This window comes from Dermacentor silvarum, chromosome 10, assembly GCF_013339745.2.
Source record: "Dermacentor silvarum isolate Dsil-2018 chromosome 10, BIME_Dsil_1.4, whole genome shotgun sequence".
In the NCBI taxonomy this organism is placed as follows: Eukaryota; Metazoa; Arthropoda; class Arachnida; order Ixodida; family Ixodidae; genus Dermacentor; species Dermacentor silvarum.
The window spans coordinates 36,551,263-36,623,351 of NC_051163.1; the positions used below are offsets into that span (position 1 = coordinate 36,551,263).

At 46.0% G+C, this 72,089-nt stretch overlaps 1 protein-coding gene across 1 annotated transcript; it reads left to right on the forward strand.

The window, feature by feature from the left end:
• Positions 1-2,081: 2,081 nt before the first annotated feature.
• LOC125940620 (uncharacterized) lies at positions 2,082-58,942 on the forward strand. Its single transcript, XM_049657010.1, has 7 exons — positions 2,082-2,174; positions 11,137-11,218; positions 25,924-25,975; positions 27,273-27,355; positions 29,594-29,683; positions 42,790-42,852; positions 58,743-58,942. Exons 2-7 carry the CDS (start codon positions 11,165-11,167, stop codon positions 58,815-58,817), a joined length of 417 nt encoding a protein of 138 aa, XP_049512967.1. The 5' UTR covers positions 2,082-2,174; positions 11,137-11,164; the 3' UTR covers positions 58,818-58,942.
• The last annotated feature ends 13,147 nt before the right edge of the window (positions 58,943-72,089 follow it).

Below are 72,089 nucleotides of genomic sequence, written 5' to 3' on the forward strand. Positions count from 1 at the left end.
AAGGCATACAAACTAGCACTAGGGATTCCAATCAGTACAAGCACAGATCTATTCCTAAAGTTAGGACTCCACAACACACTGACGAAATCATAGAAGCGCAACAAACAGCCCAGGTGGAACGACTAACCAAAACCAAAACAGGACGGCATATACTACGCAAGCTAGGAATGAATTACCACAATCAATACGGGGAAAAGACGACGATAACGAGAGAAATTCGCGACAAACTCCTAGTAATAAATATACCAAGAACATGCATCCAGTTTACAACAAGGGCAGACGCACGAGTAGAGCAGAGAAAATGATCCGAAGCTATGGCTCAGACGACAGAGCAGTCTTCGTAGACGCGACTGAATAGACACACAGAAATAGCTACGTGGCAGTAGTCGTAGATCACACCCAAAAACCCCTTACAAGCGAGTCAGCTAATACCAAACATTCCGAGACAGCAGAGGAGGTAGCCATTGCACTAGCATTGGCCTACACAAATGCTCAATACATAATTAGTGATTCTCAGGCGGCCATTAGAAACTATGCTAAGGGTAGGATCTCTCCTGAGGCGTGGCACATCATCATAGTCAACAAAGTAAAATTCTCTAACGCAGAGAAGAACGGCAGGAAATTGCTCTGGTTCCCAGCGCATACGACTCCAGCAATTCACGCAAACAACCCCAACGAGGTAGCACACCGCGAAGCTCGAGGTCTTACTCGCCGAGCTGAGCAAGGAGTGACTTCCATTGGTCAGGGAAACGCGGAGCAGGAGATCTGGAGAGAAAAAGACAGATTAACAAGATTTAGCGATATTACAAAATTCTATCAAAATCAGAGGCGAATATTACCACCGCCTCACACTAAACTGAACAGAACTGAGTCCGTTGCTTGGAGGCGATTACAAACAGAAACCTATGTGAGTCCCGTGCAGTTAAAGACTTTCTACCCCGAGATATACGCCAGCGATATATGCAAGCTATGCAAGTCTACTAGAGCCACCCTTCAACACATGTTGTGGGGATGCACAATATATCAAGAAAAAATGGCAGTCTCCCCGGAAAATCTACGGGCGCGGTGGTCGGCCACGCTTCTCAGCTCAGATCTCCAAGACCAACTTTGGGCCGTCCAGCGAGCCATGGATGCCGTGCGGGAGCAACAGCTCCCAGTGGCCATCTAGGCCGCCCCAGGCCCGGGCCTCCCAATCGCCGAATTTAAAATAAAGTTATGTCACTCACTCACAGTGGTCTTGAATACGCGGCGTGCGGTACAGAAAGTCATGTGAGCTCGCCTCGCGCGGAGACGTGATCGTGCCACTGCTCGCGCGTTCTTCATCGCTCCTTCCACAGCTGGCTCCGATGCCGCTCATCATGCCAAAAACAAGGTAAATTATTTAGATACAATTAATTTAGGCGCTCGATTCCACCAAAGTTAATTAATATAGAGTTAATTAGGGCACTCGAATCCACGACTTTTCGTGGGATAATACAAGTAATTAAAAACAAGAACGAATTTGAATGAGACTGTCAAGCAATTTAATTATTGCCTCTTGAGCGCGCAGTCTTTCGCCTTCAACCTCTTTGCCGTATGCAAAAGTCACAGTCAATTTTTTTTGGCCTATGCCGCAGACTGCAAGGCTATACTACAGCTACATGCATATTTCGTAATTTAATAGTAAGGTAAGTCTCAAAATGTCGGAACTATAGGTGTAAACACTATCGTGACGTCGTGACACAAAGAACAATATTTATGGAGAGTACCAATAACGGTTAATATGGTGACATTACTCATAGAAAAAAAAATACAGCAATAATGAGCTCGTTTATTGTCAATGCACCCAGGCAAGGGCCGATGTGCGGATGCGGCTAAGTAGAAACAGACCGGGGCAGACTACCATGACGTCATGACGCATGCAATTTGCGGGTTGGGAAAGAAAACCTGGTTCGTAGACACATGCAATATATTAAATCGTTTTGGACGCACCGATGATTGCGATAATGTTTTGTTTATTTAATAAGCTAGTCGCTTCATTCGGCGCAAGAAATGACAAGTTGGCAGTATCACATAAGCATTCAATCATAAAATATTTTCACTGTAGATGGCAGCACTGTGATCAGCTCACGTGGATCCCGAACAGAAGAAGATAAAGATCGAAGGCGGTTGAAGAACAAGTGATCAGCGTACAGGTCAGTAACCATACGCAAATTTTCTGCTTTGATTACTCACGACTGGACGGTCGGCCGCTGTCCGTGCAGGCTAATTGAACACCATTGCTATCGCGCGTCTGTCCACAAGGCTGTGAAGAAACTGATGTGTTCCTTCATAGTCTTTTGACTTAATGGTGCTGTAAGCGCGTATGCGATTTCACCACGTCCTTCCTCCCCCACCCTCTCTCATCTAACTATTGTCCCTTTCCCTACCGCCTCCGTAAGACAACCACCCACCAAATGTTCGATAGCCCTTCCTTATGCATTTATATTATGTTCCGTCGTATGCCAGTGTCTTCTGAGGCAAGCTTCAGCAGTCTTGACGCAAACGACGTTCGAAGAAGGATCCATTTAAAGCGATACAAAACTACAAATATGGTATTTAGCATTTACAGCGGTTGAACATGCACAGCGTTGTGTTTATCGCATATATCATGAAGCTCTATAAACGTCCCAACTTTAGTACGAAGGCGTGATGTTATTCACCCTAATACTTCGGGCTGATCTAAAGAACATTACAGAGATAAAGAGAAAGCGGGAGGATTGAAGTGAGGATCAGTGAAGAAGTGTGCGCGCCGACTAGACACGTCCTTTTGTTAGCTTCTCCACTCGCTATGATACACAGGAAAGAACATTTCGCTACGCAACGATATGCAAAGAGTGGCTGGTGCCTGCGGCACGAACCTTTTAGATTCATCTCTTATTCTAGTGTTCGCATTACTTTTAGCGCTGTAGTGGTGGCGCTAGCCGTCAACCAACATAATTTATAACGCCATAGCAACCTCGTTCGACTAAAGTGACATGGCTTTGTCAGTGAGTCGCTTTCGTCGGAAGCCTGTATAAAGCTTAATGCTTTATATACAGATTTATATAACCCACCCGTCCCCCCAACTATCATTGCAGAAGGGATATAAACCGGATCATAAACTATAACGTCGAACTGTTCAAAAAGAGCAAGCACACTGTGTGATAGAGAAAGCAACATAAGAAGGTGCAAGATTGGCGAGTTGGCAGTAAATCACAGTGTAGGTACCACAATAAGCACACAAACGAGAAGAGACGTCTGTCGCCCTTACCTTTCCTTCTCATTTGTGTGTTTATTGCTCAAATTATTTAATTCTGAAATTTTTCGTGCCCAAGCCACGATCGTGATTAAGCGGCACGCCATAATGGGGAACTCCGGATTAATTTTGATCAAGTGGGGTTTCTAACGGGCACCCATTAGACGGTACACAGGTTCTTGCATTTCGCCCCCGGCAGAAATGAGGTCACCGCGGCCGCGATTCGATTCCGGGACATAGTGCTCAGCAGCATGAAGCTAAAGCCAGAAAGATTTATTGTGCAACCAACAACATGTATCAAAGAAACTCGTGTGAGCAGTGAAACGCCCTTGGTTTTTCAACCTCACTTGGTCAGTGAGCACTACTCGTTAATCCTCCCGACTTTGCGAGCCGCTGCCGCTGCGGCCGTCTTCTCGAATAGCTCACATACATACACGATATGTTTAATGAAAACGCTTACACATCCACCTTCCCAGCTAGCACAAAAGAGATATAATCATTCTTATTCATGGATATTTCCCTTTGACCGTCAAAAATCTAGATTGAAGAAGTCAACAGCAAGAAGGATTCAATTGGGATGGAAAAATCTTGCTATAAGGCGGATTTTAGAAGACGTTTAAAATCGCTTGTTCTAGCAGCTTACAATTCTTGATTTTTTTGTTGTTGTTTTCTTCTGCTTTTTGGCGGGAAAAACGGACCTTGGTTTTTGTTTTTGCTTCGCCCTGTTGGAAGAGAGCGCAATCAACCCAGGCGCGGGTGTTTGCATTGTAGTGAGTGAGCACTGAAGGGGCAGCCGCTTGCTCTTTATGCTCATAATGAAGTCCACAATAAAGAAGAAAAGTTACGCTGACATTTCAGACCGTCAGAAGAGGCGTAGAGTTAATGACGAACTGGTATCTGCCAGTCCTTGTCCACGAGTACCGTCCAATAAGTATCATGGTAGGTTTATGAAAGTAGTAACCATGCTTCTAGTGAAGTATCCTCGCCACATGAGGATGCTCAATCCTAGGACAGTTTTCACGAAAGTGACCTTGCCTTGAAAGGAGAAAATGTAGAAGCACACACGCAAGACATTTCTAAAGAATATTTTGTTCCACAAAACCACCCTCCTATGAGCGCGGGCATCCAAAATAGAGGTTCTTCGAACTATGCATCATCATCTGCAGAAAATCAGGCAAGTCTTTGTCCACGTAAATGTGTGGAATTTCAAGGATGGCATGCATCATGGGTTACAAGTCACTGAATTCCGCTTGTCCCAGTTTCTGAACTTCTCCGGAAACTAAGCACCACTTTCGACGTTGATTTTATCATCGACGCGAGGACATTGTTGAACAGTCCTCGATACACTTCAACGCGATCTGTCCCTCCTGGCGAATATTGCCATTTTTCTGTGAAGGAAAATTTAGAACGCATGATTGCTGTGTTCCTGAGTGGCTGTCGAGGGTAGATCCCTTGACAACGCTCAGATAATTTTAAATGACAATGTCAGCCAAGTTGGACTGACGGTTCAAACTGTAAAATGTTTTGATATTGTTTGTCGCAGTTTTCGTTTTGTCTGTTTGGTTAACCTGTTTTACTTTGACCGAAAGGAAGAAGAGGACACCGTAGTCTAGTTGCTAGAGAACGGGCTGCTGTGCCCCACGGCAGAGGTTCGATTCCATTATAGGTTGCACATCACTTTTTTGTATTATAAAGCGAGTTAGGAACCTACCTACCGCAAAGTGCCAAGAATGAGGCATTAAAAAGTTCGACTTTTGTTATTTCAAATTATCTTTGTAAGGTGGCGCTAGCATCATGGTAGCAGCCGCATTTTGTATTTTCTTAGTTAAATTAGCTATCATTTCTGTGCTTCAGGTACCGACTACGAAGCCACACGGAGTATTTTTCTGCATTACAGCAGCGTGTATCGCAAGAGGATGCAGCGCCGCGACGTATCATAGCGGCTACCAGACAAAGCGAGGAGTGGCGCGACGGCTCATCGGCGTCATCGCTTGCGCCGACGCAGTCTGAGCAGCCAAGCGGACTGCGCTCTCCGCGCAGCTTCCCTCCAGATTGCGTAACTTTTGAACCCGCCGTTACATTCACCGTTATTTTTGTCAGGACCAGCCGTTAAGTTCCTGACGGGTATTATTCGTTCATGAACTGCGGAGCGCCAGACTGCCTTCCACATCTTCTTTGCTCACGTAAGTAATCACTGCCACTTTGACACCTGTCGTGTTTAATTATTTACGGTTTTCAGGCGGGAGTTTTAGATGGAAGTTTTAGGCGGTAATGAAGTTTTGCAATGAAAGCGCCTTGATTTTAACTGGAATCTCTAATATTGCTTAAGAGGCATGTTTACGTCTGCGTACGTTTCTTTTATTGTGTGCGTATTCAGGTTTGCCGAAGCTGTCTAAAATTACCTCTGTGACGTTTCGTTGACCATTCATCGTTAGGATGACGATGACATTCCCGTTTGGCGCAGAATGATGAGACGTGCTACGATCTTCGCGTAGCCACAGCATTCTTCCGTCAACGCTCTTGTGCGAGATCACTCGTGTGTTTTTCCGAGCGTGAAAGATGCCCGCGAATACACGCAAAATTGCCGAACGACTGGCCGCTCGAGGCAGTTTGCGTGTATTGGCAGGCATCTTTCACACTTGGAAAAACACTTTATGTAGCTCATATTGAGAAACAGAAAGCGGTATCAGGGGTTTCTCATGTTGATTTACAATCTTCTCGTTGACACTTTTCATCTAACTATAGGAATTGAGAAGTTAATTAATTAATTAGAACTAATTATCTAACTAGGCGGAATGCAAAAACTAATCTGAGTATATCCAACATTACCTTGGTTCTGTCCTGGTACGTGGCACTTGCATATTTTTAAAGTTTGGCTAAAGTTAAATGAAACACCCTGTATGTAGTGCACTGTTGCCTTGTTTTTTGTAACATAATCCGACAGTGTAGCTATTTACAGCATCTTTTTTTTAGGATACCTAACATTTTTTGGCTTCAGTCATACAACAAATCAATTTTGAGGTCGCACTGGCGTTTTCTTTTTGCAAGTCTGTGCAGTAACAAAATTCTGTTAAAAAAGATAAATTCCAATATACAGTTGTAATAGGCACTGCTGTTACATTATAAACATATATACTCCGAGTTTATCAGCATAACAATAAAGAGTTTTTTTTTTTGTAACTTACTATGCAGGCACATACCTACGTGCAAGAGAGAAGGCGCGTGAGGGTGAAGACAGCGATCATGTACCCTCTACAGGTGCCGAAAGGGGCAGACGAAAACGCCGCCGCCCAAAGGGCCACCACGAAACTCCTGAACTCCAAGAACCCAGGTAAGTGTTATTTCATATTAAAGTCGTACGAATTAAATTTTCAGCGTGACACATATGCAGTCGTATCTCGATAATTCTAACTCGAAGGAGCCCGAAAGTTTGTTCGAATTAAAGGAAGGACTTATTTCTGAAGTATTCGTGCACCACAGCACGACGTACGAATGGGGCTCTTGCGTTGCCCAGGGGGCGCTGCAAAAATGGTGCTAAAAAGCGCCCTCAATCCGAAACTGGGTAGTACCAAGCTCGGTCGTCTGCTTCGGCAAGCACGTTTACAATATGGACCCGCCACTTTCGGTTGTGTTGTACCACGGCTTGCAGGGAATATCGGGCGCCTAAGATTTTTCCATGGGTGGCATGCTGCGTAAAGGCAAGAAATTATGCAACCCGAATACGTGTACGCCGTTCAAGCAATAAGCGGCGAAGTTTTCGCGCGGTGTCAATCGCAAGTGAAGCGAGTCACGCTCCTGCGAAGTTGAACTTCAGGTAAGGTTTGCACGCTGCTAGATTCAGGCGCACAAACGCGAGGAAATGCTTTCTATAAATGAATTCACAGCAGCGATAAGTAGACATGTGTACGGAACTGCTCGAGCGCACGACGGTACGCGCCGCGACGGCAGCGGTCTTTCAGCATGCCGCGGTGTACGAACTGCTCGAGCGCACGATCGTACGCGCCACGACGGCAGCGGTCTTTCGACATGCCGCGAAACGGCAGGTCTCCTGCAATCTTTGTTGACTGCTTGCCGCTAGACAAGTAGTTATGCCTGCGCAGTAGTGGCCATCTGTCTAGCAATTGATAAATAACTGATACAATGCATATAAGCTCGCACTAACGTACGTACGTGCGGATCGTGCTGCAGCGCGCGCTCGTGCACTGCTCGCTTGATGTAGCTTTTATTGACAGCGCTCGAACATCGATGTGCTGTAATCAATACTACCTTGCTGTGCTGCCTCAACGTGCTGGCTTGAGGTCAAGGATGAGCACATTCAACTCTCTAACCTGTGCTGCTCGTAGTGGGGTAGTGAATTGTCACCGAATCAGCCCGACCATTTGTGGTCATTTGCACGCACTTGGTCACTTAACCACTTCGCACCGGTCGAATTGTTAATTGTAGCTGTGGCCGGGTCTCGGATCGTGAATCACCAGCCATGCCTGCTGCTATGTCGGTCTTCCATTTCGCTTACCCAGCGCGACGAACTGCAGATATCCAGCGCGCCCGACGCTCCGCAGCGTGAGGCCTTGAAGGAAAACGGTAGAATCTGATGTTGGGATTCAGGCCGTCTTGTTCATGGCAGCCCACGACGCAGCAATAACGACGGTGACGCTTTTTCGAGGCTGAGCTAGGTCTCTCCGGATCGGCGTCGCCGATGTCTTCTGCTTCCAGCATTACGTCCCACGGCACACGGAGAGTCCGTTTTTGTAAAACTATAGGCTGCGGCCAGCTCGCAGCCTGGTCGCCATGGTCTGTGAGAAGTGACGAGCCTTTTCGCACTCGAAGCAGGGCAGAAAAAAGTGCGAATCGACGCAAAACGCGGGCTAGAAACGTGCTTCGCCACACCCAGGGCTCAATACTATCCAAGCTGGTACTACCCAGATGACGTTTTTCGCCGCCACCAGGCGCCGCTACTATACCTCAAACTCCAGTGCAAGACGCCCATGGAGTCGTTATATATCACGGCGCGCAAGCAGATGGCGAGTAGGGGCCACGAGACTGCCCACGTCGGCCAACGCTCGCAGAAAACGATGCTGTAGGGAGCGGGCGGCGCCGGGCGCGCGCGGACACGTCGAAGGTGAGGGAGGAGGGCGTCAGGGAAGCGTATTTGGCTTCAGCAGAGGTGACGCCGTCGCTTCGGTGGCTCCCCTCTCTCTCCCTCTCAACTCCCTCGTAGCTCCCCCAACTTCGACTGTCTCCGTGCGCGCCCGCCGACGGCCGGGCGCCAGCTTTACCCTCTCCCTTTCTTTTCCTGCCGTTGAAGCGACCGTTGGCCGGTTGTGAGCAGTTTCGTTGGCCGGACTGGGCCTCCGTCGTTGCTTCCCTCTGCGTCGCAGCCGCAGCGTTGAGACATCGACTCGAACACGCGTGTTACGGCGCGGCGACGTAACGGCGACCTTGCCATTTGAGAGAGAGAAATTTACACCGCGGTTCTTTTTCTTTTATTGCGATAGAAATTATATAGGCACTCCAAGCGCATTTTTGCCGTCGTCGTCGCTGTGATAATCAGTATAAAGTGCAAGGACGATGAAATCGTCGCCGCGTGCCATGTGTGGGTTTTAGTGTGTGGGCTCATTTCGGTGTAAGCAATAAATTGCATATGCAAGCTCATTTCGGTGTAAGCAATAAATTGCATATGCAAGCACTCTAGATCGTAATTGATTTATAAACTGCACGAGCTTAACCTTTAACCCATTGCGTAACTATAAATGTCACCAAGGTCAAAGTTAGTGAAACTGGGTGGAAAATTACGGCTTATGTTCCCACCTTGTGTGTGGATGACTCACTCTTTTTGTAAAAAAAATTCTTTACAAGTGCTTGGCAATGTTATTGTCTGGAGGTTTTCAAACAGGCAAGTCATAGGCGTGCAACATTTTAATGGTTTAATTACAAGCAACTGAAGTTCTTACTGTATATGCTTGAAGCAGCCGTGCTGCAAATAGTCGCTGTTACTCAAGGTTGCACTCGTCTGCTGTCTTTTGTTTTTTAAGGAATCGCAATATATTTGCTCAATTTGAAGTATGCGATGTGTTTGATAGACTGGTGTTTAGGTATATGCTCAAGCCTGCGCCATTTCTGAATTGGCTATGTGATTAGTGGCAAATAAAATTGGGGTGGTGTAACAATGCTGTCACACTGAAGCTGTGCCTTTGCAGAGCCGCACTTACCTCTTTTCTCGTACAACATTATCAGAAATGCATTATCTATTCCTTTCTTTGAATGCTAATTGGCACCTACTTCGCACATGTTTAGGGGGCTGCTGTCATCTACCAGTCGCCAACTAGTCAAGACAACAGCCTCCTGAAAGCTAGCAAAATAGCCGACACTTACACTGGTTGGCGATTGTACATGCAACACCTTCAGTTAGATGTAAAGTATGTCTTCAAGGCAACAGAAGAGAATTTCACTTGTGATCGGTTAATGTTAGAACCATGTTAATAAAGGTGGAATGCTCGAAAACTCTGTGCTTGGACCAATATATTGTAGTGCTGCCCATTGCCAAGATATATTACAGTGCTTATTGCCAATGCATTGAAAAACTATACGTCCACTAAGAAAAGTGTGCTTCAATTAACATACGTTTTACACATGCCTAATGTTTTTGCAGTAAGAAGACCTGCTGAATTAAGGAGCTACAGCCCAGCAGCCTGTTCGAAACCAGGTTTATCAAGGTCGATAACTCTAATGGACGTTACTCGGAGGCACTGATATTTAATGTTCATTGCTAGCTTGTCTAGTCGTGTTTGCTTTTTGCAATAAAAAAATGTTATTGCTGTATGTGTTTCGTGTATTGCACAAGCGCAAACCTGCATGCCGCCGGCCGGCGAAACGCCGCAGGGGCATGGGGAGAGGGAAGGAAAGGGAGACGAGGGGGGCGCTAGAGGGGAGGGTGAAAGAAAACGGATGTCGAAATCCTGATTGTAGCAGGATTCAATCTGTATTTTTTTAAATGCTTCTAATGGTCTTACAAAATCCCATTTCAAGACAGGATTTTTCGAAACTACTTTAAGCAGGATTCTAGAACTTCTTGAAATAGTCATATCCGCCGGACATTAGCAACGATATACGACCGTTTATCACCTTCTAAATGGACTGCGCGGATTTTTTAGTGCGTCTTTCAGACGTTCATTTAGTCTTGGCGAATCGGTATGGAAGCAGTTTTCTATCGCTTTTGTGCTAGCTGGGTTGGTACTCTTAACAGATGTAATGAATTTACTATGAGTTGAAACGGGCAGAGTCCTCTATAAAATCCTGGCTTTCTTTGAATTACTCCCCGTGGTTACGCCTTCAATTGCATCATGTTATTTCATGAAGCGAAGCTTTCTAATAATCCCTCCAAGTGGTCTGGGGTCTGTGCTTGGCTAGTTTTTCGCCAGTAGAGAGCGCCGTTACCGGAGAGTACAACAGCAAGGTAGGCAGATCCATGGCGTGGTAAAATAAAAAACAGGCCGATACACAAAACGGTGCACCAACGCTAGGCCGATCGCCCAGGAAATGTGCTCGGCGGCCGCGCTGTTCACGTGAACTCTGCGTGTGTTGGCGTTGTGCCGTTCAAAGGCGTAGTTGCTGTGCTGCGAAACATGGTGCAGAAGATTGACAGTTACGTGCTCGAGATCGCGAGGCCAAGCGGCATAAAAGTTTTATAACGGGAATGAAAAATAAAAATGCATGCAAAGTGTCCTTCTGCATAGTATTTGCATATATATTCTAGGAATTTTCACCTACTCTTGACTGTGAGTAGCTCGTTAAACATGTGACATTTGTTTGTTACTCTGTCGCAGTGAGTGAATCTTGCGTCGGCAGGCGTCGTTGGAATAACGTTTTTTTTTCTATTTCAGAGCCTAGTTCCAAAGTACTGGCGAAACGATGTGCATTTGCGAGACTTCTTGCGAGGTCACCACGCTGGCCCTCTTTTGCCTCGTGAGTCACACTCAACGCGTGCGCTAAGGGAGCATACCATTTTTACTATGACCGGGAGGGTAAGAAAGGATCTTCATAGTCGCCACGCTTATGTGCATGAAAGAGATTGAACATACACTCGGAGACGAAACAAAAGTATCAACAACTGTTTACAAAATGATGGCGATTCGGGCAAGTTTATCACAGGCACGAATGATAGATTAGGACGTCCACATAATTATCTTGAATTGCCTGCTCCCATATACGAGTGGCCTTGATTCTCTGCTTATATGCTGTCATCAGACCCTCTACAGAATAAGTTGCTAGCACTTCTTGTTAGGTCTACCTATGGTTGAAATATTCCAAATAGGTTCGCAGTAGGTGGTCATGCACAATAAACTAGAAGGAAAGCACTACCGTAAGGGTGTATGGTGCCCATGAACAGCGCATCAAAATCATCATAAAAGTCCTTCAATATTATTAACTATCTAAACGTACTTTTATTAACGTAGGCTCATGCAGGGCACGTAGCGATGCATGTCGGCGATGTATGTAAATTGTTTATAAGCATATTCCAAGCTCGTGCACGCCAAGAGCGAGGAAAGACGGGAAGTTGCAGTGTAAGAGAGAGAGGCGCATAAAGCGAGGAATTTATAGGGTCCTGAAAAACTTTGAATTGTCACTTTTTTTCTAGGTATTTTGTTAGCATGTCAAATAATAAAGAGCAAAGTGAGATGAGATAATTATAGCAAGCAGACCCACGTTATCTGTGGAAGTTACTTTCCAATGCAAGCAAGCTTAGAGTAACCCCGAATTCGTTTTCCCTTGGCTTTAGCTAAGGAGATTTTGTTCCATTTCATTTGTTGGTATACACCACTCTCTGTAGCAACCCTTCTTTGTAACGATATACCCCGATGCCGTTGTCCCACTTTAACAGTAGGCATATATAGTGCCGTTCTTTCTAAATAAATGCTTTGTCATCGCTATGATTGACGTGTCTGTTATCACAGTCCATATCCAATTCAATTCAGTTCAATCCGTGTCAGAGTTATTTCCTCAATGATTACTTGAAATGTTCATACGAAATACAAAATGAGATGTTTCTGGGAGCTTCTGTAAGTTGATTCTTAGTTTGAACTTGTTGGTGTGCGATACATTAGGAAATCAACCTCCGATTGCCTGATGTATCAATGTGCTTATTTGTAGTATAGCAGCGAGGTTTATAGAAAAATAACACTCAGGTGACACAGGTTATTTTGTTGTCACAGCCGACAAAATGCAATCATACAGCTTGTTAGAATACCTTGAAATCACATGGAAATCCACGATGCAGCGCGAGCACAGCAACCCCCACAAATTATTGCGTCTTTGCCTTACCAGACGTGAAAAATAAATGTTTGTAATAAGAAGGATAAAGACGTGGTCAATTTGTCCACGTAGATGGAAATTTTCCAAGGAACTGCCGTCTAACCGGCACAGTAAAAAACTGGGTTTTTGTGCTCCTATCATACCAGACAATACCAAAACCGACTTGCAAAGAGATGACTTTCGTAAACTGGCTTCGAGTATCAAGAGAATATGATATAAAAGATGCATAAACAAGAATAAATTTATCATCAAAGACTGGCCTAGCGTTTCAATTGGTGCACCTATGTTTGACAAAGGCGACCTTGTCATCGTCGGCTGGCTAGCTTAAACGGGTTAGTTGGGCGATGTCATGCGAGGTCGGTGTCCCCGGAGGGTGGCTGTAAAGGAAGCAACCCGAAAAGAGAGCGCTGTCATTCCACATCCCTAGGCATGGTTGCGGGCCATACGGGGTTATAAAACCAGGCTAAGAAAGCAGGTGAAGAGGGAGGTGGCAGGAGATAAAAAAATGACACACAGTTTGGCTGCGCCAACGACTGAATGTCGTGCGGAAGCACATTTTACAGCGGAGCTGTTAGAACCTCGCTATAATGATCATTCCGTCGTCCGCAGCTTCGCTGAGCAGGGGAGAGACAGCTGAGAGAGAGTGAAAGTACAGTATGAATGAATAAAGCCTTTATTTTAAGGAAGGGGACGGCTCTAGGCCGCTGTTGGGGATTAGGTGGGAAAGGAATGTGGGTTCCCGGATTGTTGGCTGGGGCACATCTTCATCTCAGTCTTTGATCTCCCGCTTTATGCAGAATCAGGTGCATGTTCACTTCCGCCGCTCTCGCACGGGCTGGTCGACCCCTTCTACACTACTCGAAACAAGCCACTTTGTCTGCCATATGTCGCAATGGCTTTCTGTGTTTCAGGGTTAGTCTGTATTTCAATTCCTAGTGTTCTAATATCTCCGTGCAGTAAATGTTGAATGTTGGATCTCCCTTGTGAAAAAGCTGCACAGTTCCAAATGAGGTGTTGCAAGTCTGCTCTGCATGACTCCTGACAATGTGTGCATCGGGTTTAAGTGTCCGCAGTCGTAGCTTGTCTGGTTTGGTGCCATTTCTCAAGTATGTGTGGTGTGTATGCAGCATTGGCCATAACCTTGTTCAAAAAAACCTCTTCCGTGCGAGTAAGGCCGCCGTTGTCAAACACATGTACTGGTGTAGCTTCTAATAGTCTCCGTTTACTATCTGCTTTTATTTTAGTGCGAATGTAATGCATCAGTGCTCTGCTAGGAGAGCCTTCGGCCAATATCTTTAGGTATGGATTTTGGTCAGCGGGGTTTGGCGAGGAAATGGAGTGTGGGGAGCTGTACGTGTAATCAAGCCCACCCGCTTGCGCGGCAACTGCGTGAGCGGCTGCGTTTCCCCCATCCGTGCCGGTGTGCCCCGGTGTCCATATGATTTCAACATTTGTCCCGTTGTCCTGTATTCTCTTTAGCATTTTTCTGGTGTCGTTGGCCACAGCATCATCTGTCGTAGGCACCGTTAATTCGGCCACCGCTTCGTACGAGTCAGTTAGGATCCGATAATTATTTCGCACATTCTGCTCTACAATGTCTCCCATGTCAATGGGAATGGTGTTGACCGCTCCCCATATAGCTAAGAGTTCTGCGTGCAAGGTTGCACCCCCGGGAAGCTGACATGTGTGATAGCCATTGTGTTGGGGTGCAGATGTGCTAACCCAGGCCATGCTTGCCATGTCGTTTTTGATTGCAGCGTCCGTGTAGATGTCAATGGTGTGCTGCGGCGTTCTTAGTTCTAATCTCTTTTCAAATATTTGTCTAGCTTCCACGTTTCGTCTGGCGATAGGGCGTTGTTGCCTCCGTATGCCCAGTGGTGCTTCCCATGGTGGCGTTATGGTCGCTTCCGCGGGCTCTGGCTTCGCATGGACTTGTTTATCCCATGCGATGATCTGTTTTCCCTGAGTCGTGTTTTCCAACCGGGATCGCATTCGAATTCGTGCTTCATTGATTATGTCCCGTATGGGTGGAATCGCTACCAGCTTGAGCAGGTCCTCGTTCCTCGTGTGCTTCGGTAGCCCAGTGATAGTACGGAGGGTGGCCCTGTGTAACTTTTCGATGTCGCTGAGGTCTCGTTCAGAGAATTCGTACACGGGTGCCCCGTAAAGAATCCTTCCAACCGCGACTGCTTTTGCAAGCGTTTGGCACGCTTTCTGACGCGCTCCACCATACTTGCTCGATATTCGTCTAACCATGTGCAATAGCGGTCTCCATTTTTGCTTTAGTGTGCGAATCCATAGCTGGGGGCTGTTGCAGCTAGCAATCTGTGCTCCGAGGATCCTAATTTGTCCATTGGTCGACGTAATATCGCTTTTGCCTATGTGTAAAGTGATCTGCTTGTTTACATTGGTCGCTTTCTTTCCGTCTACGCTGATCAGTTCCGTCTTCTCCGGCGAGAGTTGCAGTCCGAGGTTATCTAAAGTGTTGCTAAGGCTCAGGATCGCTGCTTGCAGTTCAGTTTGCATGCTCTGCATGTCGGAATAATCCGCCGCTTCCGTCCATATTGTTATATCATCGGCGTAAATAGTGAAACGGGCCGAAGTGTCTCGCTCAAGACTTTCTGCTACCCGTGTCATGGCCAGATTGAATAGCATAGGTCCGAGGATGGAGCCCTGGGGCACACCCCTATCCAAGTAGTAGGTCCTCGGACTCCATCCCGGTGCCTTGCCATGGAGCTGGATTGGTCTGCTTTGGAGGAAGCTACGGATCCAATTGTATGTTCTTTGGCTAGGGTATCTGGTTGCTAATTCCTGTAAGATGACCTCTTGTTTCACGTTATCGAATGCTTTACGCATATCGACTGCAAGAATATAGTCAGGCATCTGTTTGCGAGACTTGCGGTTGATCACTCTGCGGAGCAACCAGAGGCAGTCATGTGTGCCCATGTTCGGCCGAAAACCTGCCTGCGCAGGATGCAAACCCGGTTGTACATACTCCATGTAGTGCTGCATTCTCGTGTTTAGCATTCTTTCGATCAATTTGCAGATAGTTGACGTTAGAGCTATGGGGCGTAGATTAGCTGGTTTCGTGTGGTCTTTGCCCGGCTTCGGTATAGGGTAGATGAGGGAAAGCTTTAGTGAATCTGGCACTAGTCCGGATTCCCAGGATTCATTGACAATTGTTAAGAGCCGTTCTTGAGCTTCATTGCTGAGGTTTCGAAGTTCTTGCCAAGTCACTCCATCGTGCCCGGGAGCTGACTTCGTTTTACCGTGTGCAAGGGCCGCTACGAGTTCACTCAGCGTAAAGGGCGTGTCTAGCTCCTCTTTCGCGTTGTCTATCGTGGCAGAAGGCAGCGGTTCCGGAGGCGCTTCGGCAGCATGTGGGAAGAAAGTGTGGATGACGCGCTCCTCCAGCACGGCAGGCTCTTCTCGCAAAAAGAGTTCCGCGAGAGGAGGCGCGCCTTTCTTTCTCCCAAGAAGGCTCCTTAAAATCTGCCATAGCCTTTTTAGACCGGGCTCCCGGCCAAGCTTCGCGCACGTATTGTGCCACGTGTCTGCTTCGAGTTGTTGTTGGTATTCCTTGATGAGGGTATTGATGCTTAAGGCGCATTAGATCTTTGTGACGCTTTCCTTTATACCGGTATTGCTGTGTGAGGCGGTTGACCTTCCGCCATAGATTTGCAAGGTGCATATCCATGTGACTTGTAGTGTCATCGCATGGGATAGTTTCTCTGGCCTCCGGCCGTGCCTCCGCTATCATAGCGCTGAATTGTTCAAAGTCCGCAAAAGAGTCCCCGGTGGCCATTCGAAATTTTTTCCAGTCAAAAAACACCGTTTCTCTCCTTTCTCGGATCTTTTTGCGATTGAGCGTGATGATTATTGGTAAATGGTCGCTTCCCCATGTCGTCGATTCTACGTCCCATTGCCTTATGAGCCCTGGAGTGGCTAGTGTCAGATCGGGCGTTGTGTCCTGTTGTCGCGCGTGTAGCCCTATGCGGGTTGGTGTTTCTGGTGTGTTGCATATATCCAGAGCTGACATTTCTATTGCATCATGCAGTATGCGTCCTCTCGAGTCAGCTTTGGCGTAGCCCCATGTTTGATGCTTGGCGTTAAAGTCTCCCCCCACTAGAATGGGAAGGCCTCCAGCTTGTGCCTGCACCTTACCGAGCCATTGGTAGGAGTCATTCCGGTGCTTGCCCGTTAGGGGTCTGTAGTACGCGGAAACTGCAACCATTGGCCGGTGCCCGCGTGGACATAGCTTTACTGCCACAATTTCTCTGAAATCATTACACAAATCTGGTATTTGCAGTTCGGTTGCGGTGCAATCATGTCTAACTAAAAGGGCAGCTTGGCCTTGCGCTTGTTGGTTTCTATTGCCCTGGTGTAGTATTGTAGCCTGCTGAAAGGTTCGGTAACCTTGAATAGTGCACGGTCCCCTTGTCTCCTGTAGAAGCACGACAAGGGGTTTGAATTTTTTAATTTGCTGTCTTAGTGTGGATCCATTCTGCGTAAAACTTCGACAGTTCCATTGGATGCATATAGGCCTTGCCGTCATCTTTCATCTGCTGGCTTACGCCTTTTAGGTTCATCATGTTGCTTCTGAATATTTCTCTGAATTTCCGTGAATATCGCTTTCATCTGAGTTTGTATTGCATTCGTGACTGTCTGAAATTCCTCTCGTAGGTTCTTTTCGAGGCGCTGGGTCTCAGTGTGTCTTTCCTGCCTTAGGATGCTCAGCATCTGCGCATACGCCGAGTCTTGGGCTGTGAGTGGTTTTGACACTGATGGTGCCTGGTTCTGCTGAGTCTGTGCGGGTCCTACATATTGCGGCTTTCTAGAGTTTGCCGTGATTTTTCGACTAATTGATCGCCCGACCCGACTGTTAGAACGCGTGCGTTTTTCTCGGTCTGCCGGCGTCTCCGATTCACGTTGCCGTGGCGTTGGAGGTGGTGGCGTATCTCGTTGCTCTGGTGGTAGTCGTGCGAGTATTTGCTGCAGCATTGCTCTCAACTGTTGATTTTCCTTTCTGAGTTCTTTTATTTGTTGCTCATAATGAGCGGATAGTGTGGGTTGCGTGGATGTTCCTGCCAGCACTTTTTCAGCCCAGGTCACTGTCCTCTGCCCTTCTTCTGTGTTCTGCACGACTTTCTTAATGTCTTTCGGTGCACGGCTAGGACATGCCGAGTTTAGCGATATGTGGCCCTGTTTCTGGCATGCGACACAGAATAGCTCTTCGTCGCATTCGTTGTCTTGAGGGTGTTTTCTACCACACTGCTTACAAACTTCGTCTGAAGGGCAATACTTGGCAATGTGTCCCAATCCGTGACAATTGTAGCAAGCGATAACCTTCGGTCTGTACTCATGCACCCTTGTGATCTCATAATCGAATACGAGCCTGTTTGGGGGAGATTCCGTGTTAAATGTTAGCAGCAGCATGTTTGTCTTCCCGAGCAGACGTGCCTCTAGGATAGTTGCCGTCTCGCATCTCAAGTGATCCTTGATATATTCAATGGTCTGGCCGGGACGCACCTTGATGACCCCCCGACTGTTCCCCACCTTCTGTGTTGGCGTTCTTTCAATTATCACTTCATACGTACGAACGCGACCGCTCATTTTCTCAGCCAGTCGGGTCAGCGCCGCAAGCCTCTTCGCGTGTTCTTCATCCCTGACAGTAACCTTTATGCAGTTCGCCGCAGGGTCGTAGCGGAAAATTGATAATTCTGCAAGTTCCCAACTTCTCGCCGTCATCTCTAGTGCTGCTGTTATAGCCTGCTTAGGTATGTCATGTACGTGTACCTTGTTAAGTGGCCTGATCGAGAGCGCAAAATGAGGTCGACTTACCCGTTCGAGGCGAAGCTGTTCGGGCTTGACTTTTCTGTTTGGTTTCCGCTTGCTGAAAAAGGACCATTCAAGGCTTCCGTTGTCCTCGTTGTCTTCGTCGTTGCTATCGTCGTTGTCGTCCTCGCTAGCATCCTGAATATCCATTTGGTCGTTCAATTGCGACTCCCTTCTTCTGGCCTCTTCCATCGAGGGACGCGCCACGGCGTCTTCGGCTGTAGCGCGGCGTTCACTCGGCGTTTCGGCGCTCTCAGCGCGCTTCGCTCGTCGCGTTATCGGCATTCTGGAGGGGCTATTCTTCAAATTTTCGGCGTCTCTAAGCTGAGGTAAGCATGGAGCTTCCGTGCTGGGTCCACTGGAGTGCGAATGTTGCTGTGGTGGCGACATGATGTCGTGCTCACCGGGCCGGCCTCGCCGAGGCCGCACTCGGGCTGGGCCCAGACGTGGTTAGGCTTAGGTCAGTGGGTCGCCGTCGAAAAAGTCCTCGTAGCCAGAAAAAAACGTCAATTGGAGCCGTGAAAAAGCACACCACACTCACAGAAAGTACTCACGGTGTCGTTGCTCAATGTTTACCACGTTGAATGATAGTTCCACGCAAACTTAAAATAAAACATCGAAGAGCCAAAGTGGGCCGCGTCTTCACACTCTCAAGTACAGTATAAAAATAGCATCGCGCAGTATACAGCGGATGCGAGGTGGAGAGCAGGCGTGAGGCAGGTGGCAGTGGGAGGCGTAGAGCTGCTCCCAACGCCGACCGCGTTTCCCTGTGTTCGCGCCGACCGCTCCCGGGGTCCGCTATTGCAGCCGATACCTCTGGAGGCGGTTCGGCAGGTTTCAACCAGAAAACGGGACATTCTTCGCTTCCGAAAGACTGATGCGAGAGCTAGGGAAACTGAAACCAAGCGTCGCAGAAGAGAACATCCCGAGTTTAGATTGAGGGAAGCCGAGAGTTCGCGTAGGCGAAGAAATGTAGATCCGGAGGCTCGTGAACGTGGCCAGTTGAATTCATCGCAATACTACGCCGTACATCGCGAAGACATCCTGAGCGCCAGGAAACAGACAAGACTGGAAGATCCTGGGTTGCGGGTGCTCAGGAACTTTCGCAACATGAGACTGCACTAGCATGCCAATAAAATTCTGCGTAGCTCTGTTATCGCAAGCATCAGAGACCAGGGGAGATGGGGAAAGCCCAGAAAAAGCTACACTAAGTGTGTGGTTTGTCTCTCCTTCAATAGGCTTTCCCCAGCTCAACTCGTCTCTGGTGTTTGTGATAGCAGAGCCACACATAATTTTTCCTTCAATGAAATTAGTCGGTTCATTCCCGCTCCCTCTCTCGCCGAGCTCGTATTTGCCCACGGCGCTTGGCTGCAACTGCGAATGTGGCTGCTGTACGCGGCTGTATCTTGAGAGCGATCTGCGTTGCGGGCAGTCTAGGTGCTTCGGCGGCTCGTAGCTTTGTGCGTGCTGTGTGCTCTCGGCACTCCGTTTGCGTTGAAGCGATAGAGAACAGCATGAAGTTCACTTCCTCACGCCAGCGTTTTGACAGCGAGCGTCTGCGGTCATCGAGTTTGACGTGTTTATGTTTGCTGTGCGCGCTGACACTATGCTTGTTAATTTAGTTAGCAAGGGAATGTTTACAAGTCGACACGGTCGATAAAAGTACTACCCTTACTTCGCATGGCTCTCTGCTAATTTGCTATCGCAATCGTTGCTGCGCCTTTCGGGCGAAACTGCGACTTCTTTTACGTCTTACGCACACGGGCGTCGTCGCGCAAAGGTCGGGGCGTGAGGGAGTGGCGCCGCTCGTGTGCGCGTTTTATAGGGAGCGCGGTAGATTTCCATGACGTCACACGCAGCGGCGCCCGGGAGCGTCATCTCAGGACAACGGAGCCGAAGGTGGCCGTTTCGCGGGCACAGACTCTTCAGTCGGTGCTGTATAAATAGGTGTCATGCAGACAAAGGCGAAATCCAGGTTGGTAGGCTAGTAGTGCTTTCGCACTAAATGAGACAGAGAGCGGCGTGGGTAGATTGTTGGCGGTGGGAGAGGATGGGAAGCCTTAAGAAAACAGGACGGATAAAGTAAGTGACCTAGGCGGCGTACGTGTGTAGCTTTAGAAGAATGGCCCGAGCAACCCGGGAGTAACCCAGCGTAGAGGAGTTGAAAGAATGACCAGAGTGGCCAAATTGCAGTGCGCCGGGAAGTTGTGAAGGCATTAAGATAGTAACATGGAGTCTGTGGGAAACAAAGGTAGGGCGAAGGGAAGCAGATGCTGTGGATGGAAGTGGGTTGGTCCTTAAAGGGACGTAGCCTCAGTTGAGCGGGGTCGGCGTCGTCGTGGCTGTATACACTGCAGAAGTGGCACGACCCTGCCTGGTGGAGATGTCAAAAATATATGCTGACATTTGGGACATGACGGTGGCGGTTTTTCAAAACAAAATATAAATGCAAGAAAATAGAAGCAAAGAAACGGAAAACTGCAGAAGCAGGAGGGGGCAGGTGTACATGGAGAAAAGGATTGGCTTGATTTATATATGCATAAAAAACGTGGAAAGAAACAATTAAATTGAATCATAAGGAAGGGTCAGGGAAGTAGGAATAGCTGACCTTAAAAATCGAGTTTAGCTGGTGGCATAATACGTTTCTGTGCCTTTGTTAATGATGTAAAAATTTCAAAAGTTAACTTGTCGTTTTTAGCGATTCTAAGTTGCCACGTGCCAAATTGCCCGCGCTGTAAGAAGTTATTCTTATGTGTGAACTATGAGTCCGCATATTTCCTGTCATGCGGGGAACGGAATGTTTTTTTTTTTCTGTATATCAATCCTTGCTTCATTGAATATATGGCCGTGTTCACTGAGGGAGTGAGCTACTGCTTTGGGAAAATTGTGTTTTTCTATCTGCGCGATAAGGCTCCCAACCTCAAGTTTTCCGACAGATACCAGCGCTACTCTTTTCCCTAGCGGATATCGGCGTCACATTGTATCAGTTTGAAGTAACTGTGAGGTGCTCGTGATGCCCGCGATCTTTGCTAAATTGCTCCTCACGTCACCGTTGTTTCCCGACGGTTAGGCGAGCGAGCAGCCAAGGTGCCCGGTACGGTTGTGGGGTGATCGAACTGCCATAACAGTGAAAAAATCGCAAGACCCTGCAGCCGCCTGTCAGGTTCTACTGTTTCCTGGTTAAATGGTATGAAAAGGAACGCGGGAAAGTATGGATAGCCACCATCGGCAGATTCAAGTTGGTCAGAATGCCGAAGTTGCCCGTTAAGGTAAATGCTTGTTATTATTCACGGTCTTGTTGTTGCTTCCCCCTTGTAGCTAATTCATGACAGTTTACTCGCACAATGCGGTTATCACTGCAGATGTACACTTCTATGTGCTTTCAGCGACGCATCGAGCCTTGGCTGATTTGTGAGTGCGACGTACATTGTGCTTTCTCGTGATGCAGCGTGCGCAGGATCGGTAACAATTCTGTAGTAGCAAGTTGCAAGCAGTTGAACGCTTTAGCACAGGCGTATAATTAGGTAGCTCATTTGTAAACAGGATCAGGACCGTACTTTGCGCAATCTTGACTCCGCGAGTTGTATGGGGAGAGGAGGGCAGCGCTGGTCTGAATTAGTGTTGTCAACTCAAAAATTAAAAACCGCTAAAGGAACCCCCAAAAGCCTCTAAAAACCGCTAAATTCCATATTTGTACCCCAGACTCCAAGAATTGCCACGCATTCAAATGCAGGTGCTTTCTTTCGCAGAAATGTGTTGTCTGCTTCGTCTCGGTTTGTCGAGCACTCAGCGGGCGATTGTACAGTCGTACGCTGGTTCCAGGCGGACTTCCAGCGCTGCTACCGACGTACACCTCCATCGTGCCGATCTGTTGCACTACATTTTCGGGCAGGTAATGCCTAAAGGACTAATACAGAAATCACACAGGCACACTCCAACCACACCTATATATACCCCGGCAAACAACATGAAACAATGGCCCGCTCTCACTTCTGAATATGCTCAAATAATGCTGTGACGAACTACTAGAAAGTTTTAGCCACAATCTTCAGGACATAGTGACACTGGATGAGGGGAAAGAGTTAGAAAATTACCACGAAAAACATTCTAGAAAGTTGGTTGAAAAACAGATGCAGAAAACGAACTATAATAAAAAAAAGCCGGCAGATCCCACGCCCTGTGGGATTTGATGTTATGTGAAGCAGTGTGCGGGGGAGCCTACCAAGTTACCGAAACGTCCATGAGAGCACCAAGACATAGCAGCTCTTTTATGACCTACATGACAAGCATGTCATGACATTCATGTCATAAGCCTCAGGAGTCCCTTTAGCTACAACTAAGAGACTTTGAGCCGAAAGCCTTAGCCATGCCCATGACTATGACTTCGAGCATCAACCTGTAGCCTTTTCCTTCACTTAGCACCCACGTCAGAACCAATTCCAGTGGTTTTTGAGTGTTAATCTTTTTTCGCTGATTCATTATCATTTTTGCTGAGCCATGCTCATGACTATGACTTCTACCACCATCTTTTAGTGTTTCTTTCACTTAGTACCCACGTCCGAATCCATTTCAATGGTTTTTGAGTGTTAATCTTTTTTCTCTGCGTCATTGTCATTTTTGCGCGGCCATGGTCATGAGTATGACTTCTACCATCATCCTTTAGTGCTTCCTTCACTTAGTACCCACGTTAGGACCCATTTCATGGATTTTGAGTGTTATTCTTTTTTCGCTGAGTCATTGTCATTTTTGCTCAGTCATGTTGATGACTATGACTTCTACCATCATCATTTAGTGTTTCCTTCACGTAGTACCCACGTCAGAACCCATTTCGGTTACTTTTGAGTGCTAATCTTTTTTCGTTGAGTCATTGTCATCTATGCTGAGTCATGCTCATGACTGATTTCCACCATCATCATTTAGTGTTTCCTTCACTTAGTACACACGACCGAACGCATTTCACTGTTTTTTGAGTGTTAATCTTTTTCGCTGGGTCACTGTCAGGACCTACATGACACGCATGTCATGACATTCACGTCATGACCTATCACTTATGGTATTCATACACTCCCGTTACACTATGCTAATGTGGGTACATACCAAATTAACGAAACGACCATGAGAGCACCAAGACGTAGGCGGCTATTTCATGACCTACATGAGACGCATCTCATGATATTCATGTCATGACATAACATTTATGTTTGCCATATACCCTTGTCATAGTATGCCAACGTTGTTACATACCATGATACCAAGTTAATGAAACAATCAAGAGAGAACAAATACGTAGGCGGCTAGATAGATAGATAGATAGATAGATGGATAGATAGATAGATGATACTGTCAAAGTAGCAAATGTTCGCCACGAAATGCTTCGCATTTAAACACTACCTTCCATGCAAACAACTACGTCACTCCAACGAAATGGAAATCTAGTTTAGAAACACCAGATGGAGCTGAAGTCTCCACAAAATCAAACCAGAATAATGTCGTGGACATTTAAAAAAATCACAGCATATCCACGGGGTGAATGATGATCAGTGGGGCGAAGCTCCGGGGAATCATTCGGGTAAACCACAGCTACGGACGAGAGATAAAGAGAGCGCGCGTCGGGAACGAACGCCCTTGTGCACCGCAGCACCCCTAGCTACGGGCGAGAAAGAAAGAAAGCGCGCGTCGGTAACGAACGCCCTTGTGCATCACAGCGCACCTAGCTACGAACGAGAGAGAAAAACGCCGGAAGCGTTCTCCGGAAGCCGGAAGCTGGCTTCCGGAACAGGAAGCGGAACCGGAAGTGGAAACGGAAGCGGAAGTAGGCTTCCGGTTATATATACATATACATATATATGTATATATGCGTATACATACATATACGGACACACAACGCCATCTATTGAGCAATTCATAAACTAGAGGTGGCTACATACTACTACTACTACTACGACTACTACTACTACTACTACAGAGGAGGGAACGACCCACACCCTAAGGAGCTTTGCCCCTAAAACAGCCTCAGAGATTCGCTTAATCTGAAATTGACGCTGTGCTGCGCCACCAAATGCGTATCTTGCAACCAGGCGCAAGAGGAACTGGCGACTCAATATCCCACGCGAAAGGAGGAAAGCGAGAAGGCATCGCGGGATAGAGGCAGGGTGGCTCCTACTCTGACAACTTCGTACATTTGCGCCGGTGCGGGCTGTCGTGCGCAGCGTATCTTGAAAGCGATCTCCACACGGCTCTGACTTTTGTATGCGCTGTGCTTTCACCGCTCAGTTTCTGTTGAAGCGATAGACCACACGAACCTTCGCTCGCTGCGGCTGCCGCGCTTGCTCACGCTAGCGTTTTCACAGTGGTTGTTTGCGGTCATCGAATTTGATCTATTCATGTTTGCTTGTGCGCGCTGACACCACGCTTGTTAATTCGTTAGTAAGCGAATGTGTCCAAGTTTATGCAGCCGATAAAACTACTATCCCTACTCCGTATACCTCTCTACTAATTTTTTATCGCATTTGATGCTTTGCCTTTCGGGCGAAACTGCGACTTTTTTTTTTCTTTCCACACTTCTACACACATATCAACCCTACGAGTCCTTTTTCAAAGTACACCTGCCCCTCCTGCTAATTTCGGTGCTTTTCTTCTTCTACCACTTTTTTTCATGAAAAAAGCGACATGTCCATAAAATCAGCATTTCTTTTTTGGCGCCTGCAACAACACACAGGATCTTGCCACTTCTGCATACCGCCATGACGACCACTACGCCGAACCGCTGAGGTATAACGTCCCTTTTACGGACCAACCCGCTGCCATTCACGGAGTCTGCTCCTGCCGTCTCCCCCTCCCCTGTTCTTTCCCACACACTCCATGCCGCCACTTAATTGCCTGTAAGTTTTGCAGAAGCACTGCTGCTACACCACTCAGGTAATTTTTTTAACTCATGTCCATTGGTCTGCTCCCGCAATGAGCAGCTGAGCGGACCATTCTTCTGAAACCACAAACGTACGTCGACTACGTCACCGGCGGTTTCTGTCCAGTTCTATGAAAACTGCCTCTCCTCTAGCTCCCTCGCTAACCGCCCGTCACCCCTCTCTTCCTGTCTTCTTTTTTTTTTTTTTTTTGGTCTCCTGCCCCCTCCTTCTCCCCCGCTCACTGCCCGCTCGTCTTCGAACTCCCGTCCTTCCAGCCACCACACCAAGAAACGACAGAAGACAGCGCTCATTTTCTTTTCAATCTCTTCTTTTACAACCAGCCGCCACCGACAATGACCGCATGTGACGCCATATTTCGAACCTTTAAGAAAAATCCTCCGAGGATGACAAGGCCGTCTTTGACAAAGAAAGGTCCACCTATAGAAACGACGGTCAGCCTTCCTGAAATATTTTACCCTGCTTACGTAACTTCAATACCAAAGTGTGCTACTGCATCTGTCAGCCCCCTTCTTGATTTTGAATGTAGTGGAATATTCTAGGTTTATTTTCTGTGTACACCTGTCAGTATTGACGCTGAACTTGTGTATTTTCTTACAGATGCGCAATGGGCTTGCCACTTTGCTTTTATTCTCCGTAGTAAAAACACACCGTAAGTGACAGGCTGTTTATGACTCATCACATACATAGCTCTTAGTTTTTTTTTCTGAACGACGCAGAGGGCCACCACATTGTTGAATTAGCCATCTCGGCAGTCCTCATTGTACCAAGGGAGAACTATGACCTCTCTAATTGATGAAAATCATCGCCATTGCAGAATTGATTGGGTCGCAAACTGCTGTGTTGATAGTATGCAGGCGTGAAGTGACAATAGCGTCACGTCGTGAGTGTAAAAGGGAGACGCTTTGTCTCTCGCCGGTCTGCTGCAGCACAAAATGACCTTACTAAGCATGACATTATCCTGTGGCTTTGTCATTTTACATTTTATGAGAGTTTTCATGCGCCACGCTGATTCCAAGAGCGGTGGGGTCTCTGTATGAATTTTAGGGCATACAGCAGGCAGAACTATAGCGGAATAAGTGAGCATGTCCATCAATCATGCTAGGAAATTTCATAAATATTTTAGGGCTAATCTCAATCAGCGAACAGACAAATACACAAGGCACAGAACTGGCAAATTTTCTCCTAATTGATCTGTTTCAAACTGAACAAATTATTTGCGAAAAAATGTCCTTGTTATTAAAGCATCTGTTCATCCCACTCTGCTGGCCTTTTTTTTCCCTTGATTTCATGTGACTGTTACAAAGAAAAACACTCTTTTTGAGAATAAGGCGTCGCCACTGTGAGAAACATGCGTTGTCGGAGTAAGTTATTAGTTAAGTAATCCAAATTAAGATAAACCCTAAAGCCTGCTTAATAAAAGAAATTACAATCTCACTAGGTTACCTTTGGCAACACGTCAGTCGCTAGACCACGCTCGTCTTGTATATGTCACAGTGTGCATTCCGAAGGAAACGTGGATGTACTGTACCTGCTGGACGGCCTTGCTTTCAAAATTGTTAATGATTTAGAGGAGAGGTTTGGACATATCAACGGTGTCCTAAAACAAGCGACTATTGAAACAAGCGAAGGAATTGAAACGCGAGCAATGCAGGGAACGTTCTTTTTCCCTTAAATTCAGCCATGGCGCCCAAAGTTTTTTGCGCCCTGGATGTTTATTTTACTGCGTGTCTTAAAGGGCAGTAGAAAACGAAAAAGAAAGCCGAGCATCTCGTTTGCCCATTGCCCTGACTTAAAATTCATTCTCATACCGCCCATTCATTTATGCTGCTTGTTGTGTGCCTTTGCGCGAGTAGTTTCTTGGGCTACTGTCACTTACACGGCAAACTCACTGCTTAATGCAGGAACAGAGGCAGTAAAAATCGTATGTTTATTTTTTCTTCTTTCAGACGACATTGATGACATCATAGATCTAGTCGTGTATGGCGGATCTGCGGTGCTCTCCCTGATCCTCCTCATGGGCGTCCAGAGCGTAAGAATTTTCCCGGCACTCAAGTGCGCGATCAAAAGTGCACCTGAGGCACGGCTATATTGTTGAGCTTACTCATTCGACTCAAAGAGACATTTAAGATAGCAGTAAGTGGGGCTGAATTAAGCAAATCCTTCTGGATGAATACCACAAAAGCTACTCTAACCGTCAGAAGAGGCTTAGTGAAAGGCGCAAAAAAAATATATATGTTTGGACACGCCGACTCGAAGTTCGTCGTGACGTCCAGGATATTTAGGACGATTTCTCAAAGAGATTTAGTTTCGTCTGTAATGAGTAATAGTTTGTATTTTAAAGGAGCAGGGAATTCAACTTAAAGAATAAAATACACTATGTAATGTTGCTGCGATTACGACGTAAAACACAAACAAATGAAAATTAGATCTCCCGTTCTCATTTAGTATTGAATATATTAAAATATACGATGTTTAAAATTCCGAAAACATAACATAATAAAATAGCCATTAACGTTTTTCTTTACAGTCCCTTTAAGAGGAAGCGCTGCTAAGGGCCTACTCCACTACCTCCTTTACAAATACATTTAAAACGCATGAATGCTTACAAATTCTTAACTACACCGAATACTCACATTGCAGTGCTGTAAACTACATTCCTTAGAGCATCTAAAGCCCACACTTTACGTACTAACTTATATCTTACGTCAATTTGTTACTACCCTTACGGTGGTTTCGCACATGTCTTACTCATAGAACTGGCGTAATTGACAGCAATGTAAAATAGAGAATTCTTGTCCGCTTTAGGTGTACTATTTTATGGAGTTTACAGAATAGGGATATCGTTCCTTCATTGTCAAATTAAGAAATTGCAAACTTGACTGTACCGTTCTGCTGAGAATTCGCAATGTGTAACGACGCATATAAAACATTTGACCACTAATTCGAAAATCCCCTTCAAAGAGCCACTAGATTTAAATTGTTTCTTTAAAATCCAACAAACCTCAGTGCATTTGGTGTGTTGATTGCTGAGACAAAGGGTTTCACTGTTCCCATTATTGAGGGCAGGAGACCCAGAAACAAATCTTCCTCCGAGACTAGGCGGTTGTCACGAACGGCGAGAAATGAACGCGCACACAAGAAAGTGTATTTACAAAGTGTGTGCCTTGGTGTGTGCGTGTGCCGTTTCGCGCAAGCTGACTTACGTTAAAAGGCATCAATTGATCAACTGCAGTGTAAATTTGTGATTGTGGGAGTCCCAATTGCAAACCTCAATTTCTCGAAACGATAGCTAAGTACGACGAATTTGGACTGTGGTTCTGTGTGTATACAGTTGTCTGAGAGCAATCTACGATCGTGTACTATCAGTCAGAAATGGTTTGCAGCTTGTAAAGAGACTGAATGCACCCCAAAATTAGCGTAGATGTAATAACGCTTAAGTGCATTGGTTGTGATGTTTCGCATGAAGCTGTACCAGACATAGGGATAATGATGCGTGCTAATAATGATGTCTATATGAACGCTATACTGAGCAAAATTGATATGGGAAACTCAGCCCCAGTCTTTACATGATTATGTGTTTAGCTCCTGAACGCGTTTCAACGTGCGAGGGTAAATAGCACTTGGGTCCACGTGTCGTGAAGCAGCCATGGTATCTGGCAATGCGGGCAATCAGGAAGATTACGGTGTGTGCGGAATTTCTCGCTACTGCAGAAATGCGACCACTGAGATTTATGCCAACTACCAGTGCCATTGTTACCGGGTTCGGGGCAGGTTTTTTGCGGGGCACGCAATATTGCTCTCTTTAAACAATTCTGAGTAGCCCGATTGCCCGTTTTTGTACGTGCGTTGTTTGTACCATTCCTTGGGGGGGGGGGGGGGGGGGGCTATTCTGTCAGAGTCCACCTAGTGGACTGTCCATTTCAAATTTCAAATGTCCGTGATTGGTTGCAGCTGCCCTAGCGCGAAGTAGACTGGCTGCCTTCGTCTCGCTCGTGCACCTGGAGCCAATTGACGAAATGGAGCCAGCCGAAATGGAGAGACCACTAGATGGACTTTTGCAGAATACCCCTGGTGAACTGCGAGAGGCCTTCATTCTGAAATGATTATGAAATAAGCTACTGCTGTAGCTGCTGCTGCTGATGATTATGACTTCAAAAGTGCATTTACACAGTGACACCCAGTAATATATCATAATTTCACAGTTCGGCAATATAACATTCTTACGTTTCCCAAACGGTTAAATTAAGGCCTTATACTTTCGTTACAGGGCAGCAAGAAGTTGGTGAACCTATTCGTACTTGGTGCGATGCTACGAGTATTGAGCTTTTGCCTCCAGATTGGATACTTAACGTTTCAGGCAAGTTCATTTTATACTTGGCACGGAAAAAAAGAAAAGTATTCTCTATAACTGCCGTTCCCTTCACTGTCGAATAAATGTCGTTGGGCTCTGCATATGAACATCAGCAGTAGCTTTCGAAGCGTTTACTCTGTTGACGAGACCCACCGTGGTTGCTCAGTGGCTATGGTGTTGGGCTGCTGAGCACGAGGTGGCGGGATCAAATCCCGGCCACGGCGGCCGCATTTCGATGGGGGCGAAATGCAGGAAATACCCGTGTATTTAGATTTAGGTGCACGTTAAAGAACCCCAGGGGGTCGAAATTATTCCGGAGTCCCCCACTACGGCTTGCCTCTTAATAAAATCGTGGTTTTGGCACGTAAAACCCTAGTATTATTACCCTGTTGACAATATGCAGTTAGGTGGTCATGGCCTGATAACTTCAACTTACCAGCATTTTCACTTTGCCCCTTAGTATTTATTCTTTGAAATCATCACCCCCCAGTCAGATTTAAAGCATTAGTTCCTAACTAAAACGCCCTGATTATGTACCAGTGTATGTTCGCATGGTAAACAGGTCTGCCATTACGGACCTGGCAGATGTCCGCAGCTACACAGCCTCACAAGTACCTGCCTTTCTAGCAGCTGTGAAAGGTATTTCCCTGTATGCACAACAAAGGTCACATATTCACTCTCACTGAATATTTATTTTGATTCACTACATCGCTAAGAGGAAAGGCTGAATTGCAAAGTCCAAGTGAGGCAAATGAACACTGGGAGAAGTCAGTGCAGTGGTGTCGCAAGGGCGAATGCGATGGGGGATACTTGCTAATGAAAAATATGTGTATACACACCAGAGGACAGAAATGCCATTACCTGCGTTTATTCTATAACCCTTGCGTCATGCTTACACATACCTGCTCTAGACGAGTGAGCAAGAATGAGCACATTACCAATGGCACATACGAAGTGGAACAAGAATGTGCTGGCGGAAATTTAAAACTTGAAAGTAACGGAAGGTGGTTAGCATGGTGGGGTGTAAGAATAAAGGGCATGTGTGGTGCATAGAAACCTATGGGATGACATTGTATGTTTTATTTTGCAAGTGATGCGAAAGCATCAAATTGTCCATTGAGCTAAAAGCCTGCGTCTGTATAGCAGCCAAACGGCACCTAAATACCCATTGGCTGCGACGACACGTGACAAGCGTGCCTCGACAGAAGAGAGCGGGTGGATCGGAACGCCTGCTGCAGCTATTGACCCGTTTCGCGGCGATCCCGTGGGCGCTGCCATGTTTGATCACGTGGTGATGCATCCATTGCTTGCCTCAGCTGCCTCCGTGTTTACAAGGAATGCATATGAGGCCCGGCGCGGCTCAGGAAACCTATGTATCGGAAGATATCGTAGAGGCTGCCTGGGTGGACGACGCGAAGTTTTGGCCAGAGCTTCAGAGGACATGTAAAAACGATTGCAGAGCTCATTAAGCTTTGTCCAAACGGTACGAGCAGCGTATGTGGTGCTTGTTCTAAAAGGAGGCTAAAGATGTATTTCAAGCTGTCCAAGCTTTCCGCTTATGAATTGAATCAGGATCAGTGTGCTATGCTTTTCGGTCTTTATTTTGGCAAATACTTTGAAGCAGCAGCTTGTGACGTTTCTGACTCCATGAAGCTTGTCGGTGCGGTCACTATCTGGTTATTTTCTGCATAATCGCTCGCCGGTGTGCTCAGTTGCAATAGATTTGTTTTTGCTGTACGAAAGTCTTGGAACATAGCTGTTCTGTACTTTGTAATAGCATGTAGCAAATATGTATCGCTAGTAGCTCGCTTACTCCTGTGGACCGTCACGGAAGATTCAGCTTCGACCATTCGTGTGCTGTCGGTGTAGTCGCTGTTAACCATGCTTTGGAGCATTGATTCAAGAGTGCGCCCATTCACATATTCTTAACACATTGACGATAGAGTGTGCGTAAGTTTGCGTAGAGTTGAGGTAGATGTGTGTAGATAACGTGCGCGAAACATACTATGCCAAGTAGCGGCGCAACTACCTCTGTCATTGTTTAACGAGCAGTACTCACTCTTTCCGACGTTCCGAGGTTTAAGTCTTTGGAAGTAGGCGATACAACGCTAACATATTCTTGTGAAAAGTTTTTTTTATCCACGAAGAAAGTCGTACATTGAGAAGGGCCGGCAATGGAGGCTGTCCGTATCTAGCAACAGTCCGTGAACTTGGTCACACTTATTCATTTTATTCCTTCACATGCCAGTCGCTATTTTGGCAGCCAACTAGTGCACACGTCTTCAATACACCGCTCCACATTTTGCAGCATGAATGGAGCATAGTGCGTGAGCGAAAACCCAGTTGCCTTTCCGACAGCTGATGGCACAGAAACCGGGCAGTAGCGGTGATGATTTTTTATTCGTGCGCTGTCGCTGAGGCAACGTATGGCATGCCGCCGAGAGCGCCATCTCGTTTCGCGAGAACAAACTGCTCCGCGAAAAGGGGCAATAGAGCGCCAGGTGTTGCGTGAGGTGGGAGGGCATGGCCGCGACACCACGTCGCCAGCGCGCTTAGACGCAGCAAATTCGAGGACGCGACGCCAAGGGGCGAGACGGGTTGTCGTCGGTGAGGCAATAATGGCGCGATGCGCGCGTGCGGGTGCCGCCATCTTGCTCTGGGAAGCCGACGCCTGCCGGCCTTGGTGGCCGCTGGTGTTTCCTCGGTCTTTTGTCGCGCAGGGCCTCGGTGGCATACGACATTGGTACCGCAGGCTGCTGCTGCTGGTTACGGGCTCGTGCAGCACGTACCGCTATGGTGCATTACTCGCAACGCAAAACTTGAAGGACTGCTCAGCGGCGTCCAATTGAACATTAATGCTTTTGCATTCACAACTCAGAAGAAGAGCCTAGTTGTCCTCGGATTTTATTTTTCGCTGATATTATGCTCAAAAGAGGTGCGCTCAATTGCAATACTGCGTCCATCAATACTTCGCTGCAAATGGACCAGAGCAATCGGCGGGGCGTACCGATCTGCCCAAGAATGCGATAAGCCTAACACATGAAACTCAATGACTCCGTTGAAGACCATGGCACCTTACGTTAAGAGGTCATTGTGCTTTAGATGTATTGTGAGCCGACATTATACACGGGGTCCCACGTAACTTTGGCAAAAATTAAAGACAAAAATGTATGCGAGTGGCACATTGCTGCACAGAACCAAGGAAATGTTGTTTCCCGTCGCTTCGAGCAAGTCAATGTTTCTTAAGAATTTTGCCTAATTATGAAATAATAATTAATAAATAATAATATTTTTTGTAATCTATAAACTTGTCAGGTATTATAATCAAAACAAGATTGTCAAAGTAATGTAGATCATAGAGAAAAAGTTCCTCATCAATATTTTTGTCGGTGATTACGTACATTTAGGTTTTTTACCAGCGTAACAGAAAGCTCGCAAAACGCGGAAAAGCGTCGCAAGACTAGTCGCGCGGCCCTTTTCGCGCCGATTCGCGTGCATTTTTGGTGGATCATTTCCGTTCTATGAGCGGGTTTGCTATGATCTATTATGCGAGGTACTCACTGCGATACCGATCGATTATCATCAAAACGTGGTGGGCTTGGCCAACAGCAGGATGAACAGGGACCGTCATAGTGAGATCGTGAAAGGGGATGCCTCTTTTCAGCGGTAAAGTAATATTGCTTTGTTCATATGGTTTATTAAGGTGAAAGTCTTACGTGTCTATTTTAGCGGTACCCTTCGCGGTTTCCTTGGCGGTGACCTTCGCGAAATTGCGCCGTGAAGAAAAAAAATGTTGTCGCAGTTTCACCCAAAAGGCGAAGCATCAATTGCGATAGCAAATTAGTAGAGAGCTATACGGAGTGAGGATAGTAGTTTTATCAGCTGTATAAACTTGGACATGCAGCAGCATCGGCAACACGCAGAACTGTTGTCGACGCCGTCGGCGTTTTCCCGCGTTCGCATGAAACGCGTGCGGCGTTGGTGACTGTTGCCGGTGGCTCTGGGGGCGGCTCGGAGGTTTTCGACGAGATGAGAACGCCATTTTCCATAGAAAATGAAGCCTCCCACACCAACCCGCTGCCCTTCCTTATAAACTTGGACATGCAGCAGCACCGGCAACACGCAGAACTGTTGTCGACGCCGTCGGCGTTTTGCCCGCGTTCGCATCAAACGCGCGCGGCGTTGGCGACTGTTACCGGTGGCTCTGGGGGCGGGCGGCTCGGAGGTTTTCGACGAGATCAGAACGGGACACTCGTCGAGCAGCGTCGGAGGTCTTTACCACCTTTCTCGTCTCCCAACGTTTTATTGCGACAGCAATTATATGGACACTCCAAAGCGGATTTCTGCCGTCGGCGTCGCCGTCGCCGTTGCCGTCGCCGTCGCCGTCGCCGTCGCCGTCGCCGTCGCCGGAGTTCCGTATGACGTCAACGGCGATGAAATCATTGCCCCGCTCCGGACGCTGTATGTGCGAGTGAAAGGGCGCGAGGGACGCGCGCTTTCACGGGACGAACGCACGTCGGAAAGCCAACGCGCGTTCTGCGCCGTGTTCCCTGAAGGCTGCAGAATTAAGCGTCTCTTCCCTCCTCCTTTACAATCACCATATATAGAGAGCACGCGCCTTCTTCTATCGAGCGAAAGGCCGGGGTGGGGGGCGGGAGGGAGGAGGCATCGGAGGTCTTTACACCTTTCTGTCTCCCAACGTTTTTCTATAAACAGGCATTTGGTGCCGCAGCTGAACGATCTGGCTTACTAAAGGTGGGCTAGTGCGTGCGTGATTGCACACGTCACGTCGCAGCCGTCTCGCTGACTTAAAGGTGTGCCTAGTGCGTGCACTAACATGCTGCGCTTTAGGTACTACGTTAAGTCTTCATATGTGGTGTTCAGGAGGTCGCCTTAGTGTCACACGTATATTTCCCATTGCGACTCGTTATGCATTGCCAGAAGTCTAATCCAGATTGTATAACTTACTGCATTACCAATATGTCTTACCAAGAAGTCTAACCCTGATTGGGTAACTTCATGTATTACCAAATGTGCGGCTGGCTTTTGCCTGTTTGTGTTACAAGAGTGTAACCCCTGCCGAACTTTTTTCCCCAAAGCAAAATACTGATACTAATAAAGAAATCTATCCGCTGGCGTCAGGTTGTTATTGACCTATAGCGTCAGCTTAATGTCACGAGCGTGTTTGCATAACGTGAACATAAGAATGTTGCCGCGTCCAAGCATCGAACCCGTAACCTCGTGCCTTGCAATGCATCCTAACTCAGCTACCGCGGTGGTCGTCGGTAATGGTAAACAGCTTGGAGTGATGGGGACACAATGCAGCTATTGCGTTTTCTACTGGGTGCAGCGCGACATCTGACGGTCATTTTGTCTCGTAATTTTTTTTTTTTTTGTGCTGATCTAAGTCGAGACAACGCGCTCCTAAAGGAGCATGAATTCCGAATGTTGTTTTAAATGCGCGAAATTTTATTATTCTTACTTATTTGAATGGTGCTGAAATATTTATTCCAGGGGGAAGCTTTCTACTAGGGTGTCCGTAGCATTAGTAATACTACTAGCATCTCAACAATGGGCAACCACCGTTAGAAGGACCGAATAAAGAAATAACAAAACAGTTTAGAGAGATAAAGGTTTTTTTAAACGTTTTATGCAACAATACAGCCGTATTAAATAAATAATGCAAGAGAAAAGGACTGCCAAAGTGTAATTTCTTGAACTTCATGCTCAAACTCCAATGACGGCACGTCAGTGTGATATAACAAATTTCAAACCGTTATTGCTTTGAGTCCCTCTCGGTCAGTAAGGGCCCTTGAAACTTGCGAAGTTCAGTCCTTGGCTGCTTTAGGTCCGTATTCACAAACGGAACTTAGGTAGGGCGTCAATAATTGCGGGAAAAGTACAACTGTTAGGAAAGTTTAAAGAGAGTACTTCACAAACGACACTTCAGTATCACTTTCGAAAGTAACACTTTTCGGGTTAAGTATGTCGTCTGGTGTCGAGGATACGTAAATAATTTACTTGTACGATCGGTTCAATCGAAAAAAAAATTTTTTTGCAGCAGAGTAATGCGGATATAAATGTTGCAGTGCTCGCACGCGCTTTCCGCTGAGTAAAATACAAACAACTGTTTGGTTTGAGCGCTTTACTCAAACTCTTCTGGCCACAAGTTCACATTGGTGCTCGCAGTCACTGAGGTTGTGTGTGTCGCCGTCACGACTTTTTTTGGTTTTGTTGCTGAAAACGTGGGGGGTTCGTGCGTAGAGAGTGTGTGTGTTCAGCCTGCGCAGAAGATAGAAAAAAAAGTCAAGGAAAAAAGAAAAAAGAAGCAACCATCCTCTGTAATATTCTGCACACGTCCGGCAAAATCGGCAAGGTCGGCGAGGCTGCCGTATCAGTCGGCCATCTTGCTTGCTAGGCGAGAGTAGCCAAAGTCGCACTTAAGGTTGCCCAGGAGGAGGAGGAGGAATAAACTTTTATTGTGGAACCAGCACTTTAAGAAGGCCGGGCCTAAGCCACCCATGAGTGGACGTCGAGGTTGCCCAATGGCTGTACTTTACTCTGCGGCACTGAAGTGTCGGTTAAAGTTTACCTTAAGTACAAGATTTGTCTATGAAACGCGTTAAGCATCGACCGGTTCTTTAAGTCATAAGGTAAATAAGTTCCATTTGTGAATACGTGCCTTAGAATACAGTGCCATCTAATGTTTACTGACAAAACATTACCTAGGCCCAGGCAGAGACCGTCAATATTAGTGACGCCAGAGTGCAATTTTTCGAAAATTTGAAGCGGGATCACCTCTATTCTTTTATTTCTGAATCTTTTCCTGCTTAGTGCCTCTCTGTTTGACGTGAAGCTTTCGTTGGACCATCTACTCGCTTGTGGGGTGTGGTCTCCTGCGGTCTTCCCGATGATAGAACAACATGGACCACTCTTTATGTTCATTTCTCTATAGCCACTTATCCCCAATTGTGCCATCCCCAATCAAAATAACTACAGAAGTGATTACTGGAGGAAGCCGCAGCATGATGCAAAATACCAAGTGCAAGACAAGGCACATAAGGACGACGGCACATCTCCCCAGTAATCATGACATACCAATCAGCAAAACTGCTACGCCTTTAATCATTGCAGTAGATGCCAAACGAGACAATCTTTTCTCCTGCATTTATCTGGGAACTCTCAGAGCAGAGCTCGTTCTTAGAAGAAAGGTCTTTATCAGCAACATTCACTTAATACACATGAATTTCGAAATTAATTGGATCAGCATCTACTGCACTGCGCTTGATGAAGTTCCTTGCATATAAAATGAGAAGGGGAAAAGCTACTGAATATCGCAAGCATATATTTATTAGATGCCACATTTTCTTGAAGGGAAACATTTCAAAAAGAGAGCAAAAAAGAACATAAAAACTCGAGTGTTAAATTTACATCACTGCTATCAGCCATAGATAAACATCCCAATTTTGTGTACTGCACCTATTAGGGCATTCAAAGTGAGAACAAGTAATGTATATTACACCACTATGTTATGTACGACTGACTTGTTAGTAGGATCTGTTGCAAAAACATTGCGCACTAATAAGGATTTCATGCAAGCTGTAAATTCTTTACAATCACATTTTGAACCGCTGATGCTCTAGCAGATGGGATGTAGAGAACTGCGATATGTGTTTCGTATTTTTTAAATCGATTTATGTGCTTTTAAAATCGTGTTTCAGTGTTTATTAAATTTGCCGCTTATCGGCAATTTTAGTTAAACAAAGGTTTCGACTCTAGCTAGAAACTTTGATTCTTGCAGTCGGTAGAAATAACTTTTGAGCTAATTGCTACAAACTTTTTTTCACCTGGTTCAGCGATTTCAGATCAAGCACATTTCCCCGTTTATGGATTTTATTGCGGGAATCAAAGTATGCCCTAAGTAAATCCTCTGATTAAAAAGAAGCTTTGGTTAAGTCAAGAGTCACTAGAACAAAATTGAAACTCAGTGAAACATTCTTAAGCCACACTGTCAAATGGGTTTTCGAATTTCCTTTTGAATGGAACAAATCTTTGGAATGGAATTTTTGCATTCCCGTACATTTATACCGGAGCTTCGAGGCTAAAGCTTCCTATTCAGATGTTGCATGAAAGCAAAAGTTGAAATTTCTTTGTTTCAGTCGTTTTCCGATCAGAAAAAGAATTTTCACCATGTAAGTATCCGCCACGTGCGAGAGTTGGCAATTTACGTGCGATTTACGCTCCGATAATTCGTATAAGAAACAAGTTCTTGTAAGCTAGAATACGGCTGCGAGAAAATATAGGACAATCGCTTTCGCTTTACTCCCTCGTACGGCATTTTCAAGTCTTCCAGATACCGAAGACTTGGAGATAAAACAATATGCCTAAGCTTACCTTACCTTAACACACACACACTCACACACACGCACACACGCGCGCGCACACACGCACGCAACACACACCAGCCACACGCACGTACACACGCTGAACGCACTGCACACGCACGCACACTTACGCATACACACAGCGCGCACACGTACATACGCACGCGCGTGCACGAACTGAACCCGCGCACGACACGAACACGCGCTACCACACACGCACTCACGCACCGCACAAGCACGCAACCGCACGCACACACACAGCACACACCTAACACACACACGCAACACGTACACAACGCACGCGCACGCACATGCACGCACACGCACACACACGCAGACGCACGCACATGCACGCACACGCACGCACGCACGTACGCACGCACACACGCACGCACACACGCATACACACACGCACGCACATGCACACGCACACGCACGCACACGCACGCAAACGCACACACGCACTCGCGCACGCACGCAAGCACGCATACACACAAAAAAAATGCGGATAAGCGACCGTATTATAACCTTTTGTGTGTATTCTCGACTTCAATTCAGCAATATTTAATATTTAATGATCACTGCTGTTAGTTATATGAGGGTCCTCAACAGCAAAAACATCATCGTAAGATAAGCAGTATATACGCTTAAAATACTAAATTTCGTAAATATAGCAGTTATACACAATATGAAACTTGTTAGCCAAAGGCCATATGAAAATGCATAGAGTGATTGGTGCTTTGGAAGCGTAATATGAGCTAAAGAACTCTAAGATAACCGTAATAATTATTACACAAAACATGCATTCGCAGCCCACTGGGAGATTATAATATTTGTCAAAATACTCGAATTTAAACCATATAAAGTGTGAAGAATATAAATTTTCACAGACATCAGCCGGAGCATCAACAAAATTCTTAAGAATACGGCGATCCAATAACTGGGACACTTTTTTGTAATCCTGCTGTATATATCTGCCAAGTACAAGAAAATAAAAATAGTTCCATTAGTGAAAACGATTGCGAACTCAGAAAACATGTACTACAATTTCTCTTGCTAGTTTTGTCCATTGGCGCAGTATTTCCGAAATAAATGTAATAAATGACCATTTACACTCAGGTGGAAGAAATTTAGCACTACCTGTAGTTCGTTAAGAGTTCATATCTGTGTTTTTCTTATTTTCTCCTGTTTCATGAGGTATAGTTTGACGCACAAAGCATGACATTTCAATAAGCGTCCCTTCAATTGCAGCAACCACCATGGCAGTAAGCGCCCGGACGTGGAATACGCTTTATATGTAATCCCCTGAGGGCACATTTTCTCTGGCGCCCAAAATGAAATTTGCTGTTACCGATCCCCTTGTCACACTTGCATTCGCTTCATAACACATACTAGTGTAGTTTGCCTTGCGGCAGCGAAGCAGGAGAATGTCTTTACTCCGTCATGAATGGCGACATGACACTTGTTACGCGTTACCAAAGTTCACTGTCCTCAGCGTTAGTTTTAATAAACGCGCCCACCATTCTGTTTTCAAAGCTGTCAGACCACTCGTATGGTACAGCCTCTATACTTAAAAAACAAGCAAGAATAAAAGGTGGAGTGGAATGCCTGATGATTAGTTCATGTCGAAATTTCGTAAAGGCTCTGAAAACAAGCAAACATAATTTATGGCGTGGTTGGCAAACTTGGACCTACCGAGATGACAAAAAAAATTACTCAGATTCCGGTCTCATTTGTATTTACATAACTATAGAACTGCACATTGCACTTGTGAGGCCACGAGTACGGCATAGATTCCGAGATTCCCGCTTTATATTACGAACCCGCACGTTCTCTTCAAAGCACCAAAATAAATATATCCAGAACACTTGATACGATATTCCTGCATGTTTTTTGCTTCATTTTTTGTGCAGCGTTTGTTCTAAACACACAATCGATTTTAACGTTTTTCTATATCGTACCATAAGGTATTTTGTTATATCCTATACATACTCATCGCTTTGCACAACAATGCAGAAAACGAACTTCCCGATCCCATTATTCTGCTTATATACTGGACCTTTTCTGATATTAAGGAATAGTTTAGGAAGGAAATAATATATTCGCTTGCTCAAAGCTTCTGAATGTATATACGCTCGCACGATGCCGCTAAAAATGTGGGAGACTCTACATGAAAAAGCCATTCATCAATGTTTCCCTGTCACCGTTCTTTATTATACTTTACAGGGCTACAACATCATCCTCATCTACGGTCTTCGGGTAAATAAACTTACGTTAAGGTTCTTTTGTCGATCAAAAAAACTAATTCGAAAGTGGTCGATAGTGATAGTTTATGTAATATCATAACTTAGGCACTGCCAGCCAGGTTCATTAGCGTGTACGACGAGTGAAACGTTCATTTTACGTTGTCGGTCTTCCTTGCAACCTTAAAGGGCCCTGTAAAGCGCCAGCGAAAGCTTGTTGAGCAGCCCCAATGGCATCAGCGTGTTGTGGCGCTTTTGTGTACTTCGTAGACAGGGAGTGACGACAGAATGGTTCACTATAGCGTTATTGGTTATTATTGTAATGTTCGATTTGCGTTCGCACGCTATTGTGAGTCCTGCGAAAAAAGCTACCGCATTACGTTTTACAAGCATTTTAAGTACGCAGCTCGATGGGCAAGGTGTCGCAACCATGGGAACTACGCATCACATGCTGAGCACATTGGCGCACCAAAAGCCGCCTCGCGGAAGCTGTTGTATCCATAAAAGTGACACCATGGCCTCTGAGATTAGAAGTCGCGCCGCCGGATTGCGAAGACCATTTGAGGGCCATGGGACCTCATCAACAGGCTGAGTAGGCTTGACAATTGTGGCACACCGAATTCCATTAATGCAGTGCTATTTGGTGCGGCACCCTATGACGTCATGTGACAGAGAAATGTGCACCTTAAAGCCAAGAAAATTCCAGCGGAGGGTGACTCTCATTATGATTATTTTTAGAATTTTCTGTGACCGATAACTCGGATTAGGGCGCGGACAATTTTCATTACTTTTGCTCTTTGCTGTATGACATGTTGAAAATAGATTTAGAGGAAGTAGAGTGACCCGAAAACAGGCATTGCAGGGCCCCTTTAAAGGTTGACTGCCAGAAAAAAAAACGTCTTTAAGCATGTGTCGGCTGTACCAAGAACATACAGATTTAAACTACGCCGTGCTTGCCTAGACGTGCATAGGCGCACAAAATGCGGAGTTGACTTACGTCATCGAACGATGCAACCGACGACCCGACTGGTTTAGGCAGTTCAAACAATTCACTCTGGAAAGTGCGCTCATATATGACTAATAAACAGAATTCCACTGTAGCAGCAGCTAGAAAATTAACCTTAAAAAAAGAGTCAGTTTAAGGCTAATGTTATGTACCTGCTCAAAAGCGGCCCTTGTTACATGCAAGACAGGATGTTTCAAACAGCTCATACCAAGGTGTGCTATAGATAACCTATACTGCACTATATTCCACACTGAAGCATCTTGTAGGATTCTATTTTATAACCACAAAACGCATCACGAAGCTCATTGAAATCTTACGCTCTGAAAACTAGCAAATGCGACACGGCATTTTTTTGACCTCAGTTACTGTATGTCTCCCACAAACTTCCGTTGCCCGTATGCGAAAGAAATTGCGTGACATTCGGCGTGCTAAAAAACATACCAGTGTTAAACTTATGTGCTGCAATTGTTCAACTACAGTTAGAAGGACGGGTAGTGCATGCATTTTTCAAATATTCGGGTGCGTCGTTTGTTGGTTTTATTTGTTTGATTGAAAACGTCCTTACTTTTAAAGGCCACTTCAGCTCTTTACGACCGTCCTCCGCCAGAAGGGTTGAGACATTTTTGCTCCGTTATTTTTTTAAGCATTAACTTTCCGAATTGTCAGTCATTTCAAGTTTTCCAAACATGGCAGGGCAATAAGTCTATGCGCACAGGCATAACACTATTGATTTATTTCATTTTGGAAACGCCAGTACTTGTTGAAATCTATAATTTTCTTTGTCGCAAAGATGTTTAAAGCCAGAATTTTGATAAAGGTTAGCCAAATTGATACCCGCCTTGTCGTGACTATGCTGCTGCCCAAGCGACATACTTCTACATTCAGTGGATACTAGCAGCCCTATACCGTCGAAAAAGTACCGCCATCTTTTGAACAACGCCACTTCTCTCTCTCCTGTATCTCCGATTGGACCATGATAGCGCGCGTTCACTTCTTTCTATATATATTTTTTTTCTGCCTCAAAACCATGTCGAAAGTCACTCTGCGCAGCCGCCGTCGCCGGCGCGCGCCCGGCCTGAAAGCTTCAACGGGGGCTTTCGAGGGGCAAAAAACAAGCGTTTTAGGAGAGGAGACGGCGGAGGAGAGAATAGATGGCGGTACTTTTATGATATAGGGACTTTAGTGTATAATGCGGTCAATGGAAGCCACCAACGGACGCAATAGCCGCGTCGTTTAGGAAATCACTTATGCCGATGTGCTTATAATGGGGCAATTCCGCATTTATGTCTCTTGTAAAGAAGGCAAGTTGCACTGCCTGCTGTTATATCAAACGGTTAAATTCATACCTTGCAATTTCCATGCAATAATTGAGCAACATTGTAATAACAAAAGCAAAGTCATTAAAAAGTTTTTTTCAAAGATAAAAATGCAGGTCATCGAAGTAGCGCGCACATCTAATCAATAGCTTATATCTCTCAGTTTCTTCAAGGCATGCTTGGGAAATTGTCAGCCAAAGACAAGGAGGGACCCACGATTCAACAGGTAAGTCCGCAGATTCTCGTTTTTCTCTTCTGGCACCCTCTTATGACTCGTATGCATATGGCAAATTCTCACGCTTGGGAAGGTAGTGACACGATGAACGAAACCATATCGTGGTTACTTAAAACAAATACAAAAAAAACATTTTAGCAATGGCAAGAGATCAGAACGACCAGGAACAGTACTGGCCGGGAACAGTGGCGGGCAGGTAATAGCCGCACTGGTCACAGACATCCGCAGGCGCGCGACCGGTCAGGATGTTGCCCAGCGGTTCACCCGAGCAGCCCTCTCCAACCCTGGCTCATCGAACACCGTGTCCAACCAGTCTCTGCTATGTTCGTGCCGCCTACCTATTTTTTTTTTTCGTAGCCGCCGCCGCCACTTCCTGCTCTTTCTTTTTTTTCCGCGACGGGCCGCACAGGTAGTCAATGTCGTCGTCGTCGTTTCAGCGCACTACCCCGCACACAAGAAAGTTGTTTATCTTTAACCAACTTTGCTCTGAGGAGTGGGTTTGCAGAAGGAGCACTGATTTCACTGGCACTTATATCGCACACATGTGAAAGTACACGAATTTTCGCACTGTTCATACATTTCTAAAGCACACGCGCACAATACACCGAAGCAGTAACATCAGCACATATATAAACAATATAGTCGGTGTCATTTTTGGGGACTACGAGACTCTGCTGGGGTAGTCGGCCCCAATGTTATCGCTGCCTTTGATATACTCTACAGCGAAGTCATACCCCATGCCTAGTAAACTCCAGCGGAGCACTCTGTTGTTGACATGCTTAGCGGAATTAATATACGAAAGTGGTTCGTGGTCAGTTTACAAAACGAAACGCTTCCCGTAGAGGAGCAATTGGAACTTTTGGATGACCCTTACATGGGGTGAGGCCTTCCCGTTCTATGGTGGAGTAGCGTGCCTCCGGGTAGTATACTCCGGCTTGCATATTGCAACCGGGTGTAAGACCCCGTCATGACGTTGCAGGAGGTCAGCTCCCAGGCTTGTTTATGAGGCGTCTGTCCGTAGTACAAATGGCTGCTCTAAATCTGGGGACCGTAGAATTGGCTGCGCAGAAAGCAAGTGTTGAAGTTTGTCGAAGGCTTCCTGATGGTGCGTCTCCCGTGTCAGCTTGTTGGGTGCCCGCTTGCGAGTCAGTTCTGTGAGGGGTGCTGACACTTCGGAACAATTTGGCACAAAGTCTCGGTAACAACCGGTAAGGCCAAGAAATGAGCGGACCTACCTCCTTTTAGTTGTCGGCCTCGTGGCAGCTTTTATTTTATCAAGTGTCTCCTTCTGTGGACATAAGGCCCCATGGGCTACAATATGTCCTAGAAACTTCACAGAAGTGAATCCAACTTCACTTTTTGAGGGTTTGATGGTCAGGCCAGCGTTCATCACTAGTTTTTTTTATTATGGGGTTTGACGTGCCAAAACCACGATCTAATTATGAGGCACGCCGTAGTGGGGGACTCCGGAAATTTGGATCACCTGGGGTTCTTCAGCAGAACGAGACCATGACGGGACGACTTGGTCGCTGAGCAAGATGTAGCGTGTCGACTTGCCGAGGTGCTGGTGGCGGCGGCTTGAACGTTCAGGAACGGCAAGAGATCAGAACGACCAGGAACAGCACTGGCCGGGAACAGAGCCGCACTGGTCGCACGACTGGTCAGGAGGTTGCCCATCGGTTCACCCGAACAGCGCTCTCGAACCCTGGCTCTTCGAACGCCGTGTCCAACCAGTCTCTGCTATGCTCGTGCCTTCTACCGCTTCTTGTTTTTTTTCGTCGCTGCCACCGCCACCTCTCGCTCTCTTTTTTCCCCGCGACGCGCCGCACAGGTAGTCAATGTCGTCGTCATCGTCGTTTCACCACAATACTGGTACATGCATATATATGCATGTACGAGTACATGCATACATATATGCAGAATGCATCAGGTTCATCTGCGATAATGCACACTGATACACACAAAAACATCACATTTTCGTTCCCCGGAACGCATTTGTATTTTCATAAGGTACATCTATTTAAGTATTGTGCTTCACCCGTGGCATGCAAAAGTAACTCTACGGCTGCATTTGTACAAAAATACAAAGCGTAACTAATTTGCGAAGCACGTAATTAAGAAATATGTTGCGATTTGAAAGCACCATGTGCATAAATTTTGTTGTATATTATACAAGGACCGTCATAAAATGCGAACCTCATTGGCAAGTTATCATAGGAGTTGACCGTAGTTCACAATTGATCAAAGTAATTCACAGAGATCACAGTATATTTTACTGTTGTATAATATATGCTGAGTGGGAGCGAGTAAAAGTAAAGGCATTCATTTGCAATAGCCTTAACCCTTAAGCGTTGAATGCTATAGTTCGTAAAAAAAAACTTTGTGATGGCCTTCACACAATATATATATATATATATATATATATATATATATATATATATATATAACGCATTAGCAGAGATAACCCCAAGTATATATATCTTACCCTCATGCTCTGTGCATCTTATACATGGTAAACCTGTTGACAGCATTGTTTTGTTCCTTCCCATACCACACGCAGGCATCCTCCGTTTTTAAGTTGATAAAGAGCCTAGGGGTACCACTATGTGCGCGAAACGTATCACTAAGTATGCAAGTGTGGCAGTGGAGTGCTTAAACAAAATATCTTGATAGCTATACAATGTATGTTAATACAAACTTCTTATTCACTGTTTAACTGTGTATGCTCGAGGGCACTATAGTAAGGAAACATGGTAGAATTGCAGGAGGCACTGAAATTTCAGTCTTAGCAGCCTGGGTATATAGTACCAGAAAATGTTGCACAAACCTGCCATGCAGGTATGTGCGACATGCAGGTATCTGCAACATACCTACATTTAATAAAAGTAAATCTGAACAGGTATATATTTATCTGTTGGGCTGTGAAGCCGACACATACACCTGAAACATTCACGGCAACGCAACTTTTCAATCGTATAATTAATCAGGCATTTTGCTTCATAGTATGCTCCAAGTATACATTTAGCCTTATATGCTCGCCTGAGCTCATTGTATGGTTAAAACAAGAATCACTGCAGCTGGTGAACTAGAAACGACAAAAAAGCAGCACGGACAGCTAAATCAGGGTTATCACATGCCAATAGACAGATAAAACATGCACACATACACACACATTAGCAGCACAGCCACCCCCAAAGGTTTCCCAGCCCATTCAGTGGGTTGTAGGAATTAAAATTACCTTTCAGCCCGCACCAGTGCAGGCTAGAGACAGCGAGATGGCCAGGATCATCATACAAGGAAGCTAGAAAACCTGAAACAACACGGTGGTATCAGAAGTTAATTATGAATACCTGGCACAAAAAGCCACATGCTTTCCATTCAGTAGTCACTGTTTTTGACTACACTTTTACCTCAGACACTGCAGGATACTGACAGCAGTAAAGAGAGAGATAATGACAATGACACATATTTGGCCCTGGCACTCCTGAGTAGAGGAGTGTTCATGTATCAACAACTATGTAATCTTTAATACATGTACTGAGAACATAATAAACTTTGCTCAGGATCTACAGTAAAATCGCAGAAATGCATACTGGGTGTTTTTACAAAGGCAGTAGGTTGTATTTAAAAACAGCCGTTCTGAAATTAAGGGATTGTTCCCTCGCAGACATGTCGTCAGCGGTGCCAACCATGGGATGACGGGTGATATGTGGTAATTAGCTGCTAATTAAGAAAAATAAATTATTTCAATTTCAGACTTCCTTTCTGCAGACTCATCGTTATTGGAAAATTGAAGCGAGCTCTCTTTACAAACCACGTGAACTTTTGGATCTAAAAAAAATTGATTACTCACGGAACTATGACACGACTAACTTTGGCTATCAGAGCGCTGAAAAACTGAAACTGGCAGGCTGCAGCAAGTGCAAAAGCTTAACCCAACAGCGGAGAGCCAGCATAGCGGGTTGCCGTGCTCCTCAAAGTCGCAGTCCACTGGCTGCGAGCTGCTCCCTGCTAAACTACTTATGTTAAACATGCAGTGTCGCTTATAATCATTGCAGATGATTATGACTCAGCTTCCAGTGGTTGGCTCTCTCCTCACAGCACCGTTGCTCTGGCTAAGTCCGGAATGTTGTCAACAGGCGCAAGGTCAATGTGTTCGCCAAAGTGGGGTTCCAGAATATGTAAATGATACACGCATTTATGGTCGAGTCTACAGCGTTGTCTCCATACCCAGGTACTCATCTCTTATTAGTATTCGCATTAGGGTGAGGCTGTTTTATACAAGCAAAGATAAATTAGTGCCCGACACACTGAGGACACTAGCCTGCGAATTCCAATTACTTCCTGGTGCGCTGACCTACAGAGCACAAAACGTTAACATAGCGTAATTTTGTAAACAATTAATTATTGTTGCACGCTAGATATAAAAGATTCCATTCACTTAAGATTGTTTCTTTGCTACAAACAATGATAATATTGCCACAAGGTCTCGAGCTGCGGCGAGCGCGAGCCAGTATTCAGGCAAGGAGAGAAGAAGAGGTTTTTCGTTTTTGGTGTCAGCCATCTTCTTGGCTAGTACTCGTCTCTGCCGGTGCAGTACTTCTTGCTCTGAAGGCCTTCTGTTGCACGTGACAATATGCTGAGATACATACAATATAGTGACACATGCATTCTCAAGCTTTTATAATGGAAGGACTAATTTCTTCTGACTAAAATGCCCAAAATCCAACTCAATTAACGTTGACACAACTGTGAACTGTAATGTTACATGAACTTACATAGTGAGGTCGTAAGGCTACCACTGTTGGCCTGCGCCAAAAGCTACACCTTACTGTCACAAGGGGAAAAAAGTATGCAAGAACTTCACTGGAGTTGTCTAAAGATGCTAAGCATATGCCCAAATTTCAGGTTGGCCCACCCCCTAATTTCAATTTTGACCACTCCAAATTCTAGTTGTCCCACACCAAATTTAAGCTGACCCAATCCCAAATTTACGTTGGCCCACCCCTAATTTTAGTTCGCCCGCCACCAATTTCAGGTTGGCCGACACCGAAATTTAAGTTGCTCCACCCTCAAATATAAGTTGGTGGAGCCCCAAATTTAGGTTGGGCCACCCCAAAATTTCAGTTAGCCCCCCCCCCCCTACTGCCCTTGCTACACATTTTCTAGTACGTATGTATCCATATGGGTATTCTCTCTGATCAATATTTTTGGTTTCAGTACTGTATTACATATGAAGCTATCTAGCTTTAGCATTTGCATTATTATAAAGAATAAATGCATTCACAAATTACCGTAAAATACCGAAGCGCCCACCCCACTTTCTATAAAAATTGGGTTAATCTGGATATGGGCCCTTCTCCGGTCAAAGCACTAAAAATAAGATGGCGGTCAACGCCATTGCTGTGCAGAGACTTTTCCCACGAAGGACAAATTATTCTGGGGTCCTCGTTCAAGAAATGCTTATGCATTAAAAGCGTGATATCCGGAGCACGCCTTAGTGGACTAATATTTCCACGCTATGGGATTGGTGGTGGCGTGGAGCAGAGGTAGAATACCCGGCCTCAAATCTAAAGGTCGTAAGTTCGAATTCTACTCCAGCCCACCACATTTTCAGGCATGGAGTGGTGCCTGACACCGGCAAGAAAAGAAATTATTGCCGAGAGCTAGTGGGGCTATACTAGTTCAGGTGCAACCAAACTAGGAAGGCCCACTAAGCTTCATCAAAGTCACTCCCTCACCAGAACAGGAATTGGCCTCCCTGGTGCAGTATTCGGCCCCTACCTCCCCCATGACTCCGACAATTAACCCATGGCCCTCAGTCCCGAGTGGCTGCGGAGTACCTGACCAAGGCGGCGGTCAGACTTGCTACGCGGCAGAGGGTGCTAAGAATCTCTGGGTCCGGACAGGCCGCCAATGGAAACTGAACCTGGCAACGTTCAACACGCGCACCCTCTCGAGTGAGGCTAGCTTAGCAGGACTATTTGAAGAACTAACAGGCATTGCCTGGGATATTATTGGCCTTAGTGAGGGTTAGAAGAACTGGTGAGGCTTACACAGTGCTGACTAATGGCCACGTCCTCTGCTATAGAGGTCTTCCAGATAAGAGAGAATCCGGGGTAGGATTTGTAGTCCATAACAACATAGCAGGCAACATTGATGAATTCTACAGCATTAATGAGAGGCTAGCAGTCATCGTAATAAAGCTGAATAGGAGGTACAAAATGAAGGTAGTACAAGCCTACGCCCCAACCTATAGTCACGATGATGAAGAAATAGAACAGTTTTATGAAGATGTTGAATTAGCAATGAGAAAAGGGCAGACTCAGTATACTGTAGTAATGGGCGACTTCAATGCAAAAGTGGGGAAAAAGCAGGTCGGTGAGCAAGCAATTGGCAACTACGGCATCGATTCTAGGAACACTAGAGGAGAGATGGTAGTAGACTTCGCGGAAAGGAATAGGATCCGAATAATGAATGCCTTCTTCAGCAAGCGCAGCAACAGGAAGTGGACCTGGAAAAGCCCTAATGGAGAAACAAAGAATGAAATAGATTTCATACTCTTTGCCGATCCAAGCATAGTGCAAGATGTGGAAGTGTTTGGTAAGGTAAAGTGCAGTGACCATAGGTTAGTGAGGTCTAGGATTTCTCTCCATTTCAAAAGAGAAAGAGTAAAATTATTCAAGAGGAAACAGGCCAACCTAGAGGCAGTAAGGGTAAAAGCAGACCAATTCAGGCTGGTGCTCGCAAACAAATATTCAACTTTAGAACAGGAAGATAAAGACAACACAGAGGTAATGAATGAAACCGTAACTAGGTTGATCTCAGAAGCAGCAATTTAACTGGGAGGTAAGGCACCAAGGCAACCTGTAGGTAAGCTCTCCCAAGAAACAAAGACCTAATAAAGAAATGACAAAACATGAAAATGTCCAACGTAAGAGATCAGATAGAATTCGCTGAACTGTCAAAACTGATCAACAAGAAGAAAGTAAAGGATATTCGAAATTATAACGTGGGGAAGATTGAGGAAGCCGTAAAATATGGACGCAGCATTAAATCAGTAAGAAGAAAGCTTGGCATAGGACAAGGCAAGATGTATGCACTGAAAGATAAGCATGGTAATATCATCAGCAATTTCGATGACATAGTAAAAGCAGGGGAAGAATTCTATACTGACCTGTACAGTGCCCAAAACAGCCAAGCTACTTTCATTCGAAAGAGTGATGAACCGGATGCAGAGGCTCCTTCTATAACTAGCGATGGAGTTAGAAGGGCCTTGAAAGACATGACCAGGGGAAAAGCGGCTGGAGAAGATGGAATAACAGTATATTTAATCAAAGATGGAGGAGATATCATGCTTGAAAAGCTTGCGGCCTTTTATACGAAATGCCTCACAACTTCAAGTGTACCAGGAAGCTGGAAGAACGCCAACATTATTACTAATCCATAAGAAGGGAGACGTTAAAGAATTGAAGAATTATAGACCCATTAGCTTGATTTCAGTATTGTATAAAATATTCACCAAGATAATTTCCAATAGAATCAGGGCAACACTTGACTTCAGCCAACCAAGAGAACAGGCTGGCTTCAGGAAAGGATATTCTACGATGGATCATATCCATGTCATCAATCAGGTAATCAAGAAATCTGCGGAGTACAATCAACCTTTCTATATGGCTTTCATAGATTATGAAAAGGCATTTGATTCAGTAGAGATACCAGCAGTCATAGAGGCATTGCGTAATCAAGGCGTACAGGAGGCATACATGAATATCTTAGCAAACATCTACAAGGATTCGACAGCTACCTTGGTTCTCCACAAGAAGAGTAGAAAGTTACCCATCAAGAAAGGGGTCAGGCAAGGAGACACAATCTCTCCAATGCTATTCACTGCATGCCTAGAAGAAGTATTCAAGCCTTTAGACTGGGAAAGCTTTGGAGTGAGGATCAACGGCGAATATCTTAGCAACCTCCGATTTGCAGATGACATTGTCCTATTCAGCAACAATGGAGACGAATTACAGCAAATGATTGAGGACCTTAACCGAGAAAGTGTAAGAGTGGGGTTGAAGATGAATATTCAGAAGACAAAGATAATGTTCAATAGCCTGGCAAGGGTACAAGAATTCAGGATCGCCAGTGAGCCTCTAGAGTCTGTAAAGGAGTACGTTTATCTAGGTCAATTACTCACAGGGGACCCTGATCCCGACAAAGAAATTTACAGAAGAATAAAATTGGTTTGGAGTGCATACGGCAGGCATTGCCAAATCCTGACTGGGAGCTTACCACTGTCGTTGAAAAGGAAAGTATATAATCATTGCATTCTACCGGTGCTAACATATGGGGCAGAAACTTGGCGGCTAACAAAGAAGCTCGAGAACAAGTTAAGGACCGCACAAAGAGCGATGGAACGAAAAATCTTTGGACTAACGTTAAGAGACAGGAAGAGAGCGGTGTGGATCAGAGAACAAACGGGGATAGCCGATATTCTAGTAGACATTAAGCGGAAGAAATGGAGCTGGGCAGGCCATGTAATGCGTAGGATGGATAACCGGTGGACCATTAGGGTTACAGAATGGATACCAAGAGAAGGGAAGCGCAGTCGAGGTCGGCAGAAAACCAGATGGGATGATGAAGTTAGAAAATTGGCATGCGCAAGTTGGAATACGATGGCGCAAGACAGGTGTACTTGGAGATCGCAGGGAGAGGCCTTCGTCCTGCAGTGGACATAAAATAGGCTGATCATGATGATGATGATTATTATTATTATTATTGCTGCGCGATTGAACCGCGATACCCGGAGCGTATGGCTGCCTGCCGTTTTCGCGCTACCGCTCCACGGACACCGAGCTGGTGCATTGCGGCATACAATAAAAGAGAGCCTTTGTGACGAAGTGTGGCTTAAGTTGGTCTCCAAGCAATCCCCCAGTGCTCTCCGGTGGCGCAAAATTCCAAGCGTCATGCGGTCCGAGTACAGTGTTTCAAATGTTCAGCACTGTGCGTGCCACGAACAATGTAACGCTGTCAGAAATAAGCAGAAAACGCGTGGGTAAGGCTATTAAATTGAGTGTTTACATTAGCCCTAACCTTAAAGCTCAATTGATTCCCCGCGACCTAAGCGGACAAACCCTGCGACGAATTCCACATTTATAGATCACGTATTATGGCGACATATATGTGGCAAGTAGTCATATATGTGGCAAAATTCCAGAGCCACATGAAAAACTCCCGATACAGGTTTCTGTTGGTCAATACGCGCTATACATAAAACTTTTTCCGAGCGTGAAAGAAGCCTGCGAATACACGCAAAGTGTCGCGAGGTACCAGTCGTGCGGCAATTTTGCGTGTATTCGGGGGCTTCTTTCACGCTGGAGAAAACACGTCTATGTAGCATCTATTGAGCAGCAGAAAGCTGCATCGGAAGTCTTTGATGTTGCTCTATAATTTTGTCATTGACACTTTTCATCTAATTATTATATTTACGAAGTTGATCAATTAAGACTAATTACATAATTAGGCGACATGCAAGAAATAATCTGAGTATCTCCAAGCGACGGCAAACAACATTACTTTGGTTCTGTCCAGCTACATGGCATTTGCATATTTTTAAACTTTGGCCCAAGTTAAGTGAAACACCCTGTATATGCTTGTACGCGTGTGGGTGATTTACACCCTTCTCTAGAATAAAGAAACACCCTTGTTGCCAATCGGAGGGTGCTACCAAGGTAAGCACCGTAGTGATAGAGTGTAAAAAGGGGTGTAAAATGTGAATACGCCTTTTTTACACCCTCTCGGGTGTAAGAACTTTTACAGTTTATATATACGTAAAAGTTATTAAGGGCTTCGGCTCTAAGGTTCTGGAACTCTTGCATAGGTAAATTTCCCCAAGCTCTGTTTTAAACTACACTGTTCTAACTTTACTCACAGATCGCTCTTAACAAATTCTCAATTGAATCAAAATGCCAAAATTGCGTGCACTTTTCGTTCTCCTAGGGCACTGGTAAAACGTTGTAAGCGTTCCATATACCTGCCATAAATTTCTCGAAAAGGAGGGCTAGTGAGGGTTCAGGTTGTCCGTATTTAATTTGCACACTTGGAACATTTTCCGCACATTAGGATTCGCATTCCCCCATTTTCTCCTAATGCAAACTCGCTAAATTTCTTTCGCTCACTACACCGAGAAAATACAGTATAGGGTTTTAGAGCACTTCTAGCTGCACCAACAATACCCCCCCCCCCCCCCCCCCAGACATCGCGCGCATCGATTCATCAAGTCGTTGGCTGATTTCCTGTTAATGTTGCGTGAACACCTGAGGCAAAGCAAGGTAGATAAGAGAAGCCGTGAATAAGAGCTCCGGATACATATCATCACAAGTAGTTCCTCAATCGGCTTTCGAAACTCTTTGGGAGAGTGCTCTGGCAACAAAACTCGTGAACTGATTAGCCACTGAGCGCCATAGACCTGCATAGAACTGTCGCCGAAGGTGAACATTGCGTGTTTAAAAGACCAATGAGAAATACAATGAATTTCCATGACGGGTATAGGATTTTGCCTTTATTGGTAAGGGGTTAGGAAGGCTAAAATACTTAGGAAGTGTAAGCGCGTTCTATAAATAGAAGGGATGAGTAAAGGTCACTTGTTTTCTGCAGTTGATGCGGCGCTACAAGATCTTTGACTGCATTCTTGCTATCATGGCTGACGTAAGTACTCATGCATATTAAGGCGGCAGCTGCGAGAACCAATGTAGCAAAACAATCTGAATCCTCTGATGCAGGAAGGAACAAAACGGTCGCACGCTTAATGGCGGCTGTACTGCGCGGTAGCGGTGAAATGTAAGATTTGGCTTTTCCCTGCAGCTATGGATGTGCACCTTCTTAGAGCAATTTCTCGCGTTTAATTATATGTTCACCAAAACGGTTAAACGGTCGCATATATTGTTCACTGGTTTACCTCCTCATCCTTTCAAACCATGTTTCATCAATTGTTTCCCCGCTATAATACCAGAAACCTCTATAATATAGGGAGTCTCTTCTGGGCATTTTTTTTTCTTGCACTTCAGTATAGACAAAAAAGAAAACAAAAACCAAACACCGTTTCCGCCTATATATGCATATATATATATATATATAATATATATATATATATATATATATATATATGAGGGACCTGTTTTCATTAGAGATGCTTGCTTTTAAGGTTTTGGTAGATCCGCCATTTGAATTCGTCATACCCACATTGACCAATAATAATGTCTCAGTTTATTATACTGACTTGCTATCCTAGCGCTGTATATGATAAAGCGTGGCCTTTGGTGCTTTCCATGGAGCATCTGTTTTCTAAGAATAGTCGTGGTAAAAAATAGCCCTTAAATATGATGGTGGTATTAAGAGCTTATTGTAAACGCAAAAAAAAAAAAACATCTCTAAAGAACATGCGCTGCTACCGCTCATTTTCCAGGCAGCCATAAATTACACAGCGAAGCTGTGTAAGCCAGCCGTAATTTGTGGTTTGTATCAAGAATCTATCAAGAAATAAAAGAAAATAAACTTTCTTACCGAACCCGCGTACCTACGGTCCCAAGGCGAGCGTCGTAACCAATAAGGTATACAGCCACGCTTGCAGAACATGCATTTATGCAACCATATGATTGCGTTCGAGCGTCGTCATCTTCGTTCACAGCTGGCGCGTTCGCACGTGCTCGTGCTCTGCGAGGTGAATAAGAGGTTTTCCGCGCTATGCTCGGGAGAGAGATAAAGAAAATGAGAGCGAGAGACAGAGAGAGACACATTCACGGACCGGGTCTGCTGGAACGCGTTGGCATTGCAACTCGGTGGAACGCGCTGTCGGCATTGCAACTCGGTGTCGGTGTTGCAAGCTGCGCTATGCAACGCGCAGTGACGGTCGTAAGTCCAAGACGTGCGAAAAGACATGATCGTCATCATGAGTAATAAGATGAAAAGTTAGCGCGCACTTCCGGAAAATGCTGGGCTACCATCGCCCAGCTTCGCTGTTTTAAGCATTGCGCGGCTGAGTGCAAGGTGAATCGTTTTTTTAAATGCATTTCTTGGCGAACATTTACTACTCTGACAGTATCTATCTATCTATCTATCTATCTATCTATCTATCTATCTATCTATCTATCTATCTATCTATCTATCTATCTATCTATCTATCTATCTATCTATCTATCTATCTATCTAGCCACCTACGACTTTGAGCTGCCATGGTCGTTTCTTCAACTTTGTAATGTACCGAAATTGGCATACTATGACAACAGTGCACCACTAACATAAATGACATGTCATGAATGTCATGACATGCGTGTCATCTAGGTCATGAAACAGCCACCTGTGTCTTGGTGCTTCGTGGTCGTTTCGTTAACTTTGTAGGTACCAAAATTGGCATAGTATGACAGGAATGCATGACAAATATAAGTGATAGGTCATGACATGCGTGTCATGTAGGTCATGACTCAGCAAAAACGACAATGACTCAGCATAAATGACAATGACTCAGCAAAAACACTCACAAGCCTCTGAAATTAGTTCTCACGTGGGTAATAAGGGAAGGAAACACTAAAGGATGAGGGTAGAAGTCATGAGCATGACTCAGCAAAAATGATAATGACTGAGCGAAAAATACATTAACACTCAAGAACCAACGGAATTGGTTCCGACGTGGGCACTAAGTGAAGGAAACAATAAAGGATGACGGTAGAAGTCATAGTCATGACCATGACTGAGCAAAAATGACAATGACGCAGCAGAAAGCATTAACACTCAAAAACCACTGAAATGGGTTCGGACGTGGCTACTAAGTGAAGGAAATGCTAAAGGATGCTGGTAGAAGTCTCAGTCATGAGCGTGACCCAGCAAAAATGACAATGACTCATCGAAAAAAGATTACCACTCAAAAGCCGCCTGAAATGGGTTCGGAAGAAGTCACTAAATGAACGAAAAATTAAAGGATGATTGTCGAAGTCATAGTCATGAGCATGAATAAGGCTTTCGCCTTAAGGTCTCTTAGCTGTAGCTAAAGGGACTCCTGAGGACTCATGACATAAATGTTATGACATGCGTGTCATTTAGTTCATGAAAGAGCCGACTACGTCTTGTTGCTCCCATGGTCGTTTCGTTAACTTGGTAGGTCCCCCCGCACACTGTTCTGCATAACATCGATTCCGACAGGGCGTGGGAACTGCCGGCTTTTTTATTGCGATATATAGACACTCCAAGCGCATTTCCGCCGTCGTCGTCGCCGTAGCCGTGAGGTTCCGTATAAAGTCTAACGGCGATAAAATCGTCGCCACACGCGGTATCCTGTATGTGCGAGTGAAAGCGTGCTAGGGTGAGCCGGCGATCGCGTCACAATCTCGCGCACGCATGAGAGCGAAGCGGGAAGGAAGCGCTACGTCTTCCAGTCGTGCGCAATGCTCCGGAGGGCAGGGTAGGTTCGGGGGGCAGGCGTTTTACTCCGAGTGGCGCAAGCGGCAGCGCGCTTTCCCGGGAGACATGGCTCCGCAAGGCTTCGGAGGGAGTGTAGGAGAGGGGATGGGAAGGGCACGTATGAGGCCGCGCGCGAGAACCCGGCCACTGTATCTTGAAAGCCATTTTCGGCGGCGACAAAGTCGGCCTTAAGCTGTGTTTTCGCGGCTTAGTTCGTCGTTGATGCGACCGGTAGCCGAAAGCTAATTCGCTCGCTGCTTCTGCCGTTCTTACTCACTCCAGCGTTTTGAGAGCGAGTTTCCGCGATCATCGAGTGAAATGCGTTCATGTTTACTTGTGCACGTGTGGCACCATGCTTGTTAAATTAGTTAATATGCCTATGTTTGCACGTTTGTACGGCCGACAAAACTACTATCCTTACTTCGTGTAGCTGTCCACTAATTTGCTATTGCAATTGATGCTTCGCATTTCGGGCGAAACTGCGACATTTTCCTTACACAAAATTCTCGGCAGCTTACGGAAGTACCTTTTCGTGAACAATAGCACATTAGGAATGTACTCGTGGTACGTTGGATACAATACGACCCGATCTCTTCTCCCGTTCATTAAAGGCAACAGGCAGCTAATTTTTGGAGCGCGTAAAAAAAGCATAGTTTAGGCAACTGTACAAGTATGGTGTGTCTCGTGCAGAAGTTACGCGTTAAATACCACTGCATGCTTCCAATGAAGCTCGCTGAAGTAGACTTTTGTTGCGGGAACAGAACGAAAAAAAAAGAACTTCGCCATTGTCGCTCCTCCTAAATGACCTATGAAGATCAGAGCTTTTGGCTGTTCCCCTTTCGCCTGTATGAATGGGGAAGGGTGTACTATATGATTGCTGCGAATATACACGCTAGTATCCCACAGGAAGCCAAGTCACACTGTCTAAACATTGGTTCCAGAGCATAGGATCCTTGTGTATAGAGAGGAGATGGTAGCCTCCGCGGCGCTCCGGAGACCGCCAGCGACGTCTAACGACAGCTGCTTAGGTCCGACGTCTAATGGTAGCTGCTAAGCACGTTTGGGCCCAGGAACTACCGTTGGACGTTGCTGGCTTGCTCCGGAGTGCCCTGGCAGCCGCCGGTCCCTAGCTCTATACAAGGGTCACGCCGACTGTGCTCACCAACGAGCCACACTGACTCGTATTTGCTCTCCACTCATTTTACAGCAAAGAGATATAGATTTAGCGAGTGAAGAATGGTGGGAGTGGATGGTGAGCATGGACGAAAATGAGTACTGGGTAAAAAGTGAGCAGGAGCAAAAGTTTGTGATGGTGATTTGGAGTAGATATGAGAACGGCGGGAGTGACCGTCAGCGTCTGTAAGAGGACGCGAGCATCCACGGGGGCGTGTGCCGGTTAGTGTCAATGGAGGTGACCACGAACGCGAGTGAGGGTGGCTGACCATGGCTGGTTGTGAATAGTAACGCGATCGTGAGTCGACGAGTGTCAATACACATGAGAGTGAGTGAGCAGACAACCTGGGAAGATACTGGCGACCATTCGTGTATGAATGAGTGCCGCTGATTAACCCGCCCTTCCCTACTAAAGAAAACCCATATATGGCCCATAACTCCTATATCCACTAATCGTTATGAAGCATTTATTATTGTCATATGTGATATGATGTTACCGGTTGTGGGAGTCATAGGGAACGCGTTTTTTTTCAGTAGGTTTTGTTCCAGAGACAACTCTTGTTACACTGCTATACTGTTAATATTGTATATTCATTTCACGTGATCCTCTGGCTTGCTTGCATTTCTGGCGATACGTTCTTGCGTATCACTTTTAGCCGTGGTTGTAATGCAACGTTATATGATCGTCAAAGTGCATGGCGCGCGGTACTTATCTTAATTTGCAACTGTACTTAGGGTGCACTCTACTGCTAGAGTATCGGCACCATCATTATACTTTCTCGCACCGACACCAAGAATACGTCAGAAAAAAAAAAAATCGTGGGCGCCACATACACGCCACACCACATGCAGCTTATTTTATTTATCTCGTTCGAAGGTTTTCAGGAAATTGTGGTGTTTCTCACAAACTCTGAGCGTCATTATTTGACGCCATTTACTCGTATTTTCAGTATTCGTTACATATTCGGTATGCAAGTTACTTCGCTGTAAAGTTCGCGCACCGAACCACTCAGAAAAGAACCGAGGCAGAATTATTCCTTCGTTATACAGGTCACCTGTTCGTAGAGGCATTGGTTGTACAGGTGCTCGACTGTATTCCATAAGCTAGGTTTGGCACTGCACGCAGTGTTGGACGTTATTTCATTTTTGAGCCTCAGAGCGCTGGAAAAGCGTCAAATAAAAGAAGTAACCCATGCGTCCTCCTGTGCGACATTTACACAGTATGGTTTGAAAAACAATAAAACCTGCCTTTCTTCGCGCAGTCATTCGTCATCTACCGAATACGTGTCTTCGCCGACAGGATGACCGACAAGGGGGGGAAAGCACCGGCGGAGTAATCACTGCGGCCGAAGAACAACGGTGCAAGGTTGCCTTGGGACTGTGGCAGCCAGTTGCGCCTTGCAATGTAGCAGTTAGCAATTCTCACAAATTTGTGTAACATTATCGCACTGTAAAAATAAAATTCGAGAGATTTTGTTTGGGCTTATGTTTAATAATGGCAATATGTGCATTCTCCATCGAAATAGAGTATTAAACTCCAATGTTGCGGCGTGGATCAATATGATAGAATGTGACGGTGATCAGCAAATGCAATTACCACAGGGTTATCAAGCCAAACTAGCGCCTATGCAAACAATAGCGCGTACAACATTTACAAATTAGACAAGGAGAAAAATGTCCAGATAACACAATGCAGGGGAAACTGGCAGCAGCAAATAGAAGCAAATGCTAATAAAGGAGAACGTGCAATGGCATTGTTGCGCCGGTTCAGCAATAAAAACACAGGGATGCGTAGATCTACGTTGCTGATGATTTATAAGCTTTACGTCCGCCCCATCCTAGAATTTGGTTGTGTTCTTTTTTCAGGATGTGCAGCATACAAGCTAAGACCTTTAATTCTACTGGAAAGGCAAGCGCTGCGTCTCTGCCTCGGGCTGCCAAGTTTTGTGGCTAATAATGTTCTTTATCTGGAGTCTGGAATTATTCCGCTTGATTCCAGATTTAAGCAACTTACTGTCCTGACTTTCCTGAAGCTTTATGATACACCCCTTTCCAATTTGCAACCCGTTTTCATCAATTCACCAGAATCATTTTTCAGAACAGGATGGCGGCGTTACCGACAGCCACAAGTTATTTTTGTTCAGTCGCTGTTATCTAAACTTCAAGTTAGCCTTCCGCGCCTGATTTCTCCAAAATCTAATTCATTCAAGATAAAACTAACTTTTGATGATATTTTTCCAAAACACGCAAAACTTCTTCCTGCGCGCATACTTGAAGGTCTCCTTCAAGACCATCTTAGTCAATTTCCGTCTCATTTGGTTATTTCTACGGACGCATCACAAAATTTAGAGAAGGCTGGTGTTGGCATCTTTTCGAATCAACTCAACTGGTCTTTTGCTCTCCGTCTCGCTGATTACACTCCAATATTTCTTGCAGAATTTCTGGCAGTTATTCTTGCCATCCGAAAATTGGGTCCACATAATTCTAAGGTAATAGTTGTTACAGATGCGCTTTCGGTCTGTACACATTTAACTTCCAATAATCAGTCACACCTACTGAGTATATTTTCGACTCTTGCCCCAGAAAATTTATCCGAAGTCCGCTTTGTCTGGGTCCCCGGACATAGTGGAATCTTTTTAAATGAATCAGCTGACTCGCTCGCTTCGACATCACTAAATGGTCCGGTCATAAATATTCTTCCTGATTTCTCTTTTATAACAGGAGCTAGATTTAAACGCCTTTTATTGCTGAGTTGCCATGACTCGTCCATAGTTTCTTCAGACGATTTTCAACATTTAAAATTTCGGTGGAACACGAGCAAGTGCCTTTCACGCCAATGTGAGGTGACGCTGTCAACTTTTCGCTGCAGAGTTCCCCGCCTAAATTTTTATCTTCATAGATCCGGTTTATCAATCACTGATCTCTGCTCGTTTTGTAATCAACCGGAGACTATTGACCATTTCTTTCTTTCTTGCCACCGCTTCTCCTCCCTCCGTAGAATGTTTCTGTTATTTCCAAGCAGTAATCTGGGTTTGTCACTTACAACGCCAAACATTTTGTCTTTTGGGGCCTGTCAATTAGGCACAAGTCAGGGCTCTATGATCACTGCTGTTCACAAATTTATTGAAGCATCCGGAAGGTTACGCTGCTAGGGCACCGACCGTGGGACATGTTACCTTGCTATTTTTGTAGTTAGTTTTCTCTTAATTTTTATTAAGTTAATTTCAGTATAGGATATCTTAAAATCTGTGTTAAGGAGTTACCAAAATCTTCATTTTGATTATTCACCTTTACCATTTTGTTCGTTGTTAGGTGCATGTTTTATTTTATCCAGTGTGGCCAATCCCCCTCGTGGGTACGAGCCATGTTTCTAGGCAACAACAACAACAACAACAACAACCTTCCGGTAACGCTATGGCAGTGAAAGAGGTGCAAGCCAAGGAGGTTTGAAAAAAATTGCTGTAGTGGCAGCCCCCCTAGTTTCTTACCAGCAAAGGTGAAGCCACAGTTTGCCTATACTTATACACTGAAAGAGGGCCATGACAGCTGAAATCTGCTAGCAGCGTCCTTTTGGTCAGTTATTGCAAATGCTAGGCTAATTTGAAATTAAAAGCTCGAACCTTTTGCTCAAAATATTACCTTTGGCTGTCTATTAATATCATGATGTGCCATAAAATTTGAAAATAACTTAAGGCTTTCTTCTGAAACCTGTGACAGAAAGGAAGGCGTACAACGATATCTGCACGGCTAAATTATCCACTTTAAAACAGCGCGGAGTGCGAAGAAAGTGCTTCGTATATTCGCCGCTATTTTCTAACATCAATGCTTGCCTATGGTAAGATGGCGGCGGTCCGGCTTCACTTTTGAGACGGCAGCTCCCCTCCAGCATTCTTTTATAAACCTCCTTGGTGCAAGCGAATAAATCTCTACAACTAAAACAATACAAAGTGCCGAGTTGATGCGCTTAAAGATAGATGAAAAGAAACAAGATTTCGTGCAGAAATCATCGAAGAAGTTTGTAATAGGAAGTGAAGCTTACGACGTTTTGTGAAGCAGTATGCTGGCGGCTGTGTTCTTTTCCTATCTAATTTAAGCGTCTCTATGTCTACAACTTTTTCATAGTTGCGAGTCACTGCCTAGAGAAGGCTTCACAGAAAAATGCGGGGCTTTACATAAACGTCGTCGCAAACGTGCATCTCGCTTTGTAGTGTTGGTACCTTTCTGCAGCTAGCCTGCAGCTAGCCTGCAGCTAGCCCATGCCGTTTAAATGGCACATGACGTCTCAATGCGCTAGCTATATGCAATAAAGGTTGGCGGAATAAAAGCGCTCTAACATTTTTAAATAAAAAAATAATTATAAGTTAAACCACAGTTGACAGCGCGAAGACAGAGTTAAGAAAGAAAGAACGCCGTCCTCCCACAACTCCAGTAATTCTGCAGCAATATCACCATAATCATCATTATCTACCTATATTTATGTTTGCTGCACGAGGAAGGTCTCTCTCAGCGATCTTCAATTACTCTTGCCTTGCGCTAGCTGATTTCAACCTCGGCCTGCAAATTTGCTAATTTCAACACGTCACCTAATTTTCTTTCTTTATTATGGTATTTAAAATAACAATAGATATATGGATAGACAGATTAGATTAGATAAGAGCATCGCACGCGTGATGCGAAAACGTGGGTTCGTATCCCACCTGCGGCCAGTTGTTATTTAATCTACTTTTAACAGCGGAGCTGCTTAAGCCCGCCGTTAGTCCGTGATTCGCGAACAGAAAATGTGGGCTGACCCTGGCGATTGTGCAGAAAAGGCCCAAGCGCAATGGCACATGCCCCTGTGAACTAGCGAAGCTGAGCCTGGCTAAGTCTAGCTAATCATGGTTGGGACTACTTAAGCTTATTCAGCCATCCATACCCAATCGATAGGCCATCAATAGCTAATTGATAAGAAAATTCCGGAAAATGCTGGGGATGATTTGTGAGTGCTTCATTATTATCATCAGAATCACCACCATCAGCCTATATTTACGTCCACTGCAGGACGAAGGCGTCTCCCTATGATCTCCAATTACCCCCGTCTTGCGCTAGCTGATTCCAACTAGCGCCTGCAAATTTCCTAACTTCATCACCTCACCTAGTTTTCTGTCGTCCTCGACTGCGCTTCCCTTTTCTTGGTATCCATTCTGTAACTCTAATTGTCCACCGGTTATCAATCCTACGCATTGCATGGCCAGCCCAGCTCCATTTTTCCAGCTCAATGTCAACTAGAATATCGGCTATCCAAGTTTGTTCTCTGATCCACACCACTCTCTTCCGGTCTCTTAACGTTAGGCCTAAAATTTTTCGTTCTATCGCTCTTTGAGCGGTCTTTCGCTTGTTCTCGAGCTTCTTTGTTAACCTCCAAATTTCTACCCCACATGTTAGCACCGGTAGTTGCAATAAATGCAACTAGGTGGCGTGGAGCTGAGGTTGAACAGCCGGCTTCTAATCTCGATTGTTTACATGGTGCCAAATATTTTTCTTAGATAGACCTTCACTCCGGGTACTGGCAGATTGCAGTTGACGACATGGACCGTGAAAAGGCCGCGTTTATTACACCTGATGGCCTCTATCAGTTTAAAGTGATGCCGCTCGGTTTATGTAATGCCGCACCTACATTTGAACGTACGATGACGCTCTCCTTCACGGTTTTAAGTGGTCAACTTGCCTGTGCTACCTCGATGATATTGTTATGAGCCAGTTGTGCGGCGGACAAAGAAGATGCTGAAGCATAGAGCCGACGAGACGAGGAAGAGGTGAAACTGTGGTTCGCCATCTTTGTTGTTGCTGGCCAACATTTAGTCTCCTTGTACATAGTATAAATAAACCCCCTTTTCTGTAAATATCCCCGTAACATCTTGGTGGAAGTGCGGGGTACATCACCAGCACATCACGGAACTTCGAAGCGGAAATCTCGTGGGCCCTTCGACCACGTCGACTGAGAGGCCCGCTGCTTTGGCTTCGGCTACCACAACACCAATGGTCTTGACCCAACTCCGGGACCCTGGCGCCTTCTCGGGCACTGACAACAAGGACGTTGAAGACTGGCTAATCGAATACGAACGCGCCAGCAAGAGCAACCATTGGGACCCGATTATAATGCTGGCTAACACACGAGGAGGAATTGACCAGTTGGGACTCTTGCAAGCAAAAACTGCAGGAACTCTTTGGGAAGCCACTTGGCGGCCAGCGAGCCGCCAAGAAGGAACTTTCGTGCCCGGGCCCGAACATCTACTGAACCGTACATTGCGCACATTCAAGATGTATTCAAGCTGTCGGCGGGTCGATGACAAGGTGCTCGAAGCTGACGAGGTCAGCCACATTCTTAAAGGCATCGCAGACGAAGCCTTTAATTTACTTGTATACAAGGACTGCTCGACGGTCGACGACATTATAAGAGAGTGCCGACGCTTTGAAGAAGCAAAGAGCCGTCGTGTCTCACAACAATTCGTTCGGCTCCCTAATACCGCCGCTAGCTCATCGTGTGAAGACGTCCAGCCGCCTGGTGCCGACAACTTGTTGCGTCTTGTCCGGCGCGAGATTGAGGCTGCGTCTCCGTCGGTTCCCCCGATACGTTCTTACGAAGAGTCCCGCCCGGCAGTATATCTGATTCAAGCTGTCGTACGCGAAGAGCTGGTGAACGCTGGCATTCGTCCGATCTGTTCTGTAAGTAGCCCTACGGTCGGCAATTTCTTTCGACCTCCACGCCCACAATCGACCTACCTCCGGTACGGCGACCCAAACCAGTGGCGCACACATGACGACAAGCCAATATGCTTTAATTGCAATGGAGTAGGTCATATTTCCCGTCATTGTCGCTATCATCAGATTTCGTCTCCTCGTCCCACGTTCGCTTACCGCCCGGAAGACAGCCGGTCCTCACCTTTTCATGCCCGCAATGACCTGCCACACTGTGATGTTGCTGCTCCGACTCCACGCTACGACCACCGCTCACCGTCCCCATAGAACCGGCGTTCTCGCTCACCGATTGCCCGTCGCTCACCGTCGCCATACCCTCGCCGTCCCTCTTCGGCAAACTGACCAGTGCAGCTCCCAGAGGTGATGCTGCATTGACCAACCGACCCGGAAATCCTGTGTTGACCCTGACCACCCGACAAAATCTTTTGGACATAGAAGTGGACGGCGTGCCTGTTTCGGCGCTCATTCACACGGGGGCGCAATGATAGGTTATGAGCGCTCGCCTTTCCCGTCGTCTCCGCAAGGTTCTGACGCCCGCGGCGTCACCTGTCGTTCATGTAGCTGACGGCGGTAGATCTTGCGTCGTTCGGATATGCACTGCGCGTGTGAGCTTCGCCAGCCACCAGGCCTCAGTTCTATTCGCCGTTCAGCAGCAGTGCCCACATGAAGTCATCCTCGGCCAGGACTTCCTGAGTGCCCATTCTGCCCTCATCGGCTACTCTTCTGGCCTTCTCCAGTTGGAACTTCCTTCTGTACCCGATCTCCCCACCGAGTCACAGCCGTGTTTATGTGTCGCCGAGTTTGTTCGCCTTCGACGAGCCGCCGCGACGTATGCCACACTGACCTCAGATTCCGCCATTTGTTACGGCGACTACGCCATCTCTCCTTCCCTAGACGCTCTTTTAACAAGGCAGGTAGCCCTCGCTCACTCCGTTGTGACTGTTTCTGCGAACCGGGCATGTATCCCTATTCTGAACTTTTGACACACTCCACAATTTCTTCCCGAAGGTGTCACGCTTGGACGCATAGCACCTTTAGACACACACGACCCTGTGGCCCTTACTATCGATGCGCCCCTGTCTTCTGGAAGCCCTGACACTAGTACTTCATTTGATGCACATTTTGACGCCATGATCGCCCCCGACCTTTCGGCTGCTCAGTCTGACGACCTTCGTCGCTTTCTAGCCGCTTACAGCGACGTTTTCGATTTTGCTTCACCCCATCTCAGCCAGACAAAAGTTGTGACTCATCGCATTGACACCGGCAACGCAAGTCCCATCCATAGGCGTCCTTACAGAGTTTCTGCGACTGAACGGCACGTAATTCAAACCGAAGTCGAGAAAATGCTTACAAAAGACATCATCGAACCATCTATGAGCCCTTGGGCATCCCCTGTGGTGCTTGTCAGAAAAAAAGACAGCACCTGGCGGTTCTGCGTCGACTATCACCACCTAAACAAGATTACTAAAAAGGACGTGTACCCTCTGCCGCGAATTGACGAGGCCCTCGACTCTTTGCATGGCGCACAGTACTTTTCTTCTATAGACCTCCTGTCCGGCTATTGGCAAATCGCCGTTGACGAAAAAGGCATGGAGAAGACCGCCTTTATAACACCCGATGGGCTCTACCAGTTCAAAGTTATGCCATTTGGCTTGTGCAATGCCCCCGCAACATTCGAAAGAATGATGGACTCCCTTCGTGGTTTCAAGTGGTCTACTTGTCTGCTTACTCGTTGACTTAGTCATTTTCTCGCCTACGTTCTCCAGTCATCTAAGTAGACTTTCGGCTATTCTGCGCATCCTTCGCAATTCAGGTCTTCAACTTAACTCCGCCAAATGCCGCTTCGGTCGCCGCGAGATCATTGTACTTGGCCATCTTGTCGATGCTACAGGTATACGGCCTGACGCTGCCAAAGTTAGCGCCGTTGCCAACTTTCCAACACCTCGGCTCTACTCAGGACGTCCGTTCCTTTTTCGGCCTGTGTTCTTATTTTCGGCGGTTTCTGAAAGATTTCATAGCACTAGCACGGCCCCTCAACTGCCTGCTTAAGAAAGACGCGACTTTTTCTTGGGGTCCTGCACAAGCGTCCGCCTTCTCACAGCTGATTGGAATACTGACATCACCACCAGTGTTGGCTCACTTCGACGAATCTGCGCCCACAGAAGTCCGTACCGACGCCAGTGGCCATGGAATCGGCGCAGTTCTAGCCCAACGTCAGCATGGTCAGGACTGCGTTACTGCTGATGCCAGTTGCCTTCTTTCCTCGGCTGAGCAAAAATATTCGATCACAGAGCCAGAGTGTCTCGCTCTAGTTTGGGCCATCGCCAAGTTTCGCCCTTACCTCTACGGCCGACCCTTCGCCGTCATTACTGACCACCATGCTCTATGCTGGCTGTCTTCTCTCAAAGATCCCACTGGTCGCCTTGGTCGTTGGGCACTGCGACTTCAAGAATACTCGTATACCGTCGTTTACAAGTCTGGCCGCTTGCACCAGGATGCCGACTGCCTCTCCAAATACCCAGTAGATGCACCGGATGCTGCCCTGAGCGACTCCAGCCCATGTGTTCTTTCCATCTCTCAACTCTTCAACATCGCTGCCGAATAACGCCTCGACGCGTCTCTACGCAAGATCATCGAAAAATTGCACTCCCATGCTCCTGATCCTTCCCTCCACCTCTTTGTACTCCAAAACGACATGTTACATCGTCGCAGTTCACTCCCTGATGGTCCTGACCTGTTGTTAGTCATCCCGGCTCACCTCCGTTCCACTGACCTGGCGCAGCTTCACGACGCACCAACGGCTGGACATCTTGGTGTGTCACGCACATACGACCGCGCACGCCGCCGTTTCTATTGGCCTGGGATATCCCGCTGAGTGCGCCGTTACGTGGGCTCATGCGACCTTTGTCAGCGCCGAAAAAAGTTGACTTTGCCACCTGCAGGCCATCTTCAGCCTCTGGAAATTCCTTACGAGCCTTTTCACCGCGTCGGCCTCGATTTACTTGGTCCGTTTCCCCTATCCGCCTCTGGGAAGAAGTGGGTCGCCGTTGCCACAGATTATGCGACGCGGTTTGCTATTACGCGCGCACTTCCCACTAGCTGTGCCACCGACGTTGCAGAATTCTTGCTGCATAACGTCATACTCTGGCACGGAGCTCCTCGACTGACTGCGGCAGACAGTTCCTGTCCAGGGTGATCGATGACATTCTCAGATCCTGCACGACGCAACATAAACGGACTACAGCCTACCATCCAGAGACGAATGGCTTGACAGAACGCCTGAACCGCACCCTTACCGGCATGTTGGCCATGTATGTGTCTGCCGACCACCACGACTGGGACGTTGCACTACCCTTGGTGACATTCGCGTACAACACTTCCAGGCATGAGACCGCTGGTTATTCGCCGTTTTTCCTCTTATACGGTCGAAACCCTACATTGCCCATGGACACTCTGGTGCCTTATTCGGGTGCCCACCCACTGAATATGCTCAAGAGACTATTGCACGTGCCGACCATGCACGTCAAGTTGCTCGCACTCGATTTTCTGAGTCCCAAATCCACCAGCAGTCTCGCTACAACAGCCACCACAGGACCACACACTTTGTCCGTGGATCGCTCGTTCTCCTGTGGTCCCCAGCACGACGCGTTGGCTTATCCGAAAAACTGCTCTTCCAGTACACCGGTCCATATCGCGTGTGCCGCCAAGTGACTGATGTCACTTATGAAATCGCTCCACTGCTGCCTTCGTCATCCTCTGCTCCTCTCCGCAAGGACATTGTACACGTTGTCCGTCTCAAGCCCTATATCGTGCCCCGCACACCTTAATACCTTGTGTGCAATATTTTTTTTTAAGTACTCTTCGTTCACCTGCACCAAGTCGGTGCTTTCGCCGCCGGAGGGTAGTGTTATGAGCCAGTTGTGCGGCGGACAAAGAAGATGCTGAAGCATAGAGCCGACGAGACGAGGAAGAGGTGAAACTGTGGTTCGCCATCTTTGTTGTTGCTGGCCAACATTTGGTCTCTTTCTACATAGTGTAAATAAACCCCATTTTCTGTAAATCTCCCCGTAACAATATTGCTGTTATTTAACCAACTTTTGCCACGCACCTCAAGCGTCTTTCGACAATTCTTTCTGTTTTCCGCAAGGCTGGGCTTCAGCTCAATTCAACAAAATGCCACTTCGTCTGCCTGCAACTTAATGTGTTTGGACACCTCGTCGATTCTTCCGGTGTCCAACCCGATCCTGAGGAAGTTCGCGCCGTCAAGAATTTCCCCGTGCCAACCTGTGCCAACGATGTTCGAAGCTTTGTGGGCCTCGGCGCATACTTCCGCCGGTTCGTACGCAATTTCGTTAACGTTCCGCCCCCTCTCACAGAAGTTCTCAAGAAAGACGCAGTTTTTGTCTGGGGTCCGGAGCAAGCTACTGCGTTCGCTGAGCTTACCGCTTACCGCTTACCGTGCGGCTCACTTCACCACCAGTTCTAGCCCAATTTGACGTGACCGCTTCAACGGAAGTTCGAACCGATGCCAGCGGTTATCGAATCGGAGCTGTTTTGGCTCAGCGCCGGCAAGGTTGTGACCGTGTCATTGCGTACTCGAGCCGTCTCCTTTCCCTAGCGAAGCGTATTTACTCCATTACTGAACGCGAGTGCCTTGCCTTCGTTTGGGCAGTGGGTAAATTTCGCCCCTACGTGTACGGCCGGCCATTCACAGTTATCACCGTCCATCATGCTTTATGCTGGCTAAAGGATCCTACTGGACGTCTCGGTCGGTGGGCGCTACGACTCCAAGAGTACTCACACACCTTTGTACATAAGAGCGGCGGATTGCATGAAGATGCCGATTGCTTGTCGCGCCATCCAGTAGACCCACCGGAGCTTCCCGACGGCTGCGAGTATACCTGCGTGCTGTCGCTTACTGCATTTCAGAACATCGGAGATGAGCAACGCCGTGATCCCTACTTGCGAGACGTCATTCTTCGGCTGACTTCTGAGACACGTTCCCCTTCCCTGCGCATGTTTGTGCTGCAGGATGGCGTCTTGTACGGCTACAACATGCACCCTGATGTTCCTTTGAACTGCTCTTGGTTATCCCTACACAAATGCGTCAAACTGTCCTCACACAGCTACATGATGCGTGTCTACCGCTGATCACCTCAGGGTCTCTCGGATGTATGACTGTGTTCGGCATCGTTTCTTTTGGCCTGGTATTTAGCCTTCCGTGTGCCGTTACGTCGCTTCCTGTGAAAAGTGCCAGCGACACAGGAAACCAGGACTACCAGGAGGCGTGTAGGACACTTGCTGGGACTACCCAGCACGTCCACCAGTTTGTCACGTGCAACAGAAGGCCTTTATGGCAAGAAGTACTGCACCGGCAGAGACGAGCACTAGCCAAGAAGAAGATGATGATGATGCCTCAATCAATGACACAACCCACTGTGGGGGATAGACCACGAACCGGGTGGTATTATGATCGAAATTTAAGATAAGTTAGTTTAGAAATAAATGAGTAATAAAATTTAAAGGAAAATAAGTGAATAATTGAAGATGGGAAACGAAACGCTAATAAAAGAATTAGGTAGTCTATACTAAGTTAGTCAGCCTTGTTTAGATAGGATCAGTAATATGAATTTAAGAATAAATTAAATACATTAAAGGAATCGTGATTTTGTGAAATTACTTTTTGAATTTGTTAAATCTATAACTCATTGAAGGATAAATAAACAAATCATGGAAAAATGGGAAAATATTAATAAGGCATTCCTTTTGTGTCACAAAAAAATTATAAATGGCTCGGCAAAGATTCCCGTGCGCTCCTAACACCGTGGCTCTTAGTGAGAGTATAACTGAACTGCTTAATGGCAGTCCTAGATTGCGAAGTGGGATTTCCAAACATCGTTGTCGATGATTACAAAACCGCCGACACGATAATAACAAGTGATCGATGGATTCTGGTTCATTGCAGAGGTAGCATAATGGGGATGCCGCCAGACCACATCTGTGCAAGTAAAAATTTAGTTGTGGAATACGGCAACGCAGCCTTGTAAATGTTACTTCGAATTGCCGGTTAGGACACCGCTGTCGGTTCCAATAATAATATAGATGTATAAAGTCTGAAAATTTTGCCAATGCGAGGCTTTTCTTGTCTTCGCGGTCAAAGAAAACTGCCTATATCTGGCTGCAGTGATATGCGCAGTTGCCGGCAGCACAGATATCGCCGGACCTTTTAAAGAAGCTCGTGCCAAAGAATCAGCTATTTCATTTAGTTCGATGTCTCGGTGGTCTGATACCCATACTAAATGAACTAACCTTAAGTGGGGTACTAATGTGTAAAACGTCTTCAAAGCTGTCGAATTCGTAGACGCGTTAAGCGCGCTGCATACAGAAAGGGAATCTGTGACTATAACAACTTTTGTAACATTTAGCGGTAACTTTCGCAATGCAAGAACTATTGCCAGAAGTTCGGCCTGAAAAACTGATGTCTAATCTGGCAGGCGAAGTGAAAAAGACCAATCGAGGGAGTATGAGTAAATTCCCACGCCTGCCCTCTCTTCACATGAGGAAGCATCAGTCGCTATTACATTTATTGGGAAATGGTCCGAATAGCCTTGCAAAATGGCATTCAAATATGTTGGTGGCAGCAGTTTTGCGTTATTAGGAAAAATGTCTCCAAATTCTATTTTAAGGGACAATGTGGACCTATCAAACAGAATGATTTCCCTAATGTGAACATTTAAAGGTGCTAATTGTGCCTGCACAAATACAACCTGTGGAATATGTAACCGTGGCCAGGTCTTCTCAAAAAATGAATTTGGTTCACTAATAAATATATATTCTGTACGTCTAAGAGGAGATTCATAAGTCCTTAAATAGGTTTGAACCGTAAGCATACGGAATCTCGTGTGAAGAGAAGGTAATCGCGCTTCCTGGCATAACACGTTATTAGCAATGAATTTAGGCAGACCTAAACATAATCGAAGAGCTTGTTTTTTTAAAAGAACAAGTGGTCTTATTTTATATTTTTCAGTTCCAGAAAACAAAACACAGCCAAATTCTAGAATCGGTCGTACATACATACGGTAGATCATAATTAATGTGTCACTTTGCATACGAGAACGCCGGTTACTGATTCTACGTAATAAACCTACAGCTCGTGTCCTTTTCGTTGCAATATTTTCTACGTGAGAACTCCAGTTAAGTTTTTCATTATATGTGATACCCAGGTACTTAAGCGACTCTACCTGTGGGATGGTTCTCTGATCATATATTAATGATAAATGTATCGGCCCGAAAAGCGGAAAGACAAGGACTGCACTTTTGTTTTACGTTTAGTGCCAGGGGAAGGGCCTGAAGCCGCTTCTCTAGAATACATAGGTACTTTTGCCAGGATATGTAAACGGAATTGATGTCTCTTGCTGTCGCGAAAATACGATGCCGTCTGCATAGACATAGCGATGAACTTCCCGGCGCAGAGGTATTGAGCTCATCAACAGGTTAAATACTTCAGGAGACAGAACAGCCCGCTGAGGCACTCCTCTTGTCTGATCGAACTCTTTTGAAGAAAAGCCGTTTTGAAAACAATGAAATTTTCTGTTTCTTAGAAATGCAAAAATCGATGTCGTTATATATTTCGGAAAATTGTAGGACTGTAATCTGTCCAGTAGTAGTGAGTACTCGACACTGTCATAAGCTCTCGCCACGTCAAGAGTCACTAAAGCACTCAATTCTTTTCTATTCCGAGCTAGTTGGATACGGCTTTCCAGCTCTACATGCGCGCACCAAATGGAGACACCAGGTCGGAAACCCATTTGACTTGGGCTCAGTAACGAATTTTAGGGGCGAAGCTCCTTATAGCGGCACCCGTTCCTCCC

Excerpts from the sequence above, each read along its gene's own strand:
- LOC125940620 (XM_049657010.1), top strand. The coding sequence starts at position 11,165 with ATGTGCATTTGCGAGACTTCTTGCGAGGTCACCACGCTGGCCCTCTTT. Across the intron at positions 27,356-29,593 it reads TCCTCATGGGCGTCCAGAGC|GGCAGCAAGAAGTTGGTGAA; the intron begins GTAAGAATTTTC and ends CTTTCGTTACAG. Across the intron at positions 29,684-42,789 it reads TTGGATACTTAACGTTTCAG|TTTCTTCAAGGCATGCTTGG; the intron begins GCAAGTTCATTT and ends TATATCTCTCAG.